The 72089-nt window shown below is 32.8% G+C and overlaps 5 protein-coding genes across 17 annotated transcripts in view; 3 read left to right on the plus strand and 2 right to left on the minus strand.

The window, feature by feature from the left end:
• The first annotated feature begins 19492 nt into the window (after positions 1–19492).
• On the plus strand, positions 19493–27495 carry LOC129313745 (uncharacterized). 6 transcript variants are annotated; one of them, XM_054957107.1, is made up of 13 exons: positions 19493–19646; positions 20062–20300; positions 20405–20531; positions 20838–20965; positions 21042–21111; positions 21214–21316; positions 22636–22753; positions 22835–22916; positions 23706–23767; positions 24192–24264; positions 24376–24456; positions 24897–24952; positions 27032–27212. In XM_054957107.1, the coding sequence occupies exons 2-13, from the start codon at positions 20098–20100 to the stop codon at positions 27063–27065; spliced, it is 1137 nt and encodes a 378-aa protein (XP_054813082.1). In that variant the 5' UTR covers positions 19493–19646; positions 20062–20097; the 3' UTR covers positions 27066–27212. The 6 variants fall into 6 exon arrangements, with proteins under 6 accessions (XP_054813082.1, XP_054813079.1, XP_054813080.1 ...); XM_054957104.1 differs by having other exon boundaries at positions 19494–19646; positions 24872–24952; positions 27032–27495; XM_054957105.1 differs by having other exon boundaries at positions 19494–19625; positions 24872–24952; positions 27032–27495.
• Positions 27496–29718: 2223 nt separating this feature from the next.
• LOC129314403 (uncharacterized) lies at positions 29719–34570 on the plus strand. Its single transcript, XM_054957847.1, has 3 exons — positions 29719–30004; positions 30853–31190; positions 32191–34570. The coding sequence occupies exons 1-3, from the start codon at positions 29785–29787 to the stop codon at positions 34279–34281; spliced, it is 2649 nt and encodes an 882-aa protein (XP_054813822.1). The 5' UTR covers positions 29719–29784; the 3' UTR covers positions 34282–34570.
• A 1339-nt stretch (positions 34571–35909) lies between these two features.
• LOC129313675 (pentatricopeptide repeat-containing protein At2g06000-like) lies at positions 35910–42565 on the minus strand. 4 transcript variants are annotated; one of them, XM_054956972.1, is made up of 5 exons: positions 42394–42565; positions 40380–42267; positions 39039–39228; positions 38671–38869; positions 35910–36486 (listed from the first exon to the last, which is right to left on the minus strand). In XM_054956972.1, exons 2-3 carry the CDS (start codon positions 41629–41631, stop codon positions 39176–39178), a joined length of 1305 nt encoding a protein of 434 aa, XP_054812947.1. In that variant the 5' UTR covers positions 41632–42267; positions 42394–42565; the 3' UTR covers positions 35910–36486; positions 38671–38869; positions 39039–39175. The 4 variants fall into 4 exon arrangements, with proteins under 4 accessions (XP_054812947.1, XP_054812949.1, XP_054812950.1 ...); XM_054956974.1 differs by having other exon boundaries at positions 39039–39375; positions 40387–42565; XM_054956975.1 differs by having other exon boundaries at positions 39039–39375; positions 40380–42565.
• Positions 42566–59097: 16532 nt separating this feature from the next.
• The window catches only part of LOC129313013 (carotenoid 9,10(9',10')-cleavage dioxygenase 1), a 23837-nt gene continuing 10845 nt past the window's right edge, over positions 59098–72089 (plus strand). The window contains exons 1-14 of one of the 2 annotated variants that reach the window (XM_054955831.1): positions 59098–59637; positions 60781–60851; positions 61075–61089; positions 62096–62207; positions 63221–63320; positions 63562–63624; positions 64086–64196; positions 64278–64462; positions 64844–64982; positions 65804–65921; positions 66008–66109; positions 66430–66681; positions 66916–67027; positions 67942–68159. In XM_054955831.1, coding sequence (XP_054811806.1) covers positions 59401–59637; positions 60781–60851; positions 61075–61089; positions 62096–62207; positions 63221–63320; positions 63562–63624; positions 64086–64196; positions 64278–64462; positions 64844–64982; positions 65804–65921; positions 66008–66109; positions 66430–66681; positions 66916–67027; positions 67942–67971 — 1647 coding nt within the window. In that variant the 5' untranslated portion in view covers positions 59098–59400 and the 3' untranslated portion in view covers positions 67972–68159. Of the gene's footprint in view, positions 59638–60780; positions 60852–61074; positions 61090–62095; positions 62208–63220; positions 63321–63561; positions 63625–64085; positions 64197–64277; positions 64463–64843; positions 64983–65803; positions 65922–66007; positions 66110–66429; positions 66682–66915; positions 67028–67941; positions 68160–72089 lie in introns of those variants that run through there. The other variant, XM_054955832.1, reaches the window with a different exon arrangement.
• The window catches only part of LOC129313014 (nuclear transcription factor Y subunit A-1-like), a 4574-nt gene continuing 2887 nt past the window's right edge, over positions 70403–72089 (minus strand). For all 4 annotated transcript variants that reach the window (XM_054955833.1, XM_054955836.1, XM_054955834.1 and 1 more), the window contains exons 5-7: positions 71909–72073; positions 71069–71421; positions 70403–70648 (exon numbers count right to left, since the gene is read on the minus strand). In XM_054955833.1, the coding sequence (XP_054811808.1) occupies positions 71098–71421; positions 71909–72073 (489 nt within the window). In that variant the 3' untranslated portion in view covers positions 70403–70648; positions 71069–71097. The remainder of the gene's footprint in view (positions 70649–71068; positions 71422–71908; positions 72074–72089) is intronic.

Here is a 72089-nt window from a genome sequence, read left to right on the forward strand (position 1 = left end):
AATTTAAGTCATTGTCACATGTTAAGTGTATTGTGCCAATACACTCTACGATTTAAGATGAGAAACATGAAAAGTGAATTCATTGTAAAATTATAATTTGCATGTGTATAATCTTTTATTTTGGGTTATTAACTCCCTTTTTATGTGTTTAAATTAATTAATATACAACTACATAGGGTAGGTGTATTTTGGTTACTAAGTGCCTAAATTCACCCCTCTATTTTAATAGTTTATAGGCTCTAACTCCAGTGTGAAAAGGGAAAAGGTTCCTGAGACTTGGGAATTTGAGTATTCCCATTATAATGCCTCCTTAACTTATTTACCTTATATAATGATTAAGTTATTGCCAATTAGGTTACATTTTACATACACTTGTACTGATTAATGTTTATGAATTTTTGGGACGTATTTTAGGTTCTAGGATGTCGTTTGTAAGTAGTTTAAGTATTTAATAAGGCCAAAATACTAGTACAAGTATAGAGTAATTGATTTTATTATAATTATGGATGTTAATTGTAAAATACAATACCAAAACCTTCCCTATTATTTTTTATATTATAGGGGTTAAGGAGTGAAAATTTATAAAGATTGGAAGTATATGCATGTAGTGTATTGTATAGGTAGTCCTAAGTCCATTGAGTGTGTTTTAGGTATTATGAATTACTTTTAGCACATGTGTGGGGTTTTAGACACCCTTAATTTGTGAAAAATGAGAAAAGTTGTAAAAATGCGTTCGGGTGTCTGTTGCACCCAGATTGTGATCTTCCTTGAAAAGGGAAATCAATAAATGTTGGAGTTGCCACTAAAATTTTGGAAACATTTAAAAAAATGATCTATAATAACCAGAATAGGGTTCAGGAGTCAATTGTGTTTGAAGAAGGTGTTAGGCACCCCATATCAGCTATTCGTGAGAACAATTACCCTAAGTTGACTAAACAAAATTAATATGACCTTAAATAAAAATTCAATTACCCCTAATTAATAAAACAATAAAATGAAAATAAGAAGAAATTAAGATTAAATCAAGAAAAATATTATTTATTTACATGTTAAACTTAACTTAGAATAAAATCTTAAGGCCTATGTACCCTTTAGAGGGATCAAAGTTCATGTAATTCAATGGTAAAAATACGTGTTAGTTTGTTAGTATTTTTTAGAAAAAGAATATTTCATTTTTTTAAAAAATATGGTTTTTAATTGGATTGGTATCTTTTAATTTTTTTAAAAAAAACTTATTCCCTTATTTGAAAAAGGATTTTTTTTAAAAGAAATTAGATTGAAATTCCTGCGATGATTCACAAAGTCTCATACAGAAATTAATTTATTTTATGCCTACGGAGATTCTAAAATCTCACACAGCATAGAAATTATTTTCCCAACCTATTTATATTTATAAGAAAAAGGCTATCTTTTTTTAAAAAAATAGATAAAACAAATTAATTAAGCACCATGACTAGTGTGCCTGAAATAGTTCATTACCATGCATAACTAGTTACCTGGATTATAAAAACCTCACACAGTATGACTAAAAAAAAACACAAAAGTCTCAAATCAAATATTGGTATAGTGTGTGTTAGAGAAGTGTATAACAATAGAAGTAATTCTAAAAAGAAAACAAGGGGATCAAACCTTTAAAACTTCACCACTTGCAAAAACCTAGGTGATTATTCCAATTATCTCTACTTCATAGGTAAAAGAAATAACTAGCCAACACATGTGCTTGAGTATATATGTTTGTGTGTGCTTAAAAATCGCATATGTGCTTCTATATCTTTCTTTCCTTGAATATGAGTGTGTATAAATCAAATGCCAAGGAAAAGAAAGAAATAGGAACAAAAGGAGAAAAAGAAAATAAAAGGCATCACCAACAGACATGCTCCCATACATATGTGTAAAGAAGATACCATGTTGGGGAACAAAATACAAGGAAGAACAAAGGGAAAAAATGGCAAAAAGAGACAAAACACAGAAAAAGTAAATGAAATGAATGAATGATCACGTCTGAATTCCTTTAGCCACTAACATTGAGATTCACATATGAACAACATTTACAAAGGTATTGGCTTCATTAAGGTGTCTCAAATAATAGTGGACAAGGTGTGAAGAAGAAAAAATAAAAAATTAAAATGAAGCAAAATTATATGTGTGGGCATAATTTCTATAAATTCACAAAATAAGAGAATTTGTGATTCATACGAATGCATCTAGATTCAAGAAAAAAGAACAAAGCTTTACTCTATAAAATACTTCTTTCTTTTGCTAACCCTATATTATCATGCAAAGAGGTGAGAGAAAATGATTATCTCTACCTTTATCATGCAAAATCTCTCATTTGTCTTCTCAAACTCCATACTCTCTCTCTTTTCTGCCCCTCTTCTCTTAATCTCTATCCTTTTATAGATGAGAATTAATACTTTCATTTTTAATGGTTGAATTCTATCAAATCACAATTTGTGATTAATTTTATTTAAATTTCACCATTGTAAATCAAGGCACAATTTTAGGGATTAGATCACAATTTCATTTCCCTATTTGAATACTCATATTAAGGCACATATTTGGATATTTTTTCATTTAATTTTTATTTATTAATTTTATTTTTTATTATTTTATTAAAAAAAAGGCTTTTCAATTTTTTTATTTACTCATTTATTTTTGTGGGGGCCCAGACAAAATGGGGTGTTCACAATATCCAACTGCCTTGTGTGACTTCACTTGGAAGTTAAACTTATGCAATTAGCTAGTTTACGAAAGAGATTTCTGTAGATTTCCAAATCATCTCATTCAAACGTCGGACGAAGAAATGAGGCTAGTCAAAAGTTACCTGAAATTGTTATTAAATGATAGTAAAGTTGTTGTCAAAGACGTGTAATATGACACAGTGCATGGTGCCTGTATCGCAGCACATGGCATAGAAAGTGGGAAGCCGCAGCACACACATAAGCCATAACGCACTGCACTATTTTTAGAACTTGTTATTTTTCTACTATTTTCAAGTCTTTTTATACCTTTAAGGTATCTCATGCTTCCATAACAATATTCTCACTTTGGTTACAAGTTTAATACATAATTTTGATTTATTTTGGCTATGAAAACTTGGGATCCCATTTCTTTTAAGTTACAAACGTGGTAATCCAATTTGATTTAGTCAATGATTAACTAAAACCTGTAGTTAATTGTGATTAAGTAAAAGAAATATTACAGTATATGTAAATTTGGCCACATACATGCCCCTTTTTACACATGTTGGGCCCATTTTCACACTCACACGCATATAAACATTTCTGGCTAAATTTTCATACATCTACACAAACATACTCTTACATTAGTATCTTTCCCCACTATATCACATTTCACATAGTTTCACACATTACCACATAGCGAGGCTAATACACACACATTCATGTGAGTGTACTGACATTATATGCTAAAGCATTTATATGGCAAATTATATCATTTATATTTACAATTTAATAAGTTCATTACACAAACTCTGTAAGCTCAGTAGTAACACCACTATGATTGGCCTGGGTCTTTTCCCTTGCTCTATTCACTATCAAAACTTGTAAAATTATAACTATAGAATAAGATAAATATCTCAGTAACCAAAATAATTCACAATTATATATTAATAGGAATAATGGTAAAAAAGTAATCTCAATATGTGTGTGTGTGTGTGTGTGTGTGTGTAAACATGTCTATTTTCATAAGATCATTTTCGCATACTAGCATAATCATCCTATCCATTCGATCCTCCATATCACCTGAACTGAATCCATAGGCTCCATTAGACCAATTATGTACACATTGATTTGAACACACCTTCAGTGGTAAAATCACTCAACCAAAGGTATTCTATTTCACTTTTGGAGTATGGACTCCCCTTATTACATATATGATTAGGGTGTTATTACTCCAACATCACATTTTATAGATGCTAAGAAGTGTAAATCTCTAACACCATACTGATATGGGCACTAAAGACAAAGTCTCCAATACCATATCTAAATAGGCATTAAGGAGAGAAATTCTCCAACACTGCACCCAATCAGGCACTAAGAAGAATAAATGTTATATGGCCTTACACTACTACTTCTTATAAGCAAACTCTCACCTCAAATATAATCCACATATATTTACATATTAAACCACATATATACACACACCTTTTTAACTCTTAACTCTTCTAAAACCATTTTTCATAACAATTTACTTTATAAATTTCATTATTCCTAATGTAAACTATACTAGTTTGCAAATCATGCAATTGATTAAAAACATACATAAGGAACCACATTATTACTTGTGAGTAGTTAAACTAATTAATAAAAGAGAGTGAATTATTCAATTACCTTAACCTTTTTGTTACTAAAAAAGGTTTACATGTGGTATTCTCTTAAACAATTTGCTTTTATTGCTTCAAGTCATATACATAATATGTCAACCTATACAAATTAGCATTATTAGTCAATTTTCATATTAACCACACTTACCAATTATCACTATTATCTATAATTAACCATTTACTTCCTTTTACTTAACTATTTTATGTCTGAATCATTTTGTCTAACCTTTCTATCACTTCCACTAGCCTCAATATACTCCATACCAAATTTTCACCCTTTTTAATCTATCAAATTAGGATAAATGAAGCTTACTACTTTAAAGCTTAACTGTTAATTTCCTAACAAGTCGAAAAACTTTATTTTGACTCTTGAGAGTCTTTTTATAACCAAAAGGTAAGAAAACAACCCTTTAAAACTCCTTGATCTAATTTTTCTATAGCCCAACCTAGGAAAAATTAGGATAGAATAGGAGCTTAGGATGGTACACAACTTACTTGGTAAATGACGGGTTGGAACTATATCCCAAGCTTTCAAAACTCCTTGCCCTAGTAAAGCAGAACTTTTTCCTCCTCTCCTTTGTCTCTTTTTTCTCTTTTCCTCTCTTAGACTCACGAGTTGACCATGCATATAAATCAACTTTTTTCTATACCATACGCTGTGTAAGGTCTTCCTTATTAATCCACAATGAACCCCTAAAATCAAGGTAATCACAGGAATAACCCGAATGAAATTATCAATTTTGTATAAATGAGATCCCAACTTTTCAAAACTTTTAATGCTATAAAATTATTTAAAAAAATAAATATGAGCAATACATGTGTATGAAAGAATAGACATCATACAAAATAAGATAACATCAAATTGAAGTCAAAAGAGCAAAATAAAGATTCTAGTAAAATATACTGCAGCATAAAATTTTATGCTGCATCATAAAATGCAAAATCTATGATAGAAAAAAGCTACCATGGCAGATTTTCAATGCCCACCAAATTTTCATCCGATGTTCGATTGAAGTGATTTAGGTGTTTATAGAACGCTTTCTCTAAACTCTAGCTAATGGCATTAGTTTCACATTCAAATCATTTCTTAATCAAAAGTTAGACACTAAAAAGAAAACTCACTCTTTTATGCTTTCAAAATATAACTAAGATATCTAAGACTCAATCCAAGTGCCAAAAGCCCACACCAACCCTTAAACCATACTCAATAAACTATAACGAACTTGTGCAATACACCACAATATTTAAACAACACCTATATCACATTTTTATCGCCCAACCCCTTGATCATAAAAACGAAAGGGGGAGCCAAAACATATAATTTTACATCTAAATCACCATCATTCACAAATATACTCACTCCTTACTTGCGTAAACATTTTAGCCTTATACAAATATCTCAACTGAAAAGATATCACACGCATTAGGGCCCAAAATACACATTTCAATACTCAATATTCAACGGTGCAAGTATAACAAAATATGAACATCCTGGTTAGCAATATCATGATAATTACACATTAATCAAAAGTAATTAAGGCATTACAGCAGGAAATTTGATTCCTAAACCTCATATGTTTTTCCCTTGTCCTAACTAGAGCTAACGCTTGTAAATTATTAAATAGAGGAGTGTGTACAACTACTCAGTAACTAAGGTCAATCTAGCCTACACAGCTACATATCAATTAATTATAAATACAAATGGCAATTAAATAACTTTACAAGCATCACATATATATTTTACATTTATAGCCTCGACCACAAAACTAACAACCTTATGACCAGGCACTAATGCATATTGTCACATTTATTTCAAAAATACATACATTGGGGTCACAATAATAACAACCATGCATCCCTAATGAAAACATGCTAGACCATAATAATAACAACCATGTGACTGGAAGTAAAATTCATAATTAATGCCAACCTTATACCTTCATAATACCTCCAACATGTTGCCCTCCTTCTGTTTTTGGCTTATTTCTCTCTATTTTGGATGTTTTCACATTTTTAAAGAAACTTAGTTTTGAAAATTATGCTGCAATCTAAATTGTTAAGCTGCAACATGACATGTAATGGGCAAAAAATTTATTTTTTCTACAATTTGAATTCAAAAGACTTAACTTACTTCCGAATCCAATTCAAAAGCTAAAACTAAATCCAATAGCTGTTTCTAACTATTCTCAAATCTATTTATATTTAAATTTACAAATTTATCATTTATTAGCTTAATTAATTAAGGAGATAATTTTTGAAATGTTACATGCCACGGTGCATGTAGCATATGTCATGACATGTGGCACAATGAGAAAAATCCCATTGCTGCTCACACATGTCTTGGAATGCCATTCCTCCAAGGTTTTTAAAACCAAATCGGCCAGTTTAACTGGTTAAACTAGGAACCGGTCACTGGTTCAGTCTGGGTGAAGTAGAAGAATCAAAGATTGATTGAATTGATCAAAAACCAGCTAATCGGTCAATGAATTGAGAAAATCATAAAAACCAACTAATTAACTAGTTTAGTTAGTTCAAAAAAACGAATCTAAAAAAAAGAACCAGATGGGAGGGGTAGGAAAGAAGATGAAAATAAAGAGGATGAAAGGGATTTATAGAAAAAATTAAGAAAAGAAAAAGTTTTGCAGAAAAACACCAACTTTGGTGTGCTTTTTCAATCACAAAAACTACCAAATATGCCATGAAACCATCACATAACAGGAGACTTGAGAAGTTGCAGTTAGAGACTCTCAGCTGCAAAGAAAAGAAGGAAAGAAGAAGAAGAACATTTAGATGAAACTAGGGTTTTTTAACTTTGTATTCTGAGAAAGTGGGCCCCATGATAATTAAGAGAGATAATGCTTGTAATAGGTAACGGATCAATTTGAATTTATTTTTATTATCATACCTTTAGCTCTTACCCATACAATTCCCCTCTTCTATAATATCCTTTTTCACTAAACATAATTAAAGTCATTAGTCCAGGGTAATTAAGGGATTAATCGATAAAGAGATTACCAAGTTTTTATTTGAAATATTAGAATCCCAAGTTTTCATATATTATAACAAGTTAAAGTCATTCATTAAACATTTAATCAAAGTAAAATAATGTTTCAGAAGCATGGGATACCTTAGAAAATAAAAAGAGTCAAAATAGTTTGAAAAATATCAAAAGCTCAAAAACAGAGCAGTGCATTACGGCATGTGCAATGTGCCACGGTTTGCCATTCTCTATGCCATGCATTGCAGTGCAAGACTATGTCCTACGGCGTGTTGAACTTTTTGACAACAACTTTGCTGTCATCAAATAGCAAATTCGAGCAACTTTTGATATGCCCTATTTCTCCATCCAACGTTTGAATTAGATGATTTAGGTGTCTACGGAAAACTCTTTTTATAAACTAGCCAATCGCATGGGTTTTACTTTCAAGTTAATTCACAGAAAAAAGTTAGACACCCAAATACATTTTCACAATTAAAGGGGTGTCTAAAACCCCATACATGTGCCGATTGATATTCCAAACACCTAAACCATACTTAAGGGACTCAGGACTACCTATGCAATACACAGATGCACATAATTCTAATCACGTCAAAATTTCACTTCTTAACCCTTATATATAAAAAACTGCATGGGGAGGTTTTGGCCTTGCATTTTAACATCAACATTCACAATTGTACTCAAATAAACATTCTTATACTTGCACTAATATTTTTGCCCTATCAATACTTCAACAAATAATATACAACATTCCAAGGCCCAAAATACATTACAATGTCATTAACAACCACATGGTGCAAGTGTAATCAATATACATCCTAATTGGCCATAATCAATCTATTACACAAAATAAAAGTTATTTAAGAGGCTTTACAGTATGAATTCAAATTCTTAAGACTCAAGAAGCTTTTCCCCTTCCACATCAGAGCTAGAGTTTGTAAAATATTGAAATAAAAAGGTGAGTCTAGCTGTTTAATAACCAAAGTACACCTACCTTATGTAGGTGTATATCAATTGAATAAACAACATAAATGGAATGAATTACCCAAAATATACTTTTACATGCCACACAAGTTTTCATTTCTTAATTTAATTCTTTTTCACAATTCTCATTTTGATTCACATGGTATATTGTCATAAGACACACAGACATGTGACAATGACCCAACTTGTTATCATGACTTATCACAAACTTAAACAATCATGTGACATATCAGATAATTCAATATGCATGATCAATCTACCTTATACCCACCTTATATCTTTAAATTGAAATTGTAGGCTAAAATATCAAATAGGGCTTTGTTTATGTAACTAGACTACGTAAATACATTAATTGTGAGACATAACCTGGCCAAAGATCATAGGACTTACTCTTGGACCATGGTTTTCCCCACTCTCAAATCTCTTGGGTATCGTATGTCTTAAACTAATCTCCTTGATAAATATATGGAGATACCTGAGTTCTAGTCCTTCAACAAACTATAGGACAGTCTCTCGACAAATAATAGGATAAGGCTTAGCCTTTGTGCATCGGAACGAGGCCATAAATACCATACAGATTTTATCTACTTGTCTCTCTAGGTGAACTCTCGCTAACTGATCATGCAATATACAATGCTCACTCAATTTGTAATTTCATTACTTTTAATATCAATATATTGGGCTTACGATAATACGTTACCCAAGTGAGCATCACTATCATTTTCACATATTATCTACTTCCATTCTCAATTTTATACTCAATGCAATTTCGCTTTAGCCTTACATGTCATATCCATATACTAATACAATCACATCATCATCATATCACATATTACACATAATAAATTTCTCATTCAAAGCACATTAATAGTTTGAGAAATATACTTTGAATTCAACTTCACATTTATGTAAAATGAAGGTTTATATACTTAACATGGGATTTATAGCATGCTTTCACATCTATCATTTCAATCACGCACACAAATAACCTATTTTCACAATTACCTAACACAAGCTTCCCTTGATTACCTTGAACCTTTAAGAGGTCAAAGGTTTATCCCTCAATAGCTAGCTCCCAAGTTTGCCTCCTAAATCAAATGCGGTGCCTGGATGATTAATCTATAACTAATCAAGTCTAAACTTATCAACATTGTCAAAACACATTTCCAACTCTCACATTTTCACTTCTACAATAACCAATGCCTTTACTTTTTACATTTAGGCTTATCCATTGAGTTTATTAACTTTTTTTAACTCATGATAGCTTTATTATACTTTCACATTGTCATTAATGGCTCAACAACCTTCATAGTTTTAGATTTGATGCTTATTTTTTTTAACATTAATTGCTCCCAACTGCCATTAATGTCTAAACTCATAATTTTTAGGTTTAAATACTCAAAACAACTCCTATTAATAGGTTTGGACTTATAACTTATATGGACTAAAAATTACTTCTATCACAAGCCTTAACTCTCAAAGCTTGAGAAAAATGAAAGAGAAATGAAGAAAAAGGACTTTAGAACTTACCTCAAGTGATTGGGAGCTTCAAACCCTCTCAAACCTTTCCCAAGATTGTGCCTTAGCAAAGCTCTTTTCGTTTTCCTTGTTCTTATGTTCTTTCCCTCTATTTTTCAATTCTAATTCGCATCTTATTTCTGTAACACGCGTACCGTGCACCACGATGCCTATCCCTATGCGCCGTGACATATGGTACGGAGAAGGATCTTAAAGTTTAGAGTGGCTCGTGCACCACAACAAGTGGTACAGAGCCATTTCTCGATGCTTTTCTCACTTTTTGACGTTTGGGTAGCCCAACTTCACTCTGATCCCAATCCTAAGGCTGAAGTCACTACCCACAACATCTGTAGCTCTCAATAATCACACACCACATTATCTCAACCCTCACTAATCATCTTTTAACTCCATTTAACATATTAAACCTAATTATCTCACTAAATAAGAATTAAAATCTGAGATATTACATCTACTTTCTACATGAATGATCATTAAAATTGATCATTTATTTAGTATTTATTTAATTCAATGTCATTAGTATAAGAATATTATAAAGCAAAAAAAGGGGCAGGAATAACTTGAAAAAGAAGAATAGAGCCACCTAGGAAAACAGAATAGCCATGAAAGAGAAGGAGAAAAGTTGAATAGTGGTGTTGACAACAATTTTATCATTTTTTAATATTAAATTATGAAATTTATTGATTTTAACTATTAATTTTTTTAATAATTTTTAATATTAAAAGCTAAAATATATTAATTTAATCATAAACGGTTCAACTACGGTCAAACTATTGAATCATAAACTAGTTCCTTCACCAGTTTAATGATTTTTTTTATTTTTAAAACATTGCATCCAACTACTCAAATCGCCCACATTATCTCATTAAACCATTTTAAGCCTTAAACTAAGTCCAAAAGGACCTTATACACCTGATTGACCACAATTTATATTATATACATATACAAATCAAAATTTGGCCACTCAACAGCCTATTTCTACACATATGAACTTTTCCAAAATATCACCACAATATACTATTTTGGCTAAAATCTAATTCATTTATCACACATTCACCACTAACGCTTTCACAACATGTTTATAACTAAATCTTAGCTCATATTATTTATTTCATCACATATTTACACATAGGGGTTAAGATTTACAAAATCTCAACAAATCTTAACAATTTACAACTTTAAACATACATGTAAGTTCTACAGCAACTTTTATACACAATACTAGAAAGATTAGGCTCGTTACATAAACTCTGAATTTACATGACTTTTACAACTCTAAGCCAGTCCAAAACCTTTCCCTTTATCTAGCTTATAACTTTGATTTGTAAAAATGTAACCACGGGGTGAGATAGACATTTCAATAACAGAATGACTCATTACTATTAATTATCACATGAAAATATAAGCAAGTATTGTATAGTATATAGTTGAATATAACATGTAACATGGTTTTCACCTTAAATTACTGCGCAAATATAATATTCACCACTAATAACCACTTTCATAAGTATTTTCACAACAATTCACCACTAATAATAATAGTATGATCACTACTATCCGAACCTCTGAATCACCTTAACTGAAACTGTAGGCTTATCTTAGACCAATGCACACACACTCATTAGCCCTAAGCATACCTTCAATGATAGAATCACTTGGCTAAATGTGTTTTATTTCACTTTCAGATTATGATTCCCCCATTACATATAATAGGGTGTCATTAGCTCTAACATCGCATCACAATGATACTAAGGAGTCTGAATCTCTAACACTATACTCCACATAGGCACTAAGGATATAATCTCCAACATCACACCTTGATAGGTACTAAGGAGATTAAATTCTCCAACACTGCGTCTTGTCAAGTACTAAGGAGACTAATGCCATATGGTTTTTCACTACTTTTCCCTACGAGTGAACTCCCACCCTTATGATCATGCTTTCTTATAAAACACATCTTTATATATATATATATATATATATAAGCATACATACACACATATATGCATGCATGCATACATACATACATACATATTCACAAAACATGCAACTCATGAACTCAATTCTTTAGAAAACATATTCATGCTTGAAACATTTATTTGGCAAATATGCTTATTTTAAAACATTTTCATGCAATAATATTCATACTCCCAAACAGTTATAACAGATAATTAAATAGAGAAAGTTATTTGGTTACCTGAACCCTTCTATCACAAGAAAGGTTACCTGTGGACTTTCATAATCACTATCATGTCTTTACAAGCTTCCTTTATCAACTTACATATATAATATGCCAATTTACACACAATTGGCACAATTTGTCAATTAATCCAATGGGCCAAAAACACTTAATAGTTGCATAAAGCTATATTGAGCTGTCCATTCTTTTTCATGTAGTTAATCTACGTTCATTACCATTCAATTGTCACTTTATATCACTTCTAATGATCCTATTTTACATCTACTCAATTTCCACCCCTTTTTCTCACTGTTTAGGGCTAAATTTAAGCCTATAACTTTAAAGCTTTATTGTTTAATCTCAAACCAATTTCAAAGTCTTAATTTAACTCTAAAGAACATTTTCATTACTATTGGGTAAGAAACTAACTCCTTAAATTTTTTCGATTCAATTTCTATACAACTTATACTAAGAGAAATTATAGTAGAATTAAAGATAAGGACGGTATAAAACTTATCCGGTAAGCTACTAATTGGAGGTGTCTTTTAAGACCTCAAAATTGCTTGCCCTAATTGAGCCAAGTCCTCTCCTCTCCTCTCTAAAAATCGAGCTACCCATATACTTATTAGGTCATTTTCCATGTCATGTGCCACAACGTAGGGCACAATGAGGAAAATCCTCACCATGTGTACATGCTTTATTCTAAGACACGGTTCTTCCACTCGTATATGTTCATCCAACACCCCAAAGACTCACATTATCAGGTAATCATCTAAATTTTTAATCATTTGCTAATTACTAATTCACCTCTAATTAGTAACTAATTACAGGATTAGATAATTAAGATGTTACATTCAGCTCTTGCAATTCAAGGAATAAAAGTTGTTATTTTTTAAGCAAGAGTTGTGATTGAGACTTGTTATTTTGAGACAAAAGTTATACTTGACAAGTTGTGATTTCTTGTTTAATTCTTGCGATTTACAGAATAAAAATTATTATTTTTTTAAAAAAAGTTGTAATTAGGATTTGTTATTTTTCAAAAAGGGTAAAATAGTCTTTTTACTTTAAAATTTATTAATACAAAGTCCCTAGAAATCTTATAAAATTATGATATTTTGAGAGACCAAATTATCATTCATATAATTTAGAGGGATTTTATTGTCACTTCCCCTTTTTCAAATGAAATAAAAAAGAACCCACTATGACATGTATCCAAGCTCAATTAACATTTATATAAATACTTCACTAACAGGTTCCTCACATCAGCAGTCATAAGATTCAATATCACAACTTATAGGTCAAATTCTTAGCATTTAGATTGACTTTTACTAGTATATTTAATATGTTTTTATCTAATCAACAATAACAACATGCCTTATTTTTAGAGCTGGAAAAACGGGTCAGCCCAGCCCTATAGGGCTAGCCCTTGACGAGTTCGGGCCTAAAAGGACCAACCCCTTTAAGCTTGAGTTCTCTTTAAGACTCTGATATGCAAAACCCGGCCCTAGACATAGTAGGCTCAGGGTCGGCCCTACGGGCTTCAGGCCCTTTTAATTATTTTTATTGTTTTTTCAAATTTTTTAATCAAATAAAAAATTAATTCATTCCAATATAACATCTTATCAAGAAAGCTATGAAAAAAATAACTAAATAACATCTAAATGAACTAAAAACACGATAGCAAGGCAATAAGTAATGGATCGGCTAAGCCAACAAACACTCAATTGAGATTAGATGAGATTGAGAGACTGAGATATGGGATTAAGAAACTGAGGAAAATAAAGAGCACAAGCACAATATATGTATCAGATAGAGCTTAGCTTATGAGTCATGAATGCACAAGCATGATAAGTGATGAGAGGACTTAAGAGATCGATGACAACGAGTGTCAATTAGTTGAGCATTGTTGAGACTTGGTTCTTAGGAAGGAGTATTATCGGAGTGAGCAATAGGGACTACTGAAGAGTGAGCAAAAACAGGAGCAAGGATGACTTGTGAGTTGTAATGACAAGGATGGGGATGACGATGCAATTACTTGTTAAAAAGCAAGGATAAATTGCAGTAGCAAAAAACAGAGAAGCATATTGAAGAAAGATAAAATAATTAATTACACATCCATTTTAACATTCATATCTTTGCTACTTCAACTTATGTTCTTGTATCTTTAAAACTCAATATTCATTACAATATAACATGAATGATCTTATAATAATGCGATAAAAATTTTCTTTAAATTTATTAAGTACCTTTTGATTACAAATAACTTCTATAAGCTTTCTTCATTTAAACCACACAATTTATATTCCATGTGAAATATCTACATCAATTTCATCAAATTAAAAAAAAGGTGGTATATTCAATGAAGGATATTTTTTAAAATTTATATTTCTATTTAAAAAATAAACTTATAAAGTATACTTAATAAATTTTATTGGTATGCATAATTTTGTCAAAAAATGTCTTAAAAATCAAAATGAAGGGAGTACATTGCATTTCTTTTTCTTTACAAGTATTTTGTGACTAATTACTACTTCCTTGTATTTTAAATTTAAGACTAAGTTAACTATTAACTAATTTAAAATAATTAAATATTGCTTATTTTTATAAAATATTATTCTCATAATTATTTAGATATGAGTATTATTAACATAACTTATACATTTTGTAATATAAGTATATGAATAATTTGAGAAAAAATAATACATATAATAGATAAAATTTTTTTTTGAATTATGTAAATGACAATATGATCTTTCAAAATATCATAATTCCATTGAAGCCTCTAGAAACCTCTTTTTCAATAAATTTTAAATCAAAAAGACCCTTTTACCCTTTATTGACAAGTTGTAATTTTTTTTAATTCTTGCGATTCTTTGAATAAAAGTTGTGATTCTTTAAACAAAAGTTATACATGGAGTTTGTTATTTTGAGAACTTATTTTTTAATAATAGAAGTTGCACTTGACAAATTGTGATTTCTTATTTAACTCTTGTGATTCACAAAATAAAAATTGTTATTCCATAAGCAAAAGTTGTGATTGAAACTTGTTTTTTAATAACAGAAATTATACTTGACAAGTTATAATTTTTTTTAAAAAAGTTGTGATTGGAGCTTGTTATTTTCAATAAGGGTAAAATGATCTTTTCACTTTAAAACTGATTGCACAAAGGTCTTTAGGGACTTTATAAAAATTATGGTATTTTGAGGGACCATATTATTATTTATATAATTTAGAGGGATTTTATTTTTATTTTTCCTTTTATATTTAGAACAATAAGGGTGTGCATGCAGCCTGGTTGCCTGACATACCCACTTGAACCTCATAAAATTTTGCCCAACTTGGCCTTAAAAAAAGATGCTTCACATGATTTGGGTGTGTTTAGGTAGGGCTAATGTTCGAGCAGGGTTAGGTCATGGGCAAGGTATGCTGCCTCACCCGTTTGACCTAGCCTAAGATACATGTAATATATTTTTCCTAATTTTTTCAAGGGCAAGACAAACTTAGCCTTGGCCTGATGACCAAGACTAAGTTAGACTCAAATGAAAAATTTCTCTTTCGATCCTTCCTTAACTCTAAGTTTGATTGACCCTTGAATAATTTAAAAAAATATATATACATATTACATGTACCTTGGGCTGGGCCAAACGGGTAGGGTAGAATATCCTGCTCAAACATAAACCTTGCCCAAACATGACTAAATTATGTCGGGCAACTTTTTTAAAGGTTGGGCTAGGTGAAATTTTATTGGGTTTGGGAGGGCATTTGGGGCAATTGGGCTGCATGCACAGCCTTAATTGGTGTTTTAAATAGTTAAAAATATAAGAATTAAATTTCACTAAATAAAAGTTTAGGAATTGGGTTTAAGTAATCAATTTTCTCTTAGTTTTATAAACATGGTCTTATAATAATTCTATATTAAATCATACTAATGATGAGATTTATGTGAATATCCTATATGTCGGTTCTTGAAAAATTACACATTTAATTAGTCCAGGAGCAACTAATGGAAATATCTCTTGTTTATATGGGTTAAAAGAATAATGATAAAAATCCCATGCATAAATATCTAAACAAGAAAAATATTTCCTTCTAACATGTGTACCAAACGTATCCCACATATTTCCAAACTTGTCATGTAGCCGTTGTGTAACTCCTCCACCACAAACAAATGGTACAGAGGATATCACTCATACCAGTGTGCAAACTCACAAGTGGATAAAATGGACCATAAATTGTCCAAAATGAAAAAAGAAGATGCAAGTAAAATGGCATTTAAGGTTCTACAAAAAAAAAATTGACATATGAGGACCAAGTTAAAATGACAAAACAAACCGCAAAAATTAGAGAAAATTTTACGTAGATCCCACATAAGAGAATTTATTATTAAAAGATATCATAAAATTTATAAAATACTTCTAAATCCCAAATTTTGCCCATTTACAATTTGATAAAGAGCATTTATAATTGAATAAAAAGCACTTATAATTTTTATTTGTTAATTTCATAAGACCTTTTCGGCTATAAATTCTTTTCTATGGAACTTAGGTGTAACTTTCCTTAAAAATTAAGGGTTTATTTGTTTTCTATTTTAAAAACTGTTTTTTGTTTTTAAAAACAAAAAAATTTGAAAAACTTGTTTGGATTAGTATTTCCATTTAATTGTTTTCAAAATTGTTGTCATTTTTTGTTTTTAAAAACAAAAAATAGGAACAAATTCAAGTTATTTTTTGTTTTATTTTTTAAAGTACACTACATTTAATTATTATAAATTACAGTTATTTTGATCAATGTTTATTAAAAAAATTACCACAACTAACCACCTATAACCATTACCATCAATCTATTTTTTAATTTTAAAATTGCTTTTAATAACACAACCAAATAAATTTTTATTTTATTTTATTTTAAAAAATAATTCCAAAAGCTTTATTGCTAAACATTTTTTAAAAACAAAAAATAGGAATAGAAATCAAACAGCTCCCCTTAAAAAATAAACTAATGTTTTAAAAATCAGACCAGATAATGAATTGAAAATATTAATGGGTCACGAGTTTTATGGTTCAATCAGTTAGACTAGTGGTTGAACCAGTGATATAATAATTAAATAAAAATGAGTCAAAATGGTTCGACTATTTTAGATTCTAAGTTTTGCTTTGAGTCTTTAAAAACTGCCCAAGTCAAAGCGGGCCAATTCGAGTCAACTGTCAAAACGGGTCAAATGATTGAACTAGATCATTTTCTTCTATGGGTGACAGTTTAACCGGTCCGACTGTCCCGGTCGGTCCAGGTCTTAAAACATTGAAATAAATGATTTACTCCTCCTCATTTTTTTAATCTTAGATTTAGCATTGTTACATACAAATTATGAAATGTGATTATAAAAATCATTTTGATAGTTTTTTAATATGCCTTAATTTACTATTCTGTACGTTCTTTTCATTGTTATCTCCTTTACTACTTCATAATTAGTAAAGTTAGTGAAAATAAGGATATTATTAGAGTATACTAATTAATATTGCCTTATTCACAAGAAGTTAATAGTCTCAAACTACTAAAATAAGGGGCGAAAAGGTAAAAATGTTTCAAAACTTTTTTGAGAAGAATATTGAGTATTCTTATATTTAAGTTGGAGTAATATTACTCTATAACTTTAAAAAAAGATGCAATCTCGCCCCACCTTAATCACCATTAGGTTTGACTATGTTACTTTTTAACTGAAAAGCAAACCACGTGGCAACCAAGCTGGACTCTCACCCTCTTCTTCCCACCCCCCCCCCCCCCGGCAATAACAACATGTGACCATGAAAATCATCGATAGTAGAAAGACGCGGATGAACCCACAGTGGAAAGAAAATGCAAAATCAGACGATTAACATCAAGTTCATTCCAGTCTATCTAAGAATGCATTGAATATGAGGACGATGGGAATATAGAAAATTGCCGTAAAGTATAAAACAAATTAAGTGATATCTATTCAAGGAACGATGTCTCTTCTCCATATCCAGATGCCTTGCCTTCAATCTCTCCCTTGCGCAACACTATTGCGAGTCTCATAGAAGATTTTGGTGTTTCTTCCTCTCAGACTCATATTTTCCACCTAGTAACAAGAGATTGGAAATTTTTGGAACAACTCAACAGATTCCCAACTAAACCAGAACATGATCGTTCCAGTGTTGTCGATGAAGCCTGCGAGATGGCAACCTTGCTAATAACTGCAACACGTTCAGCACCACCTCCTCCATTCACATAAGTAGATTGATAACACATAGTGGAAAGAATAAGAATGTCACTGCTGCCATTCATGCCTCTGTCCTCTTCCATGTTGAGTCGCTGATCTCGTATTCCAGAGGGAAAGATCAAGTCGCCGACATGAATTCCATTTCGCCAGTTTCCTCGCCTTCAAGACATTTAGGGTCATAGTTGAAGGCGAGCTTGCAAATGTTGTCGAAAGCGAAACACTCCAAGATGTTCTACAGGTATAGGATCCGTTGGGTCTAAATTTTGACTTGTTCCTCTAGGTAACCTAGATCGAAGCCTTATCAGACCTTTCATTGAACTGTGACCATCAACCCCCTCGGCTCTTCCTTTGCCATGTCGATCCATAACTCAAGCATTCTGAAATCCAAGAGATTTGCTTGTGCGAGAAGATGCTCAAGGTTTGGAGGCTATCAGATTTAACTCGAGAAATATGCTTCGATTCCATGGGATTCACAGATGGTAATTTGGGGGAAACCACCTTGGTGGGAAAAGGGAAAACGAACCCAAGAAATTTGCTCAACGAGTATGGACAGAGCGGCTTTCGAAATGGTCCTTTGACAGGCGGCAAATGTCGTCTGGTCTTCTAACAAAGTTGGCGACATTATTCTATTTTTTATATTTTCAAGTACACTGCTTCTTATAAAGCGCAAGAATGCTAGCTTCTTATTTTAAAAAAATTTTAAAATATTTTTACCATTTAATTTTAAAATAAAAAATACATAGAAATAAAATTAAATTTAATAATTCATTAAAAAAATTTAATATTACTTCTATTATTAATTAAAATTAATTTTGATGGTTAATTAACTAAAAATTATAAAAACTTTAAAAATTAAAAAAATGACAAAAATTATAAAAAAAGACTTAAAATTACAGACAAAGACACAACAAATTATAAAAAAGGCTATAGAAAATTTTATTAATTTCTTTTTGTTATAATTTTTTAAGTCATTATGTGTCATTTTTGGATATTAAAGTTAATATTTGTTAACTTTAAGAGAGTAATATTGTATTATTTTAAAAAATTAAAAAAAAAATATTACATTTAAAAATAATTTTAGTGTTCAGATATTTTTGGACTTTAATTTTAAGGGCAAATTTACCTCCTACTCTTGAAAAATTTGAAAAACAGAGAAAATGCGCGAGGGGGACTGGAGAGACATGAATAGAGGACCAAATGACCTATATGTCATTTTCTCGATCTCATTCCCGCTGATAAAGCTAACATAAAAACTTGACCTCCCCTTCCGCGGCTCAGCTCCGCAATTCTGTGAGCGTCGAGATCCGGCGCGAAGGCCGAGGAAGATTCGGACTCTGGACTCTGGTAGCACCTTCCTTTATCCAAGTAAATTTTAAGGAAGACGTTTTCTAAATATGTTGCCTGCTCATTTACTGTTTGATAAAATGCTCCAAGTACTTCTGGCCAAAAGAAAAAGAATGAAGCTTCTTTTTCTCGAAGCAGGAAAAAGTATGTTTATGGTTTATAAGTAGTTCTGCTCATTCGAAACTTGTTACCATAATCTTGGGTTTTGTAGCCATACTTGGAGACTGCAAGCGTTTTTCCTAAAAGATTCATTTTGTTTTTTTTTTTTTTTTGGGGGGGTGTTAATGCTGTAAGCTGTTGCAACTTTACAAGTAATCTTTCAAAAGCTCATACATGTGGGATTATGTTATGTAAACTTTTTTTTTTTGGCATATACTTGCACGGTTACACCAATTGCTATGCTACAGTGTAAGAAATGGTTTTGTTTGATGGATAGGTGCCTGAAGGAGCAGACTATGGTTTGCTAAAAGGAATGATGAAGTTTGCAGGATATTCCCTGGCAGTTTCATCTACTCCTATAAGTTCTAATATCATTAAAAACCGTTGCAGATTGTCAGTTGGTATATCTCGCTGGAAATTGCACAGGTCAAGGGTCTTTTCTGCTTTTACACAGAACGAAGAGTCACATGGTAAATCTATGATGGTTGCCAAATACTACCTTCCTCCCTGGTTTAGGTGTGTCTAAGTGCTTCTGTTTTTTTTTCTTGTTCCACTCTGGATGTGCTAGTTTGTTGATTTTATTTTTACTCTGGTCTTGTTTTTGGTTGCTTGTATATCAGTGTTGCTCCAATGATGGACTGGACAGATCATCACTATAGGACTCTTGCACGCCTCATATCAAAACGCGCTTGGCTGTACACCGAAATGCTTGCAGCTGAAACAATTGTTTATCAGAACGGCAACCTGGTAAACTTTTAAACAGCAGTGTAATTGTTCATACTTAAAACAAAAACAGAAAGGAATTAATGATCATTATATGAGAGGATTCTTCTACATGTTTGCAGTATTTGTAGTGTCCTATGAGTTTTCTGTTTTCGATGGTATAGTATATAATTTGTACAAATTGACTCTTTGTAAATAAGTCAATTATCCATCTCTTAGGAGTTGAGCACGTAAGAACACAAATAAATGGGATTGATATTGCCACCATCATTTCTAGTTCATTTGATGCTTCAAAATCATTGACTCTTTTGTTTTGTCTGTTCTGCTCAGGACAGATTCTTGGCATATTCTCCAGATCAACATCCTATTGTGCTTCAAATTGGAGGGAGTAATTTGGAAAATTTGGCAAGAGCAACTGAACTTGCAAATGCTTACAACTATGACGAGATCAATTTTAAGTTTGTATACTTTCTAGAACCTTTATTTTGATAGTTTCATGTACTTGTCTTTGACTGAGACACTTTCACATGTCAGTTGTGGATGCCCTAGCCCAAGAGTAGCTGGGCATGGGTGCTTTGGTGTGCGTCTTATGCTTGATCCAAAGGTTAGGAAGCCTCCTAAAATCATGACCTTGCAAACTGATTGAATATCTAAGTTTCCTTTGAACATGTGCATTAATGTAGACGTTTATTGTATACAAGGAAAGTTTGTTGCCGAGGCCATGTCAGTCATTGCTGCCAACACAAATGTGCCTGTCAGTGTCAAATGTAGAATAGGTGTTGATGATCATGATTCTTACAATGAGCTTTGTAAGTTTCTTCTCTGAGCATTCTGTCTGTTCAAGTTGAAGGCAGGAAAACTAGGATTTTATGGATGGGATTAATTTGCCTCTTCAAAAATTTGTATCTAAACATTGTATTGTAGATATTACAGCAAATTTACGTTATTATGACTCCAATGTTTATCATATTTTGCTAACATTTGTTGTACCTTTGCCGTGTTTAAACAATATTTTGTATTTATAATTGATTCAAAAAGGTATCTAGTTGATTTATTACATGATGGGTACTGATTTCAATATCCCATGGTTGATGGCTTGTTATTTTGAAATGGAAATATGGAAATTAGAAACCAATTAGTTACGTGCTGATATGAGACAAGAATATAATAGGACTGCAATCAGTAATCTTACTAAGGATGGGATGCTACATATAAAAAACGATTTTTTTTTTTTTGGTGGCAAAGGGAAGTAACAATAAAAAGAAAAAACTGAATTAGAATGATAGATGAATAGAGGATAAAAATGTTTTGAACAGCAAGTCTTTATGACAGAGGTTTTAGAGATTATTTGTTTTTTCATTAGACATGCAGTGTCCATTTGTTTGTCTCTAGATTTCATGGTTCTTCCCTAGGAGAAAATGAAGATATTTGAGGAGAAATTCTTATTATATTTCCACTGGACCCTTTCAAGGGAATATATACAGGTATGAAGACACAAATCTGGCCTTAAAATGAGGGATAGGCCGAGATACAAGGAAGGAAAAAAAATGGAAATAATCATCCTGACTAAATAAACATATATTTACACTATATATGTTTGATATTAATTGTAAGGATATTAGGATATCAACAGAAAACCAGCTGGAATAAGATCTTAAGTTGGATAGTCATTTATGCTAGTCTCTTATCCTTAGTTCAGCCTTTTAGTTGAACTTGTAGTTCTAGCGCAATGGCTCTCTATTGGGGCATCACATACTGAATATAATTGTAAAATATAAAAGACATAGGGAGTTGCACTAACAAGAGCCGTGAACCATATGACTTATCTTTGGTTCCGAGCATTTGCATGGGCCCACTTTAGTTCTAAAACAGGTTCTCGTTGAGCACTTTGTATGGAATTTTTCTTTCCTAGTCTGTTGGCTGTTTATATTGTCTTTCTGGGATCATTTTCTTCAGCATAATGAAAGCTTTTGCAATGTTATTGTATTGTCTTAACTTAATCTATACCTATGGAACATTGTCATTTATGTCAATTAGAATGGGTTATCTTAGGTTCTAATTTCTTGTCATGCTATTATTTTTGGGTTTGAATACTGAACTTGCTGTCATCACTATTATTGCCAATCAGGTGATTTCATAAACAAGGTTTCTTCTATGTCACCCACTAAGCATTTCATAATACACTCAAGGAAGGCACTGCTTAATGGCATTAGCCCTGCTGAAAATCGGAGTATTCCCCCTCTGAAGTATGTGATAGTAAATTTTGATTTGTGCAGTCATATTATATTCTATATAAAATTACACATGAGTCCTCATTTTTCATGCAGATATGAATATTTTTATGGTCTCCTACGCGACTTTCCTGACTTAACATTTACCATAAATGGTGGCATTACTAGTGTTGGTGAGGTGAGCTGTGGTCATTATTATCAGTCTTTGTGTCATGACCTGCATTTCCATTAAGGAACAACACCTCCTGACCAAAACAAAAAAAAAAAAAATGAAGGGGCCAAAAAGGAAAAAGGAGGCTCCCTTACATTTAGGACCATGTCTAAAATTTCAGACTGCTTGCTATGTATTTTTCTGAATAATTGTACTGTTTGCATGTACAAATTTTGCTGTAGTAGAATAATGACCTTGATCGTCAATTTTAAGGAGATTCAAGCCCAAAGTCTGACAAAAGTATAGATGAGGTGTAAGCCACTAGGTGTGATTATGGTGTGGGATTTGGAAAGTTAGCAAGATATTTTAGATTTAAATTCTTGCTTTATCATGTATACAAAATTTATTTAAATAAAAAAAAGCAGAGCAAGAGAGAGACCTGAAGCCTGGTCATGATAATAGGTCATTTCAAACTTGACTAAAAGTTCCCTCTGAACTTAACTTGGAGCTATCAACATATGAAAGGCATCTTCTCGTGTTTTTCTTAACATAAACAATCTTCTCTGTGACATTGCTCTGTGGTTTTCGTGCTTAAATTTTTAGTGAAAAAGTGCTATAAATGTGTTGGCATACCTGATGTTAATGTTGGTTGATATCAAGTCCCTTTTTCTCCTTTTTGGCTTTTGAGATAATTTGGTGTTCTTGAAGAAGTAATGAATGGATAGGCAGTATCTTGCATTGGAACTGCTCTCTCATGATTGGCATATTTATTCGGTAGTGTGATCATTGGCTGTACTCACAGGGTTTTAATTGTAGGTCAATGAAGCTCGAGGAGCTGGAGCTCATGGTGTTATGGTTGGACGTGCAGCATACAATAAGTATATAAAGTGTTTGAAACAAGATTTTTTACTCGTTTTGAAGTTCACCTTCTAAAAATGTTTTGTTCACAAATGTCAGGAATCTGCCTTTTAAACAACTAAAACTGAAATTTGAAATTTCTCTTACCATGTTTGCTGCATGATTCCATATCTATGTTATCATGAAAAGAAATCTAAGGTTAATTTGTTAAGTGAGAAAATATTTAGTGTCTACCTTAACATGTTAAATAATATAAAGAAAATAATGTCACATTGTTTAACCTTTTCAAGAAGTAGATATATGTTTTCTTGATATTTTTTTGGGGTCATACAAATACTAATTAATTTGGGTGATAGTCATTCCTGATTGTTCATATTTTCTCTGTTTTATTATATTCTTAATGTTGATTATATGTATTGATACAATTATTGACCATCTCCACAGCCCTTGGCAAATTTTGGGACATGTTGATACTGCAATTTATGGTGAACCAAGCAGTGGTCTTACACGTCGTCAGGTTTAGTTATAGAATTTTGGATTTGGATGAATTCATCTGCACAATTCTTGAATTAATATCCAGGCTACTTAGAGTTCTTTCCTTCTTCTTTTTCCTTTTCATTTCATAAAGGTCCTTGAGAAATATCAAGTATATGGGGACTCAGTGTTGGGAATGTATGGACGTAAGCCAAATGTGAGAGATATAATGAAGGTAAGGTTAAATATAAATTTTAGATTTGAGATGTTATCCAAAATTTACCACTGTACCTTTGCTATTCATGGAAGTTCCTGGGTAGCATAGCATGTATAGGATCCGTACCCAACATGCTGTATTCTTTTTAAACCAAAAGGGGAATATGCTATTAGTTATACATATGACTTTAAATACTCATGTATGCATTCCTTTTTCTTTTCTTCTTGCGGTTCAATACTGGGAGTCATTAAATGGTTCTCATTCTCTATCAGGGGGTTACAGATTAAACAGTATGATATGTTTTTTTCCATTTCGTTTCATCTGCTTAGAACGTGTAATGTATTCCATAGATCAGTCAATACTGATATTTAACTGTTTATCTCCTGTATGCTAGTTTCTACTATCAGATAACTATCGTCTTAACTTGATGCAGCCCTTGCTTAATTTTTTTCACTCAGAGCCTGGGAACGGACTTTGGAAGCGCAAAGCAGATGCTGCATTCCAAAATTGCACAGTATGGTTACTACAACAATATCTGATTGGCAAAAATGTGTTTTTAGCGTCTTACTTTCATTTTAGTCTAATATGTTTCTTTGACTTTAAAAATTCACTCTTAACTTTTCCTTTTCTCTACCGATAACATTGGCGGAAAGTGCATGCATAGCACCAATATATCTTCGATAATTAGCATTGATTACTCATTACCAAATTTGCATCTCCGCGCAAAATGCACCATGTCGAAAAGAGGGAAGTAATATCTGAATCATCTTCCTCAAATCTAAAGGATCCTAGGATCTTTCACATCCTCCATTCTGCTTCCATTCTGTTCTTCCCTACATTCCTCTTTCTATCCTTTTTAGAGTCAGTTTGGATGCTTTCTATTCTCGTGCACGGCACTTACCTGCCATATATTCCCTGATGTTGGTTGATTGTGGGTCATATCACTTAAGCTTGATGGATCGATTATGTGATTCTAGTAGTTTCATATCTCCCATATATCTTGGTACTGAAACACATCAGATTTTGGGGGGGATAGGTCCCCAAAGTTTATTTGTTTCTAAATTATTATTTTATAAAAGGGAAGTTTATAAACTTGGAAATCAGATGATGTAGAATTTTCTCCTAGAATCGCAGTTATTTACGTAGTATAAATCTCAAAGACATTATTGCTGGACTTCCCTTCTGCTGAAGTGTGGTATTGCTCTTAAATACATGAGTTCCCTGAAACAAAGAGCAAATAAAGAAAAATGAGCTTGAACACTAAAATTTTATTTCCCTTAATTTGATCCGTCAAAAATGATGACGTCCACTATTTTTATTTATATTCCATGGGTATAGTCACCCAATGAGTTCAAACTCGGGGAATGAGTTGATTGCATTAACTAGAAGAGGAAAAGGAAATAGAAGATTAGAGAGAAAATAGGTTCTTTAACATCTGAGAGGTCATGCTCCTAGGCTAATTCCAGATATTTTTTCTTTCCTCCTCAGTCAAGCTTGCACCTAAAATACCTTGAACTACCCTTCAATCTCTCATTCAAGCTCACCCCTCCTTCACACAATGAGTTTATTTTGGGACATCACCCCACTCATCACTCCCTTTTCCTTTCTATCTCTATTCTTACTACATGATGTCCCGTTGTCACAATTGGACCCAAAAAATCCTGCTTCTCATGGTCGCTTGATTTTGTATACTAGTGAACTAGGGGAAGATGGTTCAGATATTCCCTCCATTTCTGAAATGTTGTGCTTTGTATGAATCATGGAGACAATGTGTCAGTAAGTTATCAACGTTATGGCACATTGATGCCATGCTTGTGTTTTCTGTTGATAATGTTACCAGTCTAAAAAGGGAGGAAAGATTTGAGAGATGTTAATGGTTTTAGTATAAAAGGTGCTTTGACTAAATCTAATGAGCAGGTACTTCAAAGAGTGTGTCCTTGAATTGTACAATTCAGATGAAGTCGGGAACACAGCGTATATAAACTTTTGCTCCAGCTAGTCTTTTCTACTATTATTTTGCTGTTCTCTTCCCTGATTTCCTATTTAGGGATGGTAAGTGGGGCGTGAAATGGTTGTGGCTATCTTTTAGTATTCCACCTTGGTTACTAATAGAAGCATATAACTATTCTGGGGCCTCATCTTTAGATAAAAAATGATCCATTTAAGATATATATCATTTACATTTTGATATTCGAGGTTGGTATAGATAGGATCAGAGGAAGGCATGAAAAAAATGGTGGGAAAATAGATTGTGCCGCACCTATAAAAAAGAGAAAAGAAGGATTTTTTTTTTTTTTTGAGAGAGTATATCTCTTGAACTACTTGACTAGTGCAGAGAATGAGTGACCGCAATCCACGTATGGAAATAGTGAGTCTTCTTTTACTTTAATATACAAAATGCGTAAAGAAAAGTTATCTGCACTAATTAAGTCAAGATTTTATCTTAAAGATACTGTAATTATGCAGTTTGTTAGACTTGTTTTGTCTAGATCTTACATCACACTATCACCTTGTCCAATGGGAATAATATGCTTTGTGCTTCAATTATTCCATCAGATGCATAAAATAATAAACTTTTCCTGAACCAATGCAGACAATCAAATCTTTTTTGGACGAAACCCTTGTAGCAATTCCTGACGCAGTCTTGGATTCACCTATTGGGGAGCCACGACCTGGTCGTACAGATCTTTTTGCCGACATAGAAAGTATACTGCCTCCTCCATACACAAGAACAAGAGAAGAAGATGCCATATATGCTTGAGTATTCCCTTGTCTTAATTGGTCTCATGTATTCTTCAAACCCAGTTTTGGGAAGAGAAAGTGGCAAGTCTCTTGTAATTCTAGACGTTAAAATATTGTTTCTTTATTAGAAGGAGGGCACTAATGGCCAGGGTTAAACCTTTGACCTCCCACTTATAGGGAAGCTCACATACTACTAACATTATAAAGCCATTGTTTGTTGTAAGTGATTGAATTTTGAAATTAATTTATTCATTGTAGAGACCTTAAGCAAAGATCAAAGAGATTAATGAAGTTATTGAGATTATTATATCATAAGATTTGGTTGTGATACTCATCTATTGGGATGAGGCTGATTGTTGTTGTTGCAGAGAACTAAAACAAAAGATGGAATTTGCTAGTACGTGTGATGGTTGATTTTGCTGCTATTTTGTGAAATTTTCTACCTAATACAAACTGTGATTTTGGGTGGCTCAAGTGGCAGCAGCCTACTTGTCCTTTATCTTCATTGGGTTGAAAAAAAAGATACTTGTTCCATCTAAAAATATAAGGCATTTTTAATTAAATTTTAACATCAATAAAGTAATTTTTTATCTTTAAATTAACTCTATTTTTTTATACTTACCCTTATTTAATTGGGTGTTTCTTTTTAAAATAAATATAAAGTGATTTAAAAAAAATAATGATTACACTTTATAAAATTAAAAATATCTTATATTTTTAAATATTTAATTTTTTAAAAAATATTTTATATTTTTAAATGGAGGAAATATAGATATTGTTGTTGAATCCTTGTTATTAATTTTACCGTTTTTGGATATTAACCAAAAAATTTTTCACTGTGATTTATGATGCCCCCTGACGCACGTACCCACGCCGACACAATGGCGGGATGCGGGAGCCTGATTGAATGCTATTTTTACCTTTTGTTGGGGCCAACTTTACAACAAAAATGAATAAATTAAGGTATTGTTTGTTTTTGTTTTATTTTGTTTTTAAAAAACCTTTGCTGATCAATTTTTAAAGATTATTTTTCAAAATAAAATAAAATAAAAATTTATTTAATTATGTTAATTTAAAAATAATTTGAGTTAAAAAACATACTTGATAGTTGTGGTTGCCAATAGTTAATGATGATAATTTATGATAATGATTAGTTATAGCTAAAAGTAATTTATAATAGTCAAATAGGGTTTAAAAAAAATTCTACAATATCTTTATTTTTCAATAATGTTTAAAATATTTAAATTCAAGATACTTTCCAAAATGAATTTTTTGTTTTTAAAAATAAAAAATTGTTTTTAAAAATAGAAATCAAACATACCCTAAATCTCATGTAATGACATGTTAAAAAGTCATATGTTGTACTCTGATGACAAAAATAAAAATTCAGATGAAATGTGAATAATGATAAAGATTGAAATTGTCAATAACATGTAAAAGAGGGAAAAAAAAAAGAAAGAATGACAACTGCTTTGGAAATAAAGGAGAATGTTCATTTAAGATTATCTCAAAGGAATTTATTACAATAAGAACTCATTAATCTTACATCAGATATTATTTTGTAAATATATATATATATATATATATTATTGTTAAAAATTAAGTCTTTAACAAAAAAGGCCCATCGAGGTGAATATTGTCTTTTGAAAACACACATTTGATGTTAAAAGTTAAATAATTAACAAGTTGAGGTTCACTTTGAACAATATATGTTTTCTTGAAAGGCCTTAATTGTCTATTTTCCCTTTTTTAAATAATGTACTAATCTTGAGCACAATTTTAAAAAAAAAAATTGAATGGGCAAATTTTAACATGAATGATAAAGAATGCTTGTGTAATTGAGGATTGAATCTTTTGTACAAAAAATTTAGTTATCAAATGTTTATAGTTTATTATAAAATATTTACAGTTTACCTTTATACATTAAGGGTGATAGTATGTTAGACTAAGCTAGATTTTGATTTAATAAGCTTAAACTTATATAATAAGTTAGAGGTTTGAGTCTGATTTGAAATTTATACAAAATTTTTATTCACAACTCATGCTAAAACCTGATAGCTTGCACATATATTTATATTTTAAAAAAATAAATTTGAGTCTTTACATTTTGTTTGTGTTTTGTTATAAGTTCTTGTATTTTTTTAGTATTTTAAGTTCCTATATTTTTCTATTTTGATGTTTTAGATCCCTAAATGAATAAAGTGTAGGGATCTTAAAGTGACCCAAATAATCAAAAAACAAAAATATAATGATTTAAAATATCAAAAAAAATATATGAATCTATAATAAAATACAAGTAAGATATAGAGATTTAAAATTATATTATTTCTTTTATTTATGTAGCATAAAAATTTGAACAAATTATACTATTTATTTATTATGTGTGTGTGGGGCTTATCATTCAACTGCTCGTTAACATCACGAACGCATGTGGAGGGAAAAGAACAGGGTAAATAAAATAATTACGTTGCGTAGTTTCTCTCTCGACCTTTTTTGGGCCAAAACGTTGCGTGGTGTCTCAGTTCATCAAATCCTATATATCTTCTCTATTATTTCATTTCTCATCTCCTTAGGCCTCAAAGATCCAAAGAAACTGCGAGGGTGATGGAGACGGAGGCCAAAATCAGCATGTCCAATTGGAATTCGCAGACGAACTGGACCATTGCTTCTGGTTCTCTTCAAGATTGCATCACCTTCGAATCCTCACTGTCTTTGGCCAATGAAGGTGGCGATGAAGTAGGAGCGACCACTGTGGATTCAACACTCAAATCCTCTCTTATCCTCTGTCCTTCTTCAGCTGATTCTGGCCCTTGCGAGATCATGAGTAAGTCCCGAGTTTGATTCACCTTTTTGTTTCAATTCAAGCTGTATATTTTACAATATTGAGAAATTTATCCCATATTCAATTTCATGAGGTCGGATGAAGAACTTGGGACAATTCATGAATAGATGATGCTAAATTTCGTTTGTATATGTATATAGGGTACCTGTGTGTGTGCGCACGCGCGCTAGCCTGTTGCTGAAATTTGAGTATTCTCTGCGAAAACGAGTTTGTGAAGTTCCATTTGAATTCTAAGTTTGCTGTGTTTGTGCATGGGGTCATTTAGCTGGTTTCTATCATCTTTCTTCCTTTGAAACTGCTGTTGGGTGAATATCCATCTACAGTGCGTTTTTCTTATGGTTGTCTTTTGGAGGCTAGAATTAGATACTTTTTCTGTAGTTCGTTCTTCAAGTGACCGTGCAAGTCCCCCGACTCAGCCATGCTGCTTCTTATGGAGCAAGTGCCTTTTTGAAGTTTCTATTTTTTTAATGCGTGTAATCAAGAGTCAAAATTACTCATTAGATTAGCACTTCATTAAATGGGTTGGGTTTATACCTGGCAAAATTCTTGTGTAGCTCTAACCTCTTCTAAAATTGGTGCTTTGTGAGTTGAAGTTCTCTCTCATTTTCTATCCTTCCTCATTCTTCCTCCTGACATAGATCCTTCAATCATTTTAGAAATGTTGTGTATCACTGTCGTGATTAAGTGTATCAAGTATGTTTTCCATTATCTAGCTGAGTCCACTGAGCTGAAACTTTTGCTTCCATATGTAGTGTTGAATATTAATAGCTTGTTTCTTTAAGGAAACATGTTTCTTTTGGACACTTAAGGGAAAATTGCTTGTTCTGCAGTTAGTTTTGCACAAAAGCATGAGGTCTTACAAGTTTATGTTCGAAGTACAGCCCGAGTGTATGAAATTTACTGTGAACCTGATGTGCAGAGTAGTAATGAGTATCTCTGCACTGTTCGCTGTGGCATTGCTGCTAGAGATGGAGAAGTTCTTCATGCACTAAATGTCGAAGAAGTTGTTTCTTCACATGTTAAGGGCTTTAACAAAGAGTTGTCTGAAGAAAATAATAGAAGTGAAGATGACTGGGTTGATGTAAAAATTCCTGATTCTTCTCTGTTGGATGGGGGAAACCATGGTTTGCATACAAAATCATGCATTAACTCAGCAAAAAGCAGTCAGGTATGCTGATCCACTCTTTCCACTTAATACTTATTATGTCAGGTCGCTTGATTTCATTACTCATTTTTATTCCTTAGCATTCTTGCTCTCTTTCTTGGAGTGCAACCCCCTGTCATATTTGCTGTCTACCTTGTACGTTTGGGGGCTAAAAAGAAACCAAAAGAATGAAGGGTGAATAATGCATATGATCAATCCAGCAATGGTTCATTCTTTTCCTGATTTATGGGTCTTCTTTTTTAGGCATAGATGGCTTGTTTATAGACTCCCTGATGTACTTGGCATCTTGACCTTCAGTTTGGGCTAAGGAATAGTGTGTAGTTGATTTGAGTGAAATGATTCAATTTTAGGCCCTTTTGCTGTTTGCACAGATGCGAAATGAGGAGAATTGAGAAGACTGAGGAGCAGATGAAAATTAAAGGAAGATTGAAAGTTGTGTTTTGTTATATTTTCTTCAACCATCCTACTTCTTTCTGACCTAATGATGTTTTATTGATCCAAAAAGAATGGGATTTCCTTTGTGTTCTCTCCTTTTCTTTTCTTTTCTCTTTGTTTCTTAAATTGGCTTGTGATGAATTGATGTATTTTCTTTCACTCTTGGTCAATCTAAAATGAAAATACAAAATATGTACATGCATGGCAAATTTTATTGAGAAAGAAGAGCCTTGAAGTATGATGAAACCTTATTTGTCTTTGGAGGATGCTTTGAATTCCATGTGGACTTATCTCTTCTAATAATTTTTTTTTGGACCAGAATCTCTTCAAATAATTAATTCTTTTATTTATAAAATGATCACAAATTTGGCATTAAACAATAGCAGCCATAACCAAGATACTTTGGCATATTGTGCTTTTTTGGCTTTTTCTTTTTCACCACGTTCCTTTCCTTTTATTTCTTTCTATTGGAAGATAACTTTCCCTTAGTTGTGGTTTTCCTCTATTTTTCTTGAGTAATTTTTCTTCTTTTATAATAGTGAACAAGCTGATTGATGGAAAATTTCAGGATCTCTTTGAGGCTACTGCAGAGATTTCTGATGTAAATCCTTGCATGTCTGTCACACTTCGTTTGCTTTCACTCCAGAATAAAGGCTGTGTTTGTATTGATGAGATTTACGTGTTTGCTGATCCTGTTGCTCTAGCTGATTCTGAAAGACAAGAGAGTAATGCAGAAAACTCATCTGGCAGTTCTCTCATGGCTATGTTTCTTCCAACTTTGATGCAATTATCAAAGACAACTGCTCTGAGCCACATACATGAGGAGCATCCACCTGTTACAAAGGAAAAACAATATTTTCCAGAAGTTGATTTGGGAAAAAGCTGTCCATGTGACTCTGTAATTAACATCCAGCTGGAAGGAAGAGCTAGCAAAACTGACCATCAAGAAGGGGAGCTGCAAAAGGTGAATGAAGATAGTGGGGGCCCATCTCAATCAGACTTGCTCTTGCAAGATGCTCCTTTTGATAGCAATCTTATGACAACCTCCCAAGCCGATAAAATGGAGAACAATCAGAGTGAAACACCCTCAAAAGCTGCCAAAATAGAGAGCAATTATTGTGACTTACCCTCGGAAGCTACTACAATAGAAAAAAATCATGGTGACTCTCTGGGTGTTAATGTGGCAAAGGCACTGGAACAGCTTGTGTCTCGAATGGACAGGATGGAAGCAATCTGTTTGGGCTTTCAAGAAAAAATGCTAATGCCCATAAGCAGCATTGAGGCTAGGCTCCAGCAAGTAGAGCAGCAACTTGAAACACTGACCATCAAATTACATAATTCTGGATTGCCGCCATGCTCTAGAATTTATGCTCCAGATGGTTCCTGCATTCAGTCAGATGCTAACTCATTTGGCAATTGTCATGGTAATAAAGTCACTGGAGGATTAAAACCTGACAAGAACGGTTCTCACATTGAAGTACTATGTGTCTCTCCTGATGATATGTCTGATTCAGCAAATGCCACTCAATTGCACCCTGGTCTTTTAGTTACAGCTCCTGAGTTTCTTGATGCTGAGGATGAAGAAGAAAGTATAACATCGGGATTAGAAGCAACTTCAAACGATAAACAGAGGCAGCATTTGTCAATTGATGATGCTGTAGCTTCTGCATTAGCAGGATTTTTATCTTCTGTATCTTCAGAAACTCCAAGGTATACCAAAAGTCTAGTAGTCAGAGCCCCTGAATTTATAAATGAAGATGATCAGGAAACTAATGATGCTTCACCTAGAACTTCGTATGAGATGGAGAATAATGATGATTCAACCCATCTCAAAGACAGTAAGAGAATTAATTGCACACAAGAGTCAACTTCACACAGTGTTCATCCAGAAAGAGGGGAAAAGGTGAACAGAGATCCTAATGATGAAGCATCGGAAGGGTTTGCCAGGGAAGCTGAAGAATATGGCCAACATAATGCTGCAGAAGATGACCAGAAAGAGGTGGGCCTTGAAGCTGGCGTTCTAGCTGAGCATAATGCAGGAACAAGTTTCGAGCATACTGTGGAGGATAAGAAAAGCAGAAATACCAGTGGTCAGATAGATGATGGTTTGCCATCCACAAGTGACATTCCTAAGCCATGTCAGACTGATAGTGACCCTAGTGCTTCCACTGAGGGCGAAGTTTGTGTAAGCACTGACCATACAGACACCATAGCAACAAAAGTCCCAAAAAAAGCCTCTCATGAAGATATTATAGAGAATATTCTTGGATTTTCCCGCAGCTCCTCTGTGGTGGATTTCAAAACATCTCTCTTAGATGTAAAATTCATTTCGCAGGAACATCATGTTACCAAGCCTTTACTTGAAGCTCTTGTTCACACTCCAGAAAAGAGCTTTCAGGATCATCATGTCGGGGGAAACAGTGATGAACTTCCCATTGACGAACAATTTAAGACCAATGATAATCTTTCACTTGCAGAGCTGAATAACTTAATAGATGTTGCAGAACATGTGAATCCAGCTACTGATGGCCATTTTTCAGTGGATAAAGATTATTGTGCTTTGATAAATGTGCCTGTGGAAGTTGAGGGTGATAACCTGCAAGACGACCGTAAACGCAAACGCAAGGAGGATGAAATTGCTTCTTCAAGTCTCATATGAAGTAGGGTGATAATCTGTTCTTCTCTGTTTGTTTTGAATCTAGTTTATAATCTGGGTAATCGTTTGCATGAACTTGCGTTTCTTGCAATCTCCTTTTGAATATATTCTCCTCTGTTATTAGCATGTCTTTTATTTTTTTCTTTATTTAGTTGTTTTTTCCTTGGGGTTACACAAGTCAATAATAGGATGTTTGGGGGAATTTTCTTAGCCGCTGCTGATCTTATTTAGTGTCTTTGTAAATACTAAACAGCCAATGACATCTTTAATCTGAATTCAGCATTATAGTTCAGTATTTATTCCTTTTTATGCATTTATATATTAATAGAATTTGCTCAGTATGTTATCTAAGTGCTATGAATTATGATTGTTTAATAAATTGGAGAAAAAGCGAAAAGGATTGGTTTACTTGTGAATTGTCAGCATTTGACGTGTGACTATTGTGCTATTCAAGTTTCTAATACAAGTTAAGAATTTTTTTTTTTTTTGTGTTTGTCTCTCCTTCCCTCCCTGAAAATGATTTGAATGGGTAAATAAATCAACTTTGTAAATATGAAAATTTTGTAGAAATATATTTTCTTGGTTTTGATTATGGCAAAATTAGAGAAAATTTTACATTTAACAGGTTTAGTTTACTTAGAAATATGGTAAGAAAGTAAATTTGATAGCTTAAAATTCCTCTCTTCGTTTTGTCAAATTCTTGATTGCTTTTTGGTATTCAAAATTAATTCACGCTCCAATCAAAACTCACATGCGTATTTCAGTTTTTGCCTCGTTCTCATTCACATGTGAATCTTTTTGCATACACGCAAGTTTCAGTCTTTCATTTTTTTCAATCTTCCATATTTTTGTTTTGATTCTTCAAAGTTTCTAATGTTATTGGTGTTTCATTAACAATCTTCCAAGTTTCTTAAAACCTTTGAAGTTTCAGCAGCTCCTGCACTTCTGTCTGATATAACTTGTCTAATTCTTCAAAGTTTCAATGCTAATAATATTTTGAGGCTTTTGGTCTAAACTTTGAAGTTCCTCCTAAACTTCCAAGTTTCTTCATCTTACTTTGATTCTCGAAGCTCTAGAGTTATGTTTTAACTTGAGTGGGTGATACATTACCTTTATAAGAGAAAATGTTCCAAACTTACATAGTTAGTTTGGCTAGTATTGAGACATCCAAGATCCCAAACCAATCTTCAAAATTATAGTGAAAAATCACAAAAGACAAACTTGAGATTGGACACAAGCAAGTGGTTTGGTTGATCAAAATAAATTCTTGCGATTTTCTCTTTTCTCTACTTCAACATCTACATTCTAAGGTGATATTATTCTTTATCTTAAACTCTTTAATTAAGTCTTATTTGCCAAAACATTTTATTAAGCCCAATTTACCCCCTCCTAAACACTTTACAAATTTGACTTGTAAATATTAAATTATTAAAATTTTTGTTTGACCGACTAGTTATCAGTTGACCACCAATCAATAGCAGGTCAACGCTTCACTGGCTACAGGTCAATCGCTGCTCCATTTTAATGTACAGTCAAATTGTCGAGGATGAAGGACATACAATTTGATCATTATGATGCCATTTTAAAGCTTGTAAGTTGTAACAATTTCGACGTGACAACAATCATCCAAAACAAACAGTTAACATTGTCAAATGGATTGGATAGGACAGGATGCTGTGCAATGCATTTCTTACAAAAGAGAGGCCATCAATTAACAACATAACCCATGTCACCATGACACAAATCTTACACAGACGAAAAAGAATAGCAATTCTTAACAATCATGTAGCTTACTTGTGTTGCATCAAGAAGTTTTCTGGACATTTCACTTTGATGATAACAAATTTCTACTTCAAAAATTAAAATAAATATATCCTCTTCCCCTTTTTTTAATCTACTCCTGAATGTCTCATATACATTAACTTTTGTCAATATAAGAAATTTGGATTGAAAATATTAGAATAATGCAGAACAGCACTGGAATCCTTTCAACATTTATCTATAACTAAATTCCAGCATTGGAATCTCTGCATTGCAATCCTTCTTTGATATTTTCACTAATATTTAATTGACCTCTCCAACTATTTGCGCAAGACTTTCAAAGAGATAAGCTTTGTGTGAGGATCTTATCACCAACATTACTTAGGATTGTTCAAAGTTGCATTGGAATTCAGTGACATAACAGAAGCTCAAAACTTGTACGCATCCCTGAAAAACATGAAACAACAGCACATACGATTAAGATTCGAATTGTTATTAATGTTTACAAGTGCATCATTTATCTGCACATACCCACTTCTCGTAGAGTCCAAATTGTGTCAACAACAATTTGAAGATTACAAACTAAACTTCAAAGACTTGTCTGTATATATATTAGAAAATACATGGGCATATCATGTAAAAGGTGATAACACCTCGACAAAGAAGAAACGGAATGCCTGCCTAAGAAAAACAATATATAATCATGCTAATTCTTCTTCTAAGATGTAGAAATAAGAGACACTGTAAGCTTGTGAAATTAGAGGAACAAAAATAGAAATCTCAGGTCAAAAAAGAAAAGACAGATAGCAATCAGCAATAAAAAAGAACTAAAAAGATTGTAAGCTTGTGAAATTATAGGAACAAATTATCTTGTTATGATTTCCCCCCCCCCCCTGAATTCAATGACCAAAGGTTGAAAAAGGTATGGCAAAGTTTGAAACTTAAATATCCAATTCTTGTCATAATTTCAGCAATGAAAAGAAAATGAACAACAATAATGCAGTGTTTGATAGGCAGAAAAGTCTTTTTCAAAAAAAAAAAAAGAAAAAAGAAATGGGAAATGCACTTTTCCCATTTTCTTTCTATGTACATTTTTTATTTCTTTTCTAGAAAACACTTTTCCGTGTACCAAACATTACTTAAAGGCCCTTTTGGTAGACGGAATGTACTTTGATGGAAAGCAAGGGAAGAAAAGGGACAGCAAGGGAAGGGACAATTTCTAGCCGCATGCTTGCTTGGCATGCAAAGGAAAGAAAAGGGAAATGATGAATTAAAGAAAAATAAATATAAAATATAAAATACCCAAAACACCCCTCACATAATGGGGAAAAAAAGCCCCCTCCCTCGTCGCTGATAAACACTTCACAAATTAAAAAAAAAAAAATTCAGATCCACAGCCACAATTAACATTCCCAACAAAAGAAAGTTCAGATCCACATTTCAAAACAAATGAACAAATGAAAAATGAAAAAACAAAAAAACAAAAAAAAGCCAGATGAAGCTTTGACGGGCACTCATCAACCCATTCCATTGTCGCCTGGGAAGAAGAGAAGCAGATGATGAAGGTTGAGGCTGGAGAGATGACTGCCATCATTGGGGCAGGAAGATAGGACGACACCATCGCTAGCTTTAGGTAGATCTATTGGACAACGAGCAATGCCGTTACTGATGAAGGAGGAATAGGACGACGGACCAGCAAGATGAAATGAAGGAAAGCATCTGGCAAACTAAAGAAGATGAAAAAGGCAAGGGGTATGCAGAATGAAGAAGATGAAGAAGGCAGCCATTTTGGTCCTTTCTCAAATTTTCCTTCACAGGAAGATGCGTTCCCTAGCCTACCTAAAGGATGAGCGGTTCCCTCATGTGATGGAAAATATGCTTTTCATGGAAGTCTTGTTCAGGCTACCAAACTGACATTGTGAAGGAAAATAGCCCATCTTCCTTTTCCTTAGGTAGATTTTCAGGCTACCAAACGGCTTCTAAAGCCTAAGTTTCTTGCATCCCATGCTATCAAGCCAAAGTTTATCTTCACAAAAATCTATTGAAGCAAGTCAAACCAACATTTAGAAAATGACCACATATCACCAGCTCCATAAGCATTATGTAAAGGATAACAGAACACTGTCCTAGAACAATAATGCTCACAAGCCACTTTTGCCTTTTCACTATAAGAAAATTCTATAGTACCATGTGACCATGTCTAGTGACTTATAGATTAATCATAGTAGTACCATTAAATTTTCTTGTCCTGGATTATATTATTTTCAAGTACAAACACCAGAACTTCAATATGGAAGAAAATTTTGGAACTTTTTTCAGATAACCTTCGAATCATTTTAGTATGATCATCACATGGGTATTACTTAAAAACAATACTAAATTACAGGACAAGAATCATCCCCAAATACCCAAGACTCTGAAAGGTTCCAGGCAAGAGATCAAGCAAAGACATCATTGAAGGGTAACAAATGTCAGCAAAAAGAGCCTGAATGTCATAGCAGTCTAATTTGTATTGGAATCAGCTCGCCAGAGTGACAAAGATGAGCTCAAGAATGAAACTCAGATGGACACAAACCCAATCAGCTCAAATAATTCAAGAATGGAAGAAAAAAAAAAAAAAAAAGGATATACCTATACAATCCCATGGATCTACTTGATAGAAGAACAATAGAGGTTCCTTGTGTTCATAGGCCATTGTGATGCCTCCTGTTCTCTCTAATCTCGATGGTGCTGTTTCTTTCTTTCATTTCTCATATATCTCCCTCTTGATTTGTTTCCTTTTCAATTGAATGCTTCTTCTTACACCCGTTGCAGCAACTCTGGATGTGATCTGAGATAAGATAAAATCTGAATTTTGAGACTCCAATTTACATATAAAGAGAAGGACAAAAAAACAACAAAGCAGAGCTCAAGAGGAAATCAAACTATTCAAGGCATGTGAATAGTTCAGTGTCCTTCAACTTTTATATTTAATCGAATTATAGAGTTAAGAGGTTTACTTGCTACGTGCTATGCTGTTTCCTTTAAACTTTGTTCGGTCAACTGGCAGTAGGAGGTATTATCATGTAGAGGTAGCATTGTTCCTTGTAAAAATGAGTAGATTCATTACATGCCCGAGGGTATTAGTCAAATTGGATTACTTTTCATCCAATTCTTTCTTTTTCTTCACTTGGAAGAAATGAATCCCAGCTGCGCAACAATAAAATCTGAGGTCAAAAGGGTGCTAAAAATCAAAGTTTTTGACGTATCATGGAAACAAATTGCTCGGCAGCCATGCAGCTATAAATCTCCTAACTTGTATGACTCATCCAATTGGAACCTTGATCCATGAAGGGCCTTACCAATCAAAAGATCAAAACATCAGAGATCTCAAACAAGCTGCAGGGGAAATACAATCGCTAGATACAGAAAAGAAATTGACAATTTTTAGGTTTCACTGGAAAATTTTTCATCATGCATAAACTTTGCATCTGCCATCATCTTGGATAAAAAGCATTAGCTAAAATCAAGATCAAAACCATTTTATCGTTTACTATTAGCCTTTAAAACCAAAAATCTCCTGTGAAAACAAGAAATTATAATACTGGCATACCATATTATATGCAAATTCTGAACTCATTAAAATTTGGAATTTTTAGCCGACTACTTATAAAGAGAATTGAAAATCACCCTTCCATTTGTGTGTGGCTATTGACAATGGATGACAGTTAAAATAACAATTAATAAAAACACTGTAAAAGCACTGAACAAAGTTTCATTGACATCAGAATTGTACTTGCTCACAAACATGCGTTGTGGTTGCTAAAAGTAATATGCATATTGTCAAGGATTAAAATGGTTAATAGACATGCAAGTGTAACAGTGGGAGGATCAATACATGAAACCTTTTCTTCTGCGATATAGATATGCTATTTCAAGCTTTGGTACATGAAAGTGCATATAGATTCTAAATGCACAAGAATAAAGCAACATGGATTGTGATTGTCATATTTAAATGGCTGAAGAGATATATGGTATTGCGACATGTTGTATGCGGAAATGGCATGGTTTCTAACTACATAGGAGTTCATCTGTTCATTCTTTTTTCCTCTGTGACTCAGTGTCTTACTTGATATTTGATAGTCTCCATTACTTGTAAAAGCACAATATTGCCAAAATAAGAAGATAATGAAGTTTGAGGAACGGAGCTTCAAATATGAAGGATTCAAAGGGATAATTTTCGTGTGAAAAATCAGAGAATAAGCATAAGAAAACAAAGAACAATTATTTGAATATGTCTTCCATGTGAGCTTGAAATGGAACTTGGACTTTTCATGTTTATAAAAGGCATAGTTAAAGACCTCTTACAATTGGCATATCTGCATTTGTCAGTGGATGGTAAGACATTTTCAATGATTTAGATGTCTGGTTCTCAACAAGAGTTTGCTTAATGTGGGCAGCCTCCCCAGGCATTCCAGCCTTCAAAAGACAGGATCTCAAAGAATTTACAGTGATATCATCAGGAGCACAACCAACTGCCAACATCTTATGAAAGATATCAATTGCTTCAAGCATTCTTCCTTTCATACAATGCCCAATAATGAGAATAGTAAACGTCGCCTTATCATGTTTGCACCTTTTCTGCTCCATTTCTGCTACAATTGCATTAGCTTCATCAACATTCCCAGATTTGCAATATCCATCAATGACAGGATTATAAATGAATGGTTTTGGAACAACATCCCTCTGCTTCAATAATCTTAAAAATTCACGAGCTTCATGCAATCTGTTGTTCTTGCACAAAGCACTGATAAGAACAGAGAAAGTGTACAAATTTGGGAGGATATTTTTGGCATTCATTTCATGCCATAAGTCTAAGCCATGTTTCACCTGTCCAATTCGACAGTATCCATCAATCAGGGAAGTATAAGTGACAACATCAGGAGCAAAGCCATGAAAGAGCATCATTTCATGCATGGATAGTGCAGATTTCATGTCACCAGCCTTGCCAAAGCCATCAATAAGAGCATTAAAAGTGACTTCATTAGGTTTAACTCCAGATCTAATCATTTCATCATAAAGGCTAGCAGCCTCTTCCATCTTAGTCAACTTGCTATAACCAGATATTATTGTTGTGTAACTAACAACATCAGGGGCAAACTGACCTTTTAAATAAACTTGTTTTAGTAGACTCTTTGCTCTACCGACCTCATTAATTCTACAAAAACCATGTATAAGAGTGTTAAATGTAACTATATCAGGGGAACAACCACAATTGCTCATGTCATTGAGCAACTTTATGGCTTCATCAGTTTCTCCTGCTGTGCACAGACCTCGCATTAAAATATTGAAGGTGCATGTTTCTGGACGAAAATGTGATCCCACATGCTCCCTAAATAAGATGATGGCATCGTCTACTTTTTTCTGTTTTACCAAGACGTTGAACAAATCATTATAAACAACAGCACTTATTTCAAACTTACTGGACTTAAAATCATCAAGCAATTCCTTCGAAACATTAAACCTGTCTGCTAGTGCGTAAGAGGACACCAAAGACCCTAATAGCCAACTCTCAGGTAAGTGTCCTTCCAACTTCATACAGTCATACACCATTTTTATAGAATCGTAGAGACCATCTCGACAGAGAGAACTCAAAAGCAAGTTATAGGTCAAGCGGGAATGAGTAATATTCAATCTTTCCCTACTTAACGCAAAGAATCTCAAACCCAACTTTGGATTCTTTAGCCTCTTAATAACCTCAAAAGCGAGTGAAGGAGTCAAGAAGTTACCAAAGTAGCCCAAAAACCTATCCAATGAGTTTGAACGGACAAAAACAGTACACACAATCTTAACAAACCAAGCTTCGGCTCTTCTGATGAACTCTTTATCCTCCAAAGGCCTCGGGTCAGATCTTCTCTGAACAAGACCATGGTAATGGCAATGGCTATCTTGGAAACTGAAACACTCGAAGATTGGGATGTGAAGAAAAAGAGGGTCGTCCGCTTCCCCACGCCATAAATGGAGTCGCTCTTACGCCCACATATATAGTCAGTTCCTGTATTTCTTCTCGCATCTCTGGATTTCGTCCAAGGTCTTCTATTCAAACTCCTAAATTTCATCGAGATGGCGGCAAAAATGGTATAGCAAACATGGGACACCTTATTACTCTGCTCTATTCAGAATTTAGACACTGAAAGGGGATGGAGGTGTGCTGGGAGCGAATGCAAGACACCTATGACGACGAATTTGCTGCCAAATCGAAATCAGTAGCAATCCATTAACCATAAATTGAATAAAAATCCCAAATTGATATGGTCGGAAGAAGGGAATCAGCAACCATTCGAGGAGGACAAGGATTTGCAACGAAAGCCTTACCATCAATGAGAATGACGGACCAATGAAGAAAATAAAAACCCAAACACTCACTACTGTATTTAGAGATGCAAAAGAGGAATATGAGAGAGAGAGAGAGAGAGAGAGAGTTTAGAAGATGACCAACAATAGTGGTCTGCTTCCGTCGCTCTCCCTTGCGGCGTGAGTATGCATCAATTCAGGGGAAGGGAAGTAGGGAACACACCCAGGGAATTTTTTTTTAATTCAAATTTTATAAAATTTATTTTAAATTTATAGTATTATATTATAAGTTGAGAATTTTAATTTTAATTTCTTTTAAATAAAAAATTCGTATTATTATTTATTATTCATTTATTCTTCTAAATAATATTAATTTTCTGGTTTTATCTGTTAGATGTGGGTTATCATGCATTAAGAACGAACAATATTGTTTTGATTAGTGGGCTCTCATATTGTTTCAAGTTTTAACTAACCTTTCATAAAATTATTTTATGTTTTATTCTTTTTAGGTAAAAACTTATTAAATTCCTAAATAAAATATGAGCTTTTTTAAAAATTTAATTTAATTTTTTAAAATTTTATATGCTTGAAACAAAAAATGATCCAAATTGATATAAATTTCGAATTACTTAATAGTTGTAAACAATAAACTATAAAGCTTATTTTCCACATTATGTGTTAGAATGGAACCAATCTCTGATTATTTTTTTAGGGTTGAAATTTAATTTTGCTCTTATATTTATTTTTCAAGAATGCTAAGCATTTTATACCTTTAAGTGGGATAATTTTTTTCTTAAAATATTTTTTTGAGGTCTAAAAACACCCTTCTATTGGCAGGTTGTTAAATTTTTTGTTTTCTACTAACATGAATGTTCATTAGGCCGACATACAGTAACAAGTAAAACTTTGACAATGTCTTTTGATGTTAGTTTATCATTAAATTATTTTTTCAAGAGCGTTGAGCATATTAAGGTCTTTCTATAAAAGCACTGTGTCATGAATGATATCTTCGTGATCGTGTAAGACCAATGTAATAAACGATCCCACTGGTTAGCCTCGCACAATATGGGTAAAGGGGGTGACATTGGCATTGGTGCATTCTGCCTTAGTATTCGAGCTAAGTGCACAACTGGTCGGGGGCTAGTGCCGCCTCCCTGATGAGCCCATGGCAGGGCGAAACCAGTAGAATTCGTATGTGGTAAGGCTTGTTTCGAGGATTATGGGGTCCTCAGGACGCCGCACTAGTGCCGTGTGTTGCGCCAGACTTTAAACCCGTGATAGAGTGGTATCAAAGCAGGACGTACTTTACTGTCGTGTGCCTGTGGAGTCCCACGTTGGGACTAGTTGATCTCAACACCGCTCCAGTAGGCCTGTGAGGTGCAAGTGGGTCCAAAAATAGGGACTCGGGCGGGAAGGTTGGCCGTGGTCGACTTACTCCTGTTGGCTCGCGGGTGCGAGTGGGTCCGAAGAGTGCTGAACTCAGGTGGCCATTTAGCGGTGAGCTGATGTGTGTGTAGCAGTACTGTACAGGATATCCTTGGGCGGAGTCTTTCTCCCCTAGCACAAGGGCGTGCTAGATTGGGTGTGGGAGAATGTCACGAATGATATCTTCGTAACTGTGTAAAGACCAATGTGATGAACGATCCGCTGGTTAGCCTCGCACAATATGGGTAAAGGGGGCGACATTGGCATTGGGTGCGTTCTGCCTTAGTCTTCGAGCTAAGTGCACAACTGGTTGGGGGCTAGTGCCGCCTCCCTGATGAGCTTATGGCAGGGCGAAACCAGTAGGATTCGTATGTGATAAGGCTTGTTTCGAGGATTATGGGGTCCTCGGGATGCTGCACGGGCGCCGTGTGCTGCGCAGACTCTAAGCCCGTGACAACTGGATACCTTAAAGTCTTATTAAAATAAGGGGGAATGGCATTAAAGGCCTTAAAGATAGACTTTATTATAATTTGGGCCTAAATGAATCTAATTTTGCTCTGCAGGCTTTGGGGCTTTTATTGCCAATTTTCTTGAGGCCAAAAGTACGATTTTCCCTTTATTTGATTTGAATTCAAACCTGTGTGAACCTTCAAAATAACGAAATAGACCATGTACAACACAATATTCACTATCCACAAGACGATATCCACGCATGCTCAACAAAAAATCCATGCATTTTAAGTATTTCACTAGCCTTGGCTTTAACAAAAATGGCTAAGCAGATCATGCACGACACAACATCCACTATACACAAGACGATGTCTATGCATGTTCAACAAAAAATCCATGCATTTTCAGTATTTCACTAGCCTAGGTTATAATAAAATGATGTTAGGCAGACCATGCACAACACAACATCCACTATGTACAAGATAATGTTCACACATACTCAATAAAAAGTCCATGCATTTTCAATATTAAGAAGGACAATTACACTAGATATGAATAATTTTATGTTGGTATTAGTCTAGGTACTAAAATAAATACCACATGAAATTTAACATAATATTTCAAGTCTGATATATACAAAAAGTTAGTCACTATATCTAAAATATTTAATAGTTGCTTCTCTATATACAAATAAAAAATATATGTGATTCCTAATTACCCAAAAATATTACTTGGGAATGCTTTCATATACATAATTATGGTTGCCTATGTATACTAAAGAAGTACAATGTAACTACTTCTCATGCTAAGTTAGGATTCTTGCATGTCTTACGACTGTGTTTAGCCTCCCCACATCTTGAAAAATAATAAATCTTCTTATCTTGGAAGATTCTATCCTCCTTATTCGTGGCCTCCCGGGAGTACGGCTAGTTAAAGACGGTTGCAAAAAAAAAAAGTTTGTGATATATTCTTACCGAAAGTCCATGTGGTTTCAATTTATCATTATGCTAGGCTTAACAAAATACTAAAGTTAGGAAAATAATACATAATACAATATCCACTATGCACAATATAAGGTTCATTTATTATCAACTAAAAGTCCATACGATTCTACTTTATCAGTAGACTAGGTTTAATAAAATGCAGAAGTAAGCAAATAATACACAACACAATATCCACTATACACAACATAAGATTCATATATTCTCAACTAAAAATCCATACGATTTTACTTTATCAGTAGACTAGACTTAACAAAATGAAGAAATAGACAAATAATGCATAACACAATATCTATTATACACAATATAAGGTTCATTTATTCTCAACTAAAAGTTTATATGATTTTATTTTATCAATAGGCTAGGCTCAACAAAATGCACAAATAAGCAAACAATGCATAACACAATATCCACTATGTACAACATAAGGTTCATATATTCTCAATTAAAAGTCCATACGATTCTACTTTATCAGTAGGCTAAGTTTAATAAAATACACAAATAGGCAAACAATATATATAATACAATATCCACTATGCATAATACAAGGTTCATATATTTTCAACTAAAAGTTCATACAATTCTACTTTACCAGTAGTAGGCTAAGCTTAACAAAATACACAAATAGGCAAACAATGTATAATGCAATATCCACTATACACAATACAAGGTTCATATATTCTCAATTAAAAGTCCATATAATTCTACTTTATCATCAGTAGGTTAAGCTTAACAAAATGCACAAGTAAACAAACAATCTATAACACAATGTCTACTATGCACAATACAAGGTTCATATATTCTCAACTAAAAATTCATATATTTCTAGTTTATCAGTAGGCTGGAATTAACAAAATGTTCAAGTTAGGAAAACAATGTATCGCACAAAATTCATTGTGCATAACACAAGATTCATATACTCTCAACTGAAAGTCCATATGATTCCAGTTTATCAGTAAGCTAAGTTTAACAAAATGCTCAATTTAAACAATGTATAACATGGTATCTACAATTCACAATACAAGGTTTATACATTCTTAATTGAAAGTCCATGCGATTCTAGTTTATCATTAGGTTAGGCTTAACAAAAAGCTCAACTTAGACAAATAATATACAATACAATATCACTATGCACAACATAAGGTTCATATATTCTCAATTGAAAGTCATATAGTTTTGAACTATCACAAGTTTTAGGTTTCAGGTTCAAAACAAGGAGCACATTAAAGCTTTATGACTAAGTGCTAAATAGTCCTATTTTTTCATGACAAATGCACAAAGTCTATAACAATATTATGTTTAGCTAAATTGTCACAACAGGCATGAAAAAAAAATGATATGGACAATAAACAAGGCTTGCAAGATTTTTAAACAAGAGCATCTAAAATATCTTTCCTTAGCCAAAACCACCTCCGAATTAAAGCTTGCAAAGCTGTGTGGTTTCACGTTCATTGTGCATAGATAAAACACATCTGGATGTGCTGTTTGACTAAAACTAAAGAATACAATCTTATCGATAAAGCATGTCAACTTTCAAAAACTAGAATGATGCAAAATGATGCAAACTACTATAGGCTAATACAAAGCAAAGATTTATTGTCTGTTAGCACAAAGCATAAGTTGAAAAAAGGAAAACTAAGTGTTAGCATTCTTTTCTAGTGATATGTGAAGTAAGGGAAAATGAGGGAGAGAACTTACGAGAATGCACAATAGGGGAGGAATAAAGAAGAAGAATGAATGGAGAGGAAGATCCCAACTAGCATAGTCCTCCTCCAACAGTAGCAAGGGGCTAAGTTCCAAGGGTCACCGCAATCAACAGCGATCAACAGCAATCAACAACAACTCAATGCAAGGAAAGAGATGAAAAATCATGATCTATGGTTGAAGTATTAACAGCCAAGACTTCTACACTCGTCCACGTCGATGATAGTCAACAATGACAAAGCGACGACTGAAGAAATGAGAAAGAAGAAATAGAATTCATTGCTTCAAGTTTTTCATGTAGGTTTTCTGAATTCAAATCAAACAAAGGAAAAAAATCATATTTTTGGTCTCAAGAAAATTGGCAATAAGGGCCTCAAGGCCTGCAGGGCAATATAAGATTCATTTAGGCCCAAATTGTAATAAAGTTTGTTTTTAAAGCCCTTAGTGCCATTCCCCCTTAAAATAAAATTTAATGAATATTGCCAGAGTATTAAATATTTTCATATTTAATAATTTAAATATTATTATTTATAAATATTCATTCAAAATTTATAAATTACTTTTTAAATATTAACAATTCAAATCAACATTTTATAAATCTATAGATGACTTTTTATCTTTTATATATCGATTTTTGACCTTCTCCCTGAGATAGTACCCAAATTGTTACATCTTTTTTACATATCAGAACTTATTTATATTTTTAATATTGGTTAAATTCTTTAAATTTTTAGGTCATTTTCTATAATTTTTTTTATCAACTAACAATTTTCCTCTAAAATATTACGCTATTCAAATTTAATACTATCTGTACATTTTAGTGTTAGGAGTAAAATCATAAACCTGATAAATCATGACCAACAATATGCGAACAAAAATGTTAATTTAAAAAATATTGCTTATTCCATTAATGTGCTACAAAAATTGTTACTTAACAAGAGAAAAATGGAGAGATGAGCAGAAATTTTTTTTGCTTATTTATAAGTTCATTATCTTCGGTTCTAGTGCAAAATTACAAAATATAAAACATATTAAAATATTAAATTTGATGGTGTAATGTTTTAAATAAAATACTTAATATTTTAATAATATTTATTAAATTTTATTTCAACAAGATTTTAGAGTGGCCAGCACTCCTAGAAAAAACTTTAGGATGCTCAGCACTTCTAAAAAAAGAGTTTATGAGCAAATTAATACCAAATGATGAGGTTAAAGTCTTATATGTCATTGTGTATGGGTTTTATGCACGTGCCACATCAGCCAAAAAAAAAAAAGGAAAACTTAACATTTAACTAATAGAATAGTTTTTTGCTCCTCAAAAAAGTAATTTACAAATAAAATTGCTCTACTTAAGAGTATAAGGTGCTCAACGTTTCTAAAAAATAAGTATAGGAATAAAATTGGATGCTAACCTCTTTTTTTAATAAAAAATTTTTCTATTTGAATAAAGGGTCAAGAAATTTCAACCAAAGATCAAAATAGATCTTTAGATTAAAAAAAATTAAATTAACATATATTTGATATAAACTTAGATCTTTATATCAAAATAAAAAATAAATTTCAACAAATTAGATTTAAAAAAAATTAAAGATCTATTTAGTTTTTTTTAACATAGATGTCTTGTAATTAATAAATTTTTTAATTTTTAACTGAAATATCTATTGAATAAAAACAAACATGGAAAAAAAATATAATTTTAAATGTTATTAAATAATTTATTGGAACATGATTTACTTAAAAAATACATGATAATTATGAATTGAAGAAATATAAAGAAAAAGGAAGAATGACAGAAACATTCCCATAAAATATGAATTCTAGATTGGGACCTTAAAATGTTTAATCATGTTGAGGTCCCTACCGATTTTTTTGGGGATTTAACGTTCTACAAAATATAACCTACATATATTTATTATCAAATTTTAGCGTGCATAATTTCAAATATATTTTTTCTTCTTGTCATTCTACATTTTTACTTGAAAATAACCCTAAGAGGGGGTGGATTGGGTTAATTAAAAATTAGAGTAAATTTGCAAAAATAACAAAAGAAGTGTGGGAATGAAATCACCAAAATATAGGAGATAAAAGAAAAGAGCTTTACACAAATGGTTTATCCTGATTTGATTCTTACTACTTGAGTCTATATCTAGTCTCTATGAATCTCTTAAGATTTTCAACTATATCATCAAGATTAAATTGGACTTTTGATTGCCTCAATACATTAATAGACTTTTTAATAAGTTTGAATCTCTCCTCCTTGTAAAGATGGTGCTAAAACCTCTTAAGGTCCCCGAACTTAAGTTCCTCTGTTTTTTAATAAAAGGCCACGGATGCACCATGTAGACGATATGTTATGTCATGTCTGTGTATAAAACATTTCTACGTCCAAGTGGTGGAGTGTCAAAAATATGAACATTAAAATTGTCGATATAAGCTTGACGTACCAGCTAATTTACGCATTTGTTTGCCTCTCTGTAGACGTGATCAAAGGTGATTGTCCAATTTTTCATGACAAGATCTTTAATTTTGTTGATAGTAGCAATTAGAGGGTGATTTATAGAAAAATCATTGCGTATTAATGTGAGGGCATCTATAGAGTTAGAGTAGATATAAACTCTGTCAATTTTTTCATCCCAACAAATGCTTAGTCCTTCCAAGATGCTTAAAAGTTTGGCTCCCATACACAGGTGATAGCCAAGATACTTGGAGAAGCCTTTGATCCAATTGCCATGCTCATCACGTATGAGTCCACCGCAAGAAGTAGCACCTTGAGTATTAATAGAACCATTTATATTGAGTCTAACCCATCCATCTTTAGGGCATAACAATTTATTGTTTGATTTATCACCCTATTGATTCAGAAAATTAATTTTTGATTGAAGACATTGATCATTAAGTATATCTTAAATGTTGGTAAATGCAATGTCTCTCTCAGGATTATCTTAGGTGGAATAGATGTATTTACGTCTATCTTTCTAGATATTTCAACATACGTGGGCAAACAATTTCTGCCAAGGGATCTTTCTCGAACAAGCATTGCTCGCATCATAGTCAGCATTCTAAAGTATCTAGTCCTAAAAAGGAAGAGAAAAGAAAGTGTTAAGTTTAGATTATTTAACTAATTTATCCAAACCTTGCTAGAATTTTTGCAATCTCTCATGATGTTAGCGATTGAGTCTAAGGAGTTACAACCCAAGGAGCATGGCCTAAAGGTATTGCCATTATTAGAGTAGGTGAACTTACATTGAAGACAATCCCAAGCTACCTTCTAAAGAAAGGTCTTGAACTTCTCATATGTTGGCCATTTCCAGATTTTCAACCAAATCTTAGATTTAGGGATGTCATAATGATTATTAATAGCCTTATAAGTAGATTTGATGGTGAAGTTACCATCATTAGAAGGTCTCCAACAAATAGTATCATTGTCGGTATTGATGTTAGGACTGAACAACAATGATGTGATTAATGACATCCTGGTAGAGATATTTGCGTAATTGATCAACGTTACATCTTCCTGAAGTAAAACAGAAATCAGAGACTTTAGCATAGAGAATCGAGTTTGCTTTAGGAGATGCATATTTAACGAGGGGTTCAGGAAGGGGACATTATTTATCGTACCAGAAAGATATTTGGTCCCCCTTTCTTACCTTCCAGCCTACATGAGATATGAATTGGTCTAAGACTTTACATATACTAGTCTATATGTAAGAACAAGAGATGGTTTTGAGCCATAGGGATAGTTGGGTTGTTGCATTTGTATTTGTCATGCAAGATACAAACCCAAAGACAATTAGACTTTATTATAATTCCTCAGTAGAGCTTTATGATATAGGCTAAATTTTGGCTTTGAAGCTTTTTAAAGCTAAGACCTGATTGATCTTTAATCCAAGTGATACAATCCCAAGATAAAAGATGAGGCTTTTTAGTACCATTGGTAGAATCCTAAAGGAACTTATGGGAGTAAGATTTCAAATCATCAAGAAAATTAGCAGGTAAAAACATGGTTTGCATAACATAGTTAGGAATAGAAGAGAGAATAGATTTTATGAGCATATCTTTCCCAGGGGTGTTGAGGAAATGACTTTTCCAATTAGAAATTTGTGAATTAATTTTATCAATAAGAGGAGCAAATGTGAGTTTTGAAACTCTCTCATGAATGATAGGAATTCCAAGATATTTTCCAAGGTTGTCGGTCAAGAGGATTCCTAATTCCTCACTAAGTTGAGTCACCTTGTTGAAATTAACATTTTTGGTGCAAAAAAGCTTGAATTTGGTATTGTTAACTTTTTTCCTAGAAGCTTTGCAAAAATTAGTGAGACATTATTGGATAATCTTCACTTGTTTAAAGGATGACTCTGTAAAAAGAAACAAATTATCATCAAAGAATAAATAAGAGATAGAAGGTCCATTAGTTGTAAGGCTAATGGGCTTTCAATCTTTTTTATCAATGCTACTATAAATGAGATGACTCAAACTTTCAATACAAAGAATAAAGAGATAAGGTAAAAGAGGATCTCCTTGTCTTATGCCACATGATGGGTTGAATTCATTGGTAGGTTTACCATATATAAGAACTTTCATATGAGTAGATGAGACTGTTGTCATGATGAGTTTTTTGAATTTCTCATTAAATCTAATAATGTGAAGAGTATCATCAATAAAATCCCATGAGAGTTTGTCAAAAGCTTTTTCAAGGTTGATCTTGAGTGTCATGAATCCCCTTTTCATGGTTTTATTTCTCATAGAGTGAATGATTTCTTGAGCAATAATGATTTTATTATTGCTTTATCTTTTTTGTAAGAAGCTACATTAGTTGTCTCTAATCAAATGATTCATACATTGTCAAATCTTATTGGAGAGTATCTTGGTTATAATTTATAGCTCATATTGCATAAAGATATCAAACAAAAATCCTTCATACTAGATGAGTTATCGATTTTAGGGATAAGGGTGATGAAGGTATCATTGATTTCACTTATGAGAGCAGGATCAATGAAAATCCTCTTCACAAGCTAGTTAATGTTAACTCTGAGGTCATTCCAATAACATTGAATGAAGCCAGCATTGAGACCATCATGCTCAGGAGCCTTAAAAGCACCAATATTAAAAGTAGCATTCTTTATTTCTTCTTTAGTAACTTCTTTTTGGATAGACTGTAATTGAATAGGGGTCAGAGGTGGAAAGCTCCCATCAGTTAACAATTTCAGCTTAGGTTGGGTATCCTCACTAAAGAGTTTTTCAAAGTAAGACATGAAATTTATGTCTTCTATGTGTTCATCGTTCCCCAGTAACATAGATGGATTAATAATTTCATATCTTTCTCATTGTTGAACTGTGTCTCAGAGATGATGCTTGCATCTGGAGTGATATTTCAAGGTCAGGTGGCTTATTTTGGCCAAGAATTAGATGTGAAGCAGGAGGAGAATTAGATGATAGGTAAACATATTTATTTAGAATTTTGTGCTCGCTCTAAATTTTTAAGTCAAATGTAAATGAAAAATCAGCCCTCCTTTCATCTGTAGGCTTTATTTGAGAATTTTTGTTCATAGGCTGTTTATTGGAGCCTAATTCTCTTTTTCTTCCTTTAACAATTGAGTGTACAATTTCTTAGGCTTGGTTTATGCATTTTTGGGCTTAGACTCCTAATCTTTATGAATTGTTCATTCAGCTTATGTGGGCCTTGCCAGTCAAAACTTGGTCCATATAGGTTTATTTTCTTTTTTCCTTTGTCCACCATTTTATTGTCATTATAAGCTGTCTCTACTTCATCATTCTCATTTAGTCAAGATTTCTTGGCTTAGAGAGCTCTTTTTTCCTCCAAACTTGCCTAACAATTTTCTTCATAGATAGGTTTATAAGTGTAACGTTGTGCTTGCCAGTCTCACCATATTGGTTGCCATCTTCACAAATCTCATCAAGGTTAGCTAAGAGGTTAAATTGAGATTTAGTAGAGAAGTTCATACTTCAGTTTAGGTATTGTGAGTAATCTTTCTAGGCTAGATTGTAGCAGCTGTAATTTGTAAACCTCAAAAATCGACTATGATTTAGTCATCAGACCTTCATCCACTCGTCGCAATCTTTTATCAGTTAGTGCTAGTATGCGTTTTTTAATGATCCTCTATTAAGGGGATTTATGTTGTAATATCCTCCTTCTTTAACATAAGTTTAACTCCAAATTTCCATTAAGAGATTGGATTAAAGTAAAAATAAGTTTACCAAGTTTGTAAATATATAGTAAAGTTGGGACCCTAAATTTTCAAAACTAATTTTATTTCAAAGGATCTTAAAATCATAAATCAGAGTTTTAAATTGTGTGAAAGCATAGAATTACTTTAAACCTTAGTACATTTTCAAAAGAATTAGAAAACAAAGTGATTTTACAAAGATTGGGGCATACGTTGTGACTCTTTGAACATGCACCATGGCATGGTCATCTCTGTGTCATGGGCCAAGGCTCATGGCACCATGTACGTCGACACATTGCACTTTCTATGACAGCAGATTTTTGCTATCAAATGATAGCTTATGGGGCAATTTCCAACGTGCCTCATTCTTTCATCTGACGTTTGATCAAACGAATTAGGTGTTTATAGCAAGCTTTTTCCGAGTTCTAACTAATGGCTTAGGTTTTATAAGCAAATTATTATATATTTAGAATTTGAACACTCTTTTTAAAACTTGTAACTTTTCAACAATTTTCATAACATAAAGTATCCAAAACACATCCTCAAGCTAGAAGCTCTAAACACCCCTTCGACCATATACAAGAGACTAAAATACACCTATGCAATGCACCAAATCATGTAAAACACTTATAATTCATAATTTTAATACTCAACCCCTTGATTCAAAAACACAAAAAGGGGAGTTCAAGCACATTTTTCATCAAATAATTCATAAACATCACACAATATGCCTAACTCTTTTTTGCATTAGTATTTTGACTCTATCACAGATATCACATTTCACAAACTCACTTCTTAGGGCTTAAAATGCACTTACAATTCACAGAACACATAATGTAAGTAAGAACTAAAATGAATTATTCTTAGTTGGCAATTTCAATTGTCATATACACATAGATGTTCAAAAAAAAAAGAGGCATACTAAATAGGATCGTAGTCCTAAGCCTCTAGTTGTTTTCCTTTGTCTAGTTCTCTTGAGCTATTCTCTGTAATATTGAAGATAGTGGGGTGAGTATAATCACTTAGTAACCAAGGTCCAACTAACTTATACTAATGTATGTCAATTAATTTAAATGCAAGTGACTAATTACAATAAGATTTCAAATCACTAATCATTCTCTAGATTATAAAATCCACATTTTTCAAGCATCAATGCACATGCTCAAAGGATCATGATTAGTGAGCACCATTTCAAACAAGAGAATAAATAATCACAGTCTATCAATATAATTTCTTATGGAACCAAGTTATACTCCTATTTATCAACATTAAGGTTACAATACATATAACTATGTGCCCCTTTTCACTATATGCATGATCACACTTCTCTTATATCCTCCTTATTTCTCTAACATGAAACTATAGGCTATAGTATATTGAGATAATCTATAATTCAGGACTTTCCTAGCCTATACACTTGTGAGGGGATTACTTAGCTAAGGTTTACCTAACTCACTTGTGAAACACAATTTTCCCCATTTTCTCACACTATGGGGTGTCATTCTCCCTAAATTAGCTTTCTCATTGAACTAGTGGATAACTAGCTAGGTTCAAGTCTTTCGTTAAACTAGTGGGACAATCCCTCATTGAACAAGTGAGATAATATGAATATAAAAATTTGAGCAAGTCATCAACTCGGATAAGTGCCCTTCCACGTAGATTTAATTCTCTAGTTCTTTTCCTAGGCAAAATCCCATCTCTTATGATTATACAATGCATAGATATGCATCATTACAAACAAACATATACTCATCATTGTACCTAATCACAAATTAGACAATCACATAATACACATCCAATTAATTCATTGAACTCCACTTATCTATTTCATCGAACTTCTCATTCACAAATTCATTAAACTCTTCAACCTCACATTTTTGTTAAACTTTAAAATTTTGATTTCATTGTACGATACACATATCAAGTCATTGAATTCACACTTCTCAAATTCATTGAACTTCATTATCAAATTGCATCATTGAGCTCCAATTTAATCATTTAATTCACAATTCACATCATTGAACTCCCATTTAACAAGTTATTGAACTCCATGTTTTTAAAATTATTGTACCTCACATGTTAACAATCATTGAACTCTACACTTTCAAAATCATTGAACTACATTAAATCCCCACTTCATAATAGGCTTTTCAAACAAAACAAGTCACATTTGCATTTTAATCAATTTCATAGTTCAATTATCAAATATCAATCAATAAACTAATTAGCACACAAAAGTATAGGATAAAATTCTCTCGGTTACCTCAAACCATTAAGAGGTTAAATGTTTTACCCTTAAATACTTACTCTAAAAGCTTTTAAGAAGTTCAAATGGTGCCAACAAGGCTGCTCTACAAGCGTGTACAATATAATTCATTAATATCTATAGTTGAGCTAATTTTCACTATTAACTTAACACTTCTTCATGCTTAAAATTTATTCTACACTCATAAAAATACCCATAAATTTTCTTAGCTTCCTTTAATCCTCATTAACATCATTGAGCTCTTTAATGGCCATAATGGAATCACATTGTTCCTAACCAACTTATTTATGAAAATTTCACATATTGAATGCTTTTCACCCATCAATCATCATAACTCCATAAATTTAAAGTTTCATTAGCTTAATCTAATCTCATTAACTCTATTTAATTCAATGAGTTTGGATCCATAGCTTATATTGACCTAAAATCATCATTATCAACTAAACCCTAACTTTCAATACTAAGAAAATGGAAAAAGTAAGGAGGAATTAAGTGTAGGAAGCTTACCTTTAATGTTTGTGAGTCCCAAAATACTCCCAATACTCAAATTCTTCAAGCCCTAACAATGCCCTTTTGTTTCTCTTCACCTCTTCTTTGTTTCTTTTCTCTATTGCATCAGTTTTGAGATGTTATTATAATAAAAAAAATGACTATGCGTTGTGGTGCATGGCACAAAGAGGGCTTCCCTAGGCGTGTCAACATGCTTGCACCATGGTGACCTCATCCACGAGCTCGTGGCACAAAACCTTCCCTTCAGATTTCTTCCTCTTCTCACTCCTGGTTGACCTAATTCTCCTTAGAACCCATGTTTAGGGCTAGAATTGAAACTAAACATGCCCGTTAGGCCTCTCTAGCCACACACCTCAATAATACACTTAATTAATCTAATTTAGACTTAATTAATCTAGTTTAAAATCAAGGATGTTACATATGTGGTTAATTAAGATCTCTTGTTTTTCATTTTGGATTTGTTATTGAATCGATTTTGGATGTAACCTTCTTCCCCTGTTTTTACTTGATTATTCTTAGGATTAAATGGACAAATATTCTTATTGTGTTCATAGCATCCACATCCAAAGCAAGTAAGGTTCATACTTTCATATTCAACATTGTATAATTCATTTCCAATGAGAAGTCTTGGGACCAATTTCTTTTGTAAATCAATTTCAATGTTGATCCTAATGAATTTGCCTCATTTTATTTTGCCTATAGCATCCTTCATCTCTACTTCAAATAGAGTGTTTGCATCCACTTTTAGAGTTTTCTCGATGCAATTTCCTATTTTTAAAGTATTTTTTTTATCATAACATTGAATGGGGATGTTAGATAATTAAACCCATAGTGCCACCTTACCCAGAGAGTTAGTGTTAGGATTGAATTAAGGTGTCCATCTCTGAACAAGATGTAATGGTCAAAGATAGTCCATGGACCACCATTGAAGATTCTTTCATAGGCTTTAGAATTTTTTATTCGCACAATATAGTAATTATTGACTGAAATCAATTAGCTCAAAATCTTTTAAATTTCATATTCTGGCAAGTCTGGGCTTGAGTGATCTAGGATACAATTGAATACCTAGAGTATTTATCACCAAGGCATCCATCCAGGGGAGGCATATGTTTTTCCATTCATGATCTGAGATAGGTACCATCGAAAATCACTCCATTAATTTTTTTAGTTGTTTCAGATGGATTCCATTCCTTATCTAACTCTTTAGTAAGAGTGTCATTGATATTTAGTATCTCTAGCCTCATGGATTCCAAAATAGCCATTATAGCCAATGAGTGAATCTTTATAAGAGATAGGAGCTTTGAAGGCTTTAATTCCAATGATCATATTTTCTTTGGCTGAGATTGCATCTTGTACCTGATCTTTTCTAGATTGCAGATATATTGATTGGACAGAGTTAGATGAATTTTCATACCCTGTCGAGTGTCTATTGATATGTTTAGATGATGCTAAATGATCTTGTTGCGCTTCTTGGCCTTTGTCCACATCTCTTCATCTAACTTCATGACATTTCTGTTAAGTAAATTGATTTCTTCATCTGATACAGGAGGATCTAAATTTTCATCTAATCTCGCTAAAGCAGAAAAGATGCAGTTTGGATCGAGCATGGTTTAGTGATTCATTATAGTCAGAAACAAAATAAGATTAAGAAGATTAAGTTTTGACTTGAAAAAAGTTCCTAACAATAATGGAACCTCAACTTTTCATCCTTATGCAATGAATTTAAGTTCCTCTATTTTAATCAAGTAAAATAGGGATAAACAGAGTAAGTTCAACAATAAACTACTGCTGTTATAAACTCTCTCTAAGAGTGAATATATAATTAATGAAGCTCACAGACAATAAACATTTCTCAAAAAGTTGGTAAAAATAAATGCACAAGTAATGACAGAGTTTTGTTCTTGTTAGCTCTACTGTTATCTATCTACATTCTTTGTAAATGATTCTTATTTATAGTTGAAAGTCATAAATGATCCATTAGACTCATAAATCTTCTCGTTGGAAGTCAATTATGCTCCGTGTTCTTCTTTTCTCTGAGTTTTTTTTGAATAACTTAGCTTATCTAAGTTTCTCCGGTGATTGAAGTAATGTAATAGTACTTTATGGTAGAGGTTTTCTCTTTAGGTAACCTTACTGCTATAAATATTAAATGCTATAACAGAAGTAGGTAAAGGTTTTATACCGATGTAGCAAATTAGCACGGGTGTTATGAATTAAGAAACAGTCACGGAGAGTTTGATCCAAATAATAATTGTGTTTAGATAGATTTTAAAAATCTTATAAAGCAAACACAATTGATTGTGGATGAAAAGAATAGCTAAGAAATAAGTTTTGAAGAGTTTAAGATTGGAACATGTAAAATAGATCATGAAAAAGCAATATAGTACTGATGTTATGAAGGATAGTATTGATGCTGTGAAGAAGAAAAAACACAGCACACAAGAAAATAGCACATGTGTTGCTTTGGTAGTATCGGAATTAAGTTTCTTCGTAAATGATGAAGATCTTTATCATTTTGAGGAAATAACACCATTTTCACAAGAGGCAAGTTATCACGAGTGTTATAAGAAAAAACAAAGGTGTTAAAACATTTAACACAGAGTCTCTGAGAATCAAGTTTAAAGAAGTACTGATGCTATGTCTTTAGTATAGGTGTTAAAAGAAAAACTTGAAGGGCACCACCCATTCTAGTTAATTAGTATAGGTGTTAACTTATCTCAAAGAAAGAAACTATTATAAAAATTACATAACAGCACTAGTGTTAAATAAGAAGAGAGTAAACAAAATAAAACTTGTTAGAGGAGAATAAGAGTAGCCTCTAGTACCGGCGTTAAGGAAACATGGGTTAAAACCAAAAGAGAAGAGATGAAGTAACAGGATAAGTAGCAATGGTGTTAAAGTACAATACCAGTGCTAAAGATTCTGAGGCAATGTTGGTAATGACCTCAGCCTAAACACCAGTTCTTTTTGTAGTAATTTCTTTGGATTTTAATTGGGAAAATTACTTTGAGTTATCACATAACATAATTAAATATCATAAGATAAAGAAAAATGACAAACCAATTATGTTGAACTTGTATGTAAGTCTTCTATTCTAGTTCACTAATTTGGTGAAAAGATTTCTGTGTAATCATAAAATTGGGGCCAATCATGCCAAGAGGTCGTGGTTCGCCCGCCATCTCATCCTTCCAATACAGAATCTTCTTCTCCAGCAGAAATAGTATCTGTTAAAATTTTCGTCTTTTTCCCACTTTGTCGACATTCACAATTTCACATTTCAGTGTTTTGCTTCAATCTTTCTCTCATTGGTAATAACGTGGCCGAAGCTTAACCAACAGAGACGTCGCTGAACCATACACCACGAATCATTTGATAATTCCGCACTTGATAGCTGAAAAAAGTCTTTCTTATTCACCTATCAGTGACCCACCATTTCCACAGCCACAGAGGAAGGTAGGAAGGAAGGAAGATAGAGAGAGTGAAAAAAATGGCGGATGAGAAGAAGCTTAGCGGCGACGGCGAAGCAGCAGGACATGGGATAGTGAAGGTGGACCCCAAACCTTACAATGGATTTACATCCAAAGCGATCGATCTTTTAGAGAAGATGGTGGTGAAGTTCATGTATGACTCTACAAAGCCGCATCAGTGGCTCGCTGGTAATTTTGCTCCCGTTCCGGACGAAACACCTCCCACTAAGCATCTCCCTGTGAAAGGTCACCTCCCGGTGAGTACAATTGGCTTTTATATTGCCCAATTTATTTATTTTTATTGAGTTACCCACGTATTTGTTTCATGCGTTGTGCTTTTGCTTGCTGAATTGGATAACCGAGGTAAGGAAAGAACGCGAGCGATGGAAAACAAAGATTAATTAATGGGATTGGGTTGTTGTGTAATCATTTTATTTCGTTTTTCAGTTGACTGAGAGCAAATTTGATTATTTTTATCGGGTTGACGGATTCGCTATCTCCAAAGTTTCGAAGTATTAATTACTATTAATTAACTTCGTTATGCCCCTCCAGGGAGTAAGAATTTCCACTGTTTCATTATGTGCTGGTTTATGCCAATAGCTATACTTAGTATGCCGTGTCTTATCGAAACTTATGCTATTCAAGTTTATATATGGATGTTTAATCTGTGAAAATTCAATTATTGGTTGTTGAGCTGAAGGTTGGAGTTCTCATGATTACGAGAATACTGATCGGAGATTCAAATAGTTTGTTTGCCTGGAGATGAAAATGTTTGAAGCCTAGACATAGTTGCGGGTTGGCAATCAGAGGAACTTTACTGCTTAATACTATTTCTTTGATGAGTTTTGGAAGAACTGTTCTTCTAGTGGAAGAAGCTGGAATTATTTCAAAGACATGACCAATATTTTGTTTTTGGTTAAGACATGAATGACATTTATTTATACATGGCATGGAAAATATCAAATAATTTACAAAGATGGAATTATGGAAAGACTTGAAAGTGTAAACTAGAAGAATTGTTGGTTCGTTCATGTGGACTCTGCTAGCTTACATAAGAATCCAACCAGCTGTGAAGAGGCTGTTTTACTCACTTATTCTCCACATGTCTTCGCTCTTCAGTGTTTATTTCAATGACATAGGTCTCGTGGTTATAATAATGCTAAAAGCCTCTAGATCTGCCCAGATTTATGGGCATTTGCCTGTGCCTAGTCAGTAGCAGCTTGTATTATTCTGGCCAGTTCCTTGGTTCTAAGTCTTGGTCCTTTCAGTTTTCTACACTTGTGCAATAATGGATAATCATGTTATCTTTATTGCTTTAATATGTCTGGATTGCATGTGAGTGACTATCATAATTTTCCGGTAATATTCTATGCCTCTAATAACATGCCAGTGAATTTCAGGATTGTTTAAATGGAGAGTTTGTCAGGGTGGGACCTAATCCTAAGTTTGCCCCCGTGGCTGGATATCACTGGTAATGTTATTGCTTTCTTGCATTGAACCATATATTGTGAATTGGGATATATTGCTTGGCTGCCTGAATGATTTCTTTTTTTCTTTTCCTTTTTCCTCTATTGTGACTATTTTGTGGGGAGAAACAGGATTAACATGGGACTATTTAGTTTGTCCCAATGAAAATATTTATTCTGAATCTGGAGTTTTATGTTTATACTTTGTTTCTTCCCTTTTGTTTGCAGGTTTGATGGAGATGGGTATGTGATTTTCTTCTCATACTCAATTTTTTTTTTTTTTCAGTTTGCTGAAGATTGATTTTTTTCATGATATTAGTGCTGTCACATTTGATCTACAGCAGGAAAGATGGGTGGCCTTAATACTGCAATAGCTAGGGGATACTGCTGACCCTTAAACCTCAATCATCATTTCATGTTTGTCGTTTAATGCTTTATTTTACGGCTGATTGAAATACTGAATTACTTGTATTCAGCAACATCTATAAGATATGTGTGAAATAATTTAAAATCTATAGTCTGCTTTTGTATTACTGATCATATTATAATTCCCCACATAGTGGGATAGTGCCTTTTATTGTTGTAGTTGTTCGTATTGTAAATGCTGATGTTTCTGCTAGTTCAGTTGGAATTGCATAATTTAATTCTCCAGCAACTGAATGCTCCTATTCCTTGTTGTACCTTAGGTTTTGCCTCTTTCTTTTACCTGCTTGCTTTATTCCATTTAAGTAATCATTGATATGATATTAACCCCTTTTTACTTTGCTGTATTTGGAACATTTTCAGTCATCAAAATTCAAAGAAATGTCCATTTTCACATGCTATGACATGTTAAAAGATTTCACTTATTTGCCACTGACTTGTGCTTTTCTGAACTGTATGAAAGCCACGGTAATCTTTTGTTTCTTTTTTTAAAAATTATCTTCTTTTCTTTTTTTTTAAAAAAAAGAGTTGTTCAACTTTTGCAACTGGATAGGACTTTCCCAGGGGCAGGCGACATAAAAGTGTCAAGTTCCAGATGAATGTGACAGTGAATCAGCTGAACAAACTTCTATTCACTAGATTTAGTTTCTTAAATTAATAAACTGTTTCTAGTTGAACTTCCACTTTTGAAAGTGAGCAGGTCATTGTAATATGGTTAATGTTGTATTCAAATTTTCTTAACCCTCGAGTAGCCAACAATGCTGTTTAGAGCTTTTATTTTGGTATCTGGTCCTCCCATTCTGATTCATATATCATTGAATTGCAGAATGATCCATGGTTTGCGTATCAAAGATGGAAAAGCAGCATATGTTTCCCGATTTGTGAAAACATCTCGTCTAAAACAAGAAGAATATTTTGGAGGTTCTAAATTTATGAAGGTATAACAATAAATTATGTTCACGAGCATTTTAAATTTTATCCTATGTTGGATATCCTCTTTCCTGAAGTGAGTGTTTGAAAACAGTGACTGCTTTAAAGGGCACAAACACTAATGCAGGACAAAGAGAAGGAGAGATAATAAATAGGGGGAGACCGGCAGAGTTTAGGAAGATTAAAGGAGAGAAAGGAAACTCAGTAAAAATCTCTAACTTCCTAACTTAGGACAGAACTAATATCCTAACAAAATTATTATAAACTCAAAAAGATTTTCATTTATCAAGATACTAACGTCCCAATATACAATCATATACGGTATCTCAATTACTGATGATCTTTGATGTGGGATATATCATATATACTTATATCATACTTTCTTAGGATCTACAGGACAAGTTATTTGGATTCATAGTAAAATGTGCGTGTTATTTGACGAGTAACATTGAACAACTTATCAATATCACTTTTTATGGGGTATTTGAACTAATTACTTCGTCAATGCACTCATTCATCTGATATTTCTAATCGCTGAAGTCTTTTACCTTGGTGATCTTCATACTACTCAAGTCTTTATTGCTTCTAAATTCAAATTACGCCTGAGTTTGTAGAATTAACAAACACTGATATAGTGTTTCATGATAGGCTTAGAAAGTTAAATCAATCCTTTTTTTTTTTATCTAATTAAAAACATAGAAAAGTAGGGAAGAGTTTCGTGATGATCTGCATGCCACATGATTTTTCCTTATTTATTATCTCTCTTTCACTTCCTCATTTGCATCATTTGTTTGTGCTGGTAATTGATCTTCTCCTTCTCCTTCTTCTTGTTTTTTGTGGAGGTGAAGTGATTGTTGTTCATTTGGTGTATTGAAAAGTGTAAACCTTAGCGATGTCAGAACTCAGACCCCCTTCCAAAATGAAAGTTAAAATGGGGAAGCTCGGTGAAAGATTACTTACTATTGATATAGATGTTTGTTTTAGACTCCCCACTGTAACATCTTTTCATGTTATTTTTCAGATTGGAGATCTTAAAGGTTTTTTTGGACTTATAATGGTTAACATGCAAATGCTAAGAGCTAAATTGAAAGTACTAGATATGTCTTATGGACATGGAACAGGTAACTTCTGCGGCCTGCCGTCCTTTTAAATTCAAGGTCCTTCGGAATTGTCGACCATCTGCATAATTGTTTCTGTTGTAATTTCAAAAGTGTTTCTTAATGTATTCTTTGTTTGAGGATTGAATAGGTGTTGAATTATGTATGGGTTTCTCTTCAATGGGGATTTTGTAGAAAGTATAGCATATGCATATTATACATCTGTTAAGCGTTCCTTCATTAGATTGTGCTTTTATTGTACCAGCTAATACGGCTCTTGTATATCACCATGGGAAGCTTCTAGCGCTCTCTGAAGCAGATAAACCCTGTAAGTACAAGTGTACAGATTCTATCTATGCATTTTCTGAGAAGCATACAGATGCTGATTTTATCTCAAATTTCATTGGATTAAGAGTCTTTAAGGATTCTTTCTTGGTTGATGTATTATACTAATCTAGGTGTATCACCTGCACATAAAATGATAAAATCACTAGAAAATGTATTTTAGGAAATTTAAAATGATATTTAATAAAATCTAAAAAAATATGCAATAAATCCCAACAATTCCCTAAAAATGTTTATTTTCCCTTTAATTACAAATATTAACCAATTAGACCCAAATAATCCAAAACAAGTGTTAAAAAGTCAAGAAAAGTGAGGTAAAAATATGTAAAATATGTGAATTATCAGTCTATAAGGAGTCTTTCTTGCTTGAGGCATTATACTAATTAATGTTTATTTGATTTCTTCTAACGGGGGACTGATTTTTTTTTTTTTAAATTTTGGTAGATGCCATTAAAGTTTTTGAAGATGGGGATTTGCAAACTCTTGGCCTACTGGACTACGACAAGAGATTGAACCATTCCTTTACTGCTCATCCAAAAGTTGACCCGTTTACTGGTGAATTCATTATCAAATTAGAAATTCAGTTGTCTGATTTGATGAACTAGTTTTATCAAATAATAATATTCCTGCATGCAGGTGAGATGTTCACATTTGGCTATTCACATACGCCACCATATATAACTTACAGAGTAATCTCAGAGGACGGATATATGCATGATCCTGTACCTATAACAGTAACAGAGCCCATCATGATGCACGATTTTGCCATCACGGAGAACTATGCAATATTTATGGATCTTCCTTTGTATTTTAGACCAAAGGTACTGCGGTTTTTTCACTCTTGTAATTTATCATGGATGATGATACAGAAACCGAGTCTTTCATATTTCTCTCGTCTACCACATATCAAAAATAAAAATCCTTCGCTATGCTCATGCACTTTGGTGAAATAGCTTTAAATTAAACGTTTATAATGGTATGACCCTAAGAAGGATGCCCAGCATGAATTTTACTTTTACAGATCACGTAATCAGCATCATGATTGCTTTATTTGCTTATCTTAATTCAAAGTAGAAACTATTAAGTGGCGTGTAATTATCTTAAATGTTGATGATGTTCTTCTGCATGTTTTGTTGTTTTGTTAAGCACCAATTGAGGTAGTTTATAAAACTTTGTTTGTTGAATGAAATATATTTTTTCAGGAAATGGTGAAGGAGAAAAAAATGATATTCTCTTTTGATTCAACCAAAAAAGCTCGTTTTGGTGTACTGCCTCGATATGCTAAGAATGAGATGCAAATTAGATGGTTTGAGCTTCCAAACTGCTTCATATTCCACAATGGTGTGTTTATTTGTCCCTGTTTCTCCTTGACAAATTATTCTTGATCGATGTCCTGTGATTATGACTCGGTAAACTTTGCAATGAATGTTGAGTGCATTGTAACAATATTTAAGTTCTGGCTCTAGCACGATGGATTCTCCCATCAAGCCTATAGGATGTCTTAATGGATAGCTGTAAGTTTACATTTATTGCAATAATATGCTTATCACTTTATATGAAAAGAGGAGAAATGTCATATGCTTAAAAATTACTACCAAGACCTTTTCTCCTCTTCAGCCTTCTAAAGGTTTAACTTTTGGTTTCTTGTTTTCTCTATGACAGTGAACTAGATATTGAATTTAACTAGATTTCCTTATAGTGTAATTCACGGGATAAATAATAACTTGAGAAAATGTGGATTGAAATTAAAAAAAAAAGGAATTTCTTTTTTTAAAAATCTTTTTTTTTTTTTAAAGAAGTGTACTTATTGTGTGTTGTGTAGATAGTACGAGAGAGAATTTATAAAACAAAGTAAAAGAGAAAACTCAGGCATGGAGCCGGAAAGAAGATAAATTGACACTATTCACAAATTATTTGACTTCCTATAAACTGATTATATATAGAATAAATATGGATTGAGGCTATCAATAATTATTGCTTTTAGAGATTTTCATGCGTATGAAACTGGCTTGTAATGAGGACATTTTACTATCACCTGCGAAACATAATTAACTTTTCTTTGGGGGGGGGAATCAAATTATCAATCTGCGTTTAAAGTTTTCAATTCTCATTTGACCGTTCAAATCTCTTTTATAATCTTTTGTATGAATTTTTTGTTCTAGCTAATGCTTGGGAGGAGGAGGAGGATGTTGTTTTGATTACCTGCCGCCTTGAGAATCCAGATCTGGACATGGTCGGTGGTGCTGTCAAGGAAAAGCTTGATAATTTTGCAAATGAGCTGTAAATAATCTCAATCCTATGTGTCATTTGTGGAACTCTAACTACTGGACGAGTTTTTTTCTTCTTAATGTTTATTACTGTCTTAGGTATGAAATGAGATTCAACATGGAAACTGGTCTAGCTTCACAGAGAAAACTATCAGCGTCTGCCGTGGACTTTCCTAGGGTAAACGAAAGCTACACTGGCAGGTAAGTTTAATTCATATGTTTTGGGAGCATTAGGGTTTTAATAGGCTACTCTGAAAAATGAACAATCTAGAACTAGATTCTGAAATTGTAAGTCATTGTTACTTAATCAGCAATTAAGTTTGTGGTTGTAATTTTTATAGTGATCCCTTAGGACCCAACTCACCTAAACTTTTCTTAAAAAAACAAAAATAGAAGAAGGGATAAAGCAATGCTCCCATATGTGATTTCCAAATAATGTTCTATGATAGAATCAGAACAGTGAATATAATTAATGCTTGTTTCCCATCACCTGTACTTACTATTTGTATTCTCAAAATCAGGAAGCAGCGATACGTTTATGGAACCATATTAGACAGCATTGCAAAAGTCACAGGGATTATCAAATTTGATTTGCACGCTGAACCAGATTCTGAAAAAACAAAGCTTGAAGTTGGAGGAAACATTCTGGGTATCTATGACTTGGGACCAGGGAGATTTGGTTCTGAGGCTATTTATGTCCCTCGTGTGCCTGGCATCGATTCTGAGGAAGATGATGGATACTTGATAGTTTTCGTGCATGATGAGAATACAGGGTATCACTTTCCTCTTCACCCTAGACAGAGTGATCTTAGAACCCCTTTGGTATATAATATGAATGAGGATGAGAAAGCTCTTTCCTATTTATGTGAACGAGAAATCTTAATGGCATTATTCTTATGTGGGACTGCTCCCTCTAACTTAAAAGTTTATGTTGCGATTAATGAAACTTTGTTTGCCATTTTTAGTAGAATAAAGCCTAAGAATGAATTTTAATTACAATACTGCAGAAAATCAGCAGTGCATGTCATCGATGCGAAAACAATGTCAGCTGATCCTGTTGCAGTTGTTGAATTGCCACATAGAGTTCCATATGGTTTCCATGCCTTCTTTGTGACAGAGGTTAGTGTTAATTATATTGTTTCTACCTCATGTCACTCTAGCTCTTCTTTCTCCCACTTAACCCTATCTCCTTACTTCTATGATTTCAATGAGAAAAGTTGGTAAAGCAATGGAAGTTCAAAGAATTTGCTTGAGATAGAATTTAAGAAATTGATTTTGACAACCAAAGAAGTCTTCAGATAAAACATCGTGTTAGATAATGAGCTTAAGCTTTGGTGGTATTTAAGAGTTCTCAACATCAAATGAAAATGACCTAAAATGGTAAAAAACTTTAAAGCAAGTGAAAATTCTATTTTTTCTATTTTTCTTTGTTTAATCCAGTGTTTTAGCATGATGCAGTATTGGGTGTATCACTTTGCTACAAGTTGCTTTTTTTCCCCCCCTTTTCCTTTTCCTTTTCTGGTTAGATTTATAGGATCTGGCAAATCTGCACAAGTAATTCAAGATAACCTAAGTAATGTGTTACCTATGATACCCCACTAGGGCCAAAAATAATAATGAAACGCTGTTCTCCGGGATTGAAACCCTTAAAAAATGAATAAAATCACATCCCAACACGATGCATATTTAAGAAACAACTCTACCCAAATTTGCAAATAGCGATGTTTTAAACTGTCTTGATCTGAAACCCTTAAAAAATGAATAAAACGGTTTCAATGACCCAATAAAGGATTATGCAATAGATAACAAATTAACAAGTTTAGTTCATTATGTAATGATATGATGCCTGAAAGGAAAATATGATACTCAATATAGTTATTTCAACTTCAGTAAATATAGCTAGAAAGTACTCTACTGCTTGATGCAATACAAAAAGTTGTAAATAGACTTGAGTTTAAGAAAGTAATATATATTTTTATGTTTTTCCCCTCTTGTACTTGCATTCTAACAAGAAGTCATGGTTCCCCTCACAGGAACAACTACAAGCACAGGCGAAACTCTAAAAGAGTTTTAACTTGTAACAGAAGATAAAGCATCCCAGCTGCCTCTGTACACCGTTTACACATCCTTCTCATTCACAAGAGTTTGTTATATATATATATATATATATATATAATGACATACAGGGTAGACTCTTATGATTACTCCCTCCTTCAAAAATATAAAACAATTTTAATGTTTTAAGTTTTAATTAATGTGTTTTTTTTCAAAAGTGCTCTTAATACATAAGTCACTTTATATTTATTTTAAAGTAAAACACTGTAAGTTTTAGTTAACAATGTCTTATATTTTCGAACAAAAAGAGTACAAAACGTGTATTTTTAAAGGAAAATTGCATTTATGAACTCCAACTTGATAAAAATGAGATTAAGAGTATTAAAAAAATCATAATTACCCTCAAACATAAAAATTAATATTAAACGTATGCTATAGAAATAATGAAATTTTTAGCCCCTTATATTTATTTCAGTGATCAATTTGATTTATAATTTAGAGAAGAGGCAACTATGTTAAAATTTGTTGATATGGATAATGAAAAATTGGTGGCAATTATGTAGATTAATGAAAAGGAATATAATTATTTATATAAAAAAACAAATTTAGAAACTTTTAAAAATAAAAACAAAACAAAAACACATCACAATTAAAAATTAAACTTATTTGAGGATAAGAGTTAATTTGCATTTTTAAAGCTTGAATGATGATTAAATTAATAAAAATTAAATTTGAGAAATCAAATCGGTAATCAAAATAAATTTAGGGGATTAAAAATTTTATTTTCTCATTATAATATCTTGAGGAAATTATTTATGAAGTTAGTTAAATTTTAAAAAATATTGCAATAAAGATCCCTTGACCATAGCTAATAAAAAAGAGAACTCTAAAAAGTCTAAAAATTCAATGTAGGCTAAGAGTACTGCAATGAAATTAAATTGCAAAGGAAAATTATATAATTATTCCTACTGAAATATGGTTTTTTGTTCATTAATTTAAGTTATTTATTTCTCTACATGTTATTCACTACCCTATATTAAGTTATTTATTGCCCTATTGTTTATTGTTTGTCAATTACCTTCAGTTAATAGTCAACTTTTTTCCTTACTTTTGGACATTTGTAATAGATAAATAACAGGCGGTAGGTTAATGGACAATATAATGTAAAGTAATAAATAACAGTATGTAGAGAAACAAACAACTAATGTTAGCATGATAACAATATTTGAAATAAAATTAACTAGAAGTAATGGATAAACAACAGACAATAAAACAATGAACAACTTAATATAAGGTAATAAATAATAATATGTAGGGAAGCGAACAACTCATGTTAGTATAATGACAACATTTAGAATAAAATTAACTAAAAGTAATAGACATACAACAGACAGTAGAGCAATGAATAACAATATGTAAAAAAACAAGCAACTAATGTTAACATGATGAAAACATTTAGAATGAAATTAACTGAAAGTAAAGGATAAATAACAGACAGTAACATAATGAACATTTAATGTAGGGTAATGAACAATAATATGTAAAGAAAGAAATAACTCATGTTAATATGATGACAACATTTAGAATGAAATCAATTGAAAGTAATGGACAAACAATATATAGTAGGCCAATGAATAACTTAATGTAGAGTAATAAATAACAAATAATAGAAAAACGAACAATTCATGATTGCGTTGGCTATGTTTTATGGAAAGGATTAATATTGTCATTTCTCTCAGTATTTTAATTTTACTTCAATGCTCTTAAATTATAGTAAAATTTTGAAGTATTTAAGATTTTCCTTTTTTATAAACTATGGTGAAAGGTTTTTATCAAAATCTTCCCTAAATTTTAATTTTTAAAAACAGCAATAAATTTTTACAACTTGATTGCGACTTTCATTTTATGAACTGGAAATCTTAAATCTTCTAATATATTTTTTGTCAAGTAGGATTCTTGGATATCATTTCTCTCGCTTTTAAAATTGGCTTTTTTGGGCAATTAAATTGGTGTACAGACGACGTCTTATAACCTCTGCAGTCTCACACTATCACACGAGAAAACGCAAGGTCCAAATTTTGAATATCCATTATACACTGAAAATTAAATAGTCCATCATCACCTACAACGTTACCCCGACTGCTTTAAACTAGTGATGACGTGATAAATAATGCCCATACAGCTGCTGCAAAAACGATTTTTGGAAAAATTACTATCAATTGAGCTTAATAATACTTGAATCTAACACGATTAGCTAACTATGTTAAAAAAAAAAAAATTCTACATGAAAGGTAAACTGAACATTCTTTAAGCAATTTTTTAGAAAGAAAGAAAGAAAGAAAGAACACACGCACAGTAATGATAAAGCATGTGGAGTGAAAAAAGAAGAAATTATAATGCATGGAAGTATAAAAAAGAGCTTTAAAATCATCAAGTCAGTAACCATTAAATCCAGATTGATGTACTCAGATTGAAAAGTGCATCCCAGTGAACAAGTTCAGAAACCATAAAAACTATTATTTCACTTCGTCTTTCATGTATTTAACAAATAAAGCAAACCAAGGAGAGACCAATCACAGAAAGATCTCAACCACTTTAACCAAAGTAACCGAGCCAAGAATGAGTTGCCTTGAGGGTGGTTTCCTCCTATTGAGATAGAAGAGACAAAGCCTTCAGCCTCTTCACCTGCAAAATTTGATCTTTCTATTAGACTAATGAAACATGCAAGTAAAACACTACAGCATATCCTGGTTTGCTTAATCGTTGAGGATAGAAAACAAATTTTTTATAGAAAATATGGAGAATAAGAATTAGGTAATAATGGTCGTAGAAAATAGGAGTGTTCATAGGTCCCATTGATTATGGAACTGGTTCGACTTAGCCCGGAGGCCAAGAAAATAGCGATGCCAAATCAGGCCATGAGTTGAAATTTTCAACCCATGGAGGTTGTGGGCTAGGCACATGGCTTAGGTAATGCCCAATCTGACTCGTGAACACTCTTGAAAATTATAATAGACTTAGCAGGGATAAAAAGTAGGAAGCGAGGAAATCCGTCTCTGCCTAAGATACCAATCAAGGATTTCTGGTACTTAACCCATCCAATACCTGAGAAAATCCACCAACTCAGAAGAGTTTCATTTGATAGCCATATTTGGGGTTCCATGAATCTGCATGCTTCCCCTCTGTCGACCAAACAAGTCTCCATTGAGCATGTTCCCAACCATGGACACTGACATGTCATGATTCTTTGATGAGCTGAAAATCTCGTTGTTGATAAGAGAATGATCAGAGGAGGGTGTATTGGCAGATATTGCTGACAGGTTTGCACCGCTGTTCTTGTCCTTTTTTGGAGCAACGTTGGAATTGTTATTTTCAACCTTCTTTGTATTCAAAAAGCGACCCCCACATCCTCTTGCCCTTCTCATAGCATGTAGGTGACGAGATTCGTGAAGATATGGCTGGTAAAAAAATTTAAGCATTGTCATAATATGATCTCTTACATGGGGAGACAAATAGAGGGTAAATGTCGTTTGAATCCTCTGCAATTGCGCAGTAATATCATATGAAAGATAATGATACAAAGAAGTGAGTGTGTGACTCCCATTTCATTTATTTGCACATATACCAACACAATGAGTTGTGAATGTAGAAACTGAAATACTACACTCAGAACCACTGTGCTCATTTAGCCAAGGTCACATTAATTGCTTAGACATGCACTATCTGCAGTATTTCAATCACTAAATAGTAAGAACAGAAATAAACAATCCAAGGGATTTTTTTCCTTGCAGAATTTAAAGAGATTTTATATTGTTCTCACATTAGTTGTTCGTCTTTTAAAACCTGTATACTCTTGGCTTCTTAGTAGCTAGCAAGTTAACATGAAATGCTATAATTGAGGGAGTGAAATGAATTTAGATGGCTATATCAGCATGTCAACCATACCTTTCTAGCTTTAACAACTTTTCTTGCAAGCTCAGCCTTAGCACGTGATTGCCTTCGCCTTAAAATACCATGATACTGCTTTGCATTGACATAGACAGGCTCCTCTTCCATTTCAAGTGGCAAAGGCATTCTAGCATGATGCATTCCATACAACTGAGGATTTATCTAGCATCATAACAAT

Source organism: Prosopis cineraria, unplaced genomic scaffold (genome assembly GCF_029017545.1).
Source record: "Prosopis cineraria cultivar Desert tree isolate PC_DT_omini unplaced genomic scaffold, ASM2901754v1 PC6, whole genome shotgun sequence".
NCBI lineage: Eukaryota > Viridiplantae > Streptophyta > Magnoliopsida > Fabales > Fabaceae > Prosopis > Prosopis cineraria.

Excerpts from the sequence above, each read along its gene's own strand:
- LOC129314403 (XM_054957847.1), top strand. The coding sequence starts at position 29,785 with ATGGAGACGGAGGCCAAAATCAGCATGTCCAATTGGAATTCGCAGACG. Across the intron at positions 30,005-30,852 it reads TGGCCCTTGCGAGATCATGA|TTAGTTTTGCACAAAAGCAT; the intron begins GTAAGTCCCGAG and ends CTTGTTCTGCAG. Across the intron at positions 31,191-32,190 it reads ACTCAGCAAAAAGCAGTCAG|GATCTCTTTGAGGCTACTGC; the intron begins GTATGCTGATCC and ends GGAAAATTTCAG.
- LOC129313745 (XM_054957104.1), top strand. The coding sequence starts at position 20,098 with ATGATGAAGTTTGCAGGATATTCCCTGGCAGTTTCATCTACTCCTATA. Across the intron at positions 20,966-21,041 it reads TATGACGAGATCAATTTTAA|TTGTGGATGCCCTAGCCCAA; the intron begins GTTTGTATACTT and ends TTCACATGTCAG. Across the intron at positions 24,457-24,871 it reads ATGTGAGAGATATAATGAAG|CCCTTGCTTAATTTTTTTCA; the intron begins GTAAGGTTAAAT and ends AACTTGATGCAG.
- LOC129313675 (XM_054956972.1), bottom strand. The coding sequence starts at position 41,631 with ATGGTGTATGACTGTATGAAGTTGGAAGGACACTTACCTGAGAGTTGG. Across the intron at positions 39,229-40,379 it reads AGATATGCCAATTGTAAGAG|CTGGGATTCATTTCTTCCAA; the intron begins GTCTTTAACTAT and ends ATTGTTGCGCAG.